The sequence below is a fragment of the Rana temporaria genome, chromosome 12 (genome assembly GCF_905171775.1).
Source record: "Rana temporaria chromosome 12, aRanTem1.1, whole genome shotgun sequence".
NCBI lineage: Eukaryota > Metazoa > Chordata > Amphibia > Anura > Ranidae > Rana > Rana temporaria.
The window spans coordinates 142,710,768-142,771,715 of NC_053500.1; the positions used below are offsets into that span (position 1 = coordinate 142,710,768).

General features: G+C 48.7%; 1 protein-coding gene across 2 annotated transcripts; it reads right to left on the reverse strand.

Annotated features, from left to right (window-relative positions):
• Positions 1 to 18,535: 18,535 nt before the first annotated feature.
• Positions 18,536 to 58,441, reverse strand: MAP2K6 (mitogen-activated protein kinase kinase 6). Of its 2 annotated transcripts, XM_040331032.1 has the most exons (13): positions 58,162 to 58,441; positions 48,187 to 48,228; positions 44,578 to 44,647; positions 41,743 to 41,791; positions 34,201 to 34,314; positions 32,140 to 32,259; positions 31,715 to 31,831; positions 30,857 to 30,908; positions 29,298 to 29,425; positions 27,685 to 27,762; positions 25,457 to 25,596; positions 20,776 to 20,821; positions 18,536 to 19,482 (listed from the first exon to the last, which is right to left on the reverse strand). In XM_040331032.1, the coding sequence occupies exons 1-13, from the start codon at positions 58,181 to 58,183 to the stop codon at positions 19,405 to 19,407; spliced, it is 1,056 nt and encodes a 351-aa protein (XP_040186966.1). In that variant the 5' UTR covers positions 58,184 to 58,441; the 3' UTR covers positions 18,536 to 19,404. The 2 variants fall into 2 exon arrangements, with proteins under 2 accessions (XP_040186966.1, XP_040186967.1); XM_040331033.1 differs by lacking the exon at positions 48,187 to 48,228 and having other exon boundaries at positions 58,162 to 58,440.
• Positions 58,442 to 60,948: the final 2,507 nt, after the last annotated feature.

Sequence of the window (60,948 nt, forward strand, 5' to 3'; positions counted from 1 at the left end):
TGTGTCATGGAGGGGGACTGTGTGACTGGGGTGCTGTGTCATGGGGGGGGACTGTGTGACTGGGGTGCTGTCATGGGGGGGGGGACTGTGTGACTGGGGTGCTGTGTCATGGGGGGGGACTGTGTGACTGGGGTGATGGGAGAATGTGTGATTAGGGGGACTTTGACGTGAAGAGGGACTATGATCTGAAGGTGTGATGGGGGACTGTGATTTAAAGAAGGACTTCTGATGTGAAGGGGGGCACTGACATGAAGGGGGGACTTCTGATGTAATATAGGGGGCTCTGATGTGATGGGCTGGCTCTGACATGAAGGATGGACTCTGATGTAAAGGGGGGGGCTGTGATGTGGATTGGGAGCCTCTGATGTGATCCGGGACCTCTGATGTGAATAAGACCTTCTAAATATGAATGGGGGCTTCTGATGTGATGGGGGACCTCTGATGTGAAGGGAGGCTGTGATCTGAAGGTGGGACTCTGACGTGATGAGGGGACCTCTGATATGGAGGGGGGATGTAAAGGGGGACTTCTGATATGAAGGAGGACACATATACACGAAGGGTGAACTTTAATTAATGGGGGCCTTTGATGTGAAGGGGCGTCTCTGATGTAATGAAGGACCTCTGATGAGAAGGGGGTCTTCTGTTGTGATGGGGGGCTCTGGTGTGATGGGGTACATCTGATATGAATAGGGGGCTTCTGATATGATGGGGTTTCCTGATGTTATGGGTGGGGGGCTTTGATGTGAAGAGGAGAGTCTGATGTGAATGGGGGGAGTCTGATGTGAAGGGAGGCTCTGGTGTGATGGGGAACATCTGATATGAATAGAGGGCTTCTGATGTGATGGGGGACCGTTGATGTGAAGGGGGGAGTCGGATGTGAAGGGGGGGGGAGTCGGATGTGAAGGGGGGGGGGGTCGGATGTGAAGGGGGGGGAGTCGGATGTGAAGGGGGGGAGTCTGATGTGAAGGGCGGGGGAGTCTGATGTGAAGGGTGGGGGAGTCTGATGTGAAGGGTGGACCTCTAGAATAAGTTATTTTCATCAAGGTGTTTGGGTACATCATCCCAGGCTTAGGTTTCCCATTGATAAGTCACATTTAGGACCGGGGGGGGGGGGCCTCCAGACTGAGAAGCTCTGCTTTAGACGTAGAAGTGAAGACAGTTTGCTGTCATGCTGATCCTCGTTGCTCTTTGTTCCTCACAGAGGATCGCCCTATTGCTGGACACAAGGGCTGGCAGGGACAGGGTTAAAGGTGAATGATTCTTCCGCTCGGCTGCAGGAAAACTTGTGATACAGAAGCTTCCAGTATCTTCCTCTCAGGATATCCAGCCTCGGCCTCCAGCCAAACACCCCCGTTTAGATATGACCTCTATTCCATATGAAGACAGAGAGCCCATCGGCACTGAGAGATTCGACACCTCCCAGGCCCACTGCGAGCCGCTATGGCAATACCAGGTGTGCGGCGGAGACGCCGCCATAGACATCCGGGGCCTCTCGGGAGCGGAAGGCAGAGGTGGATGGATGAGGCTGAGTGGGCTTCACCTATGAGAGACGGGTAGAGCACATCTAATCTGTCTGCTCGGAAGAAGGCCTCGTGTCACTTGGCTGATTCCCGTAGACCGTGTGGGCACTCCGTCTCCTGCGCCGACTTAGGCGCCGTTTCGTCATCGTTGAAACGATGCCTCTCTGTTCATTTTGATGGAGACGCCTGGATTTCTCTGATTGCGGAGTGACAAAAAAATACACCGAGTAACTGAATTCCACTTCACCAATGATGAAGAACTGAAGATATCTAATCCATGCAGGAGCAGAACAAGGAGAGTTACCAATGCATCATGGGAACTTTTTATCTTGTTCTTGATTCAGACCATTTCAATGTGCAGAGGGGGAGGGTGGCCATATACAGAAGCTGAAATTCGTACACATATGTACACGTGAACTTTAATGGCATCCCTGTCTCTTTAGGTAACTCATAGTACTCTGGGAATCCTTTGTCATATATATATATGTTTATTTTAAAAACAAAGATATACACTTTATTGTCATCAGTATTGGGACATCTGCCTCTACTGGCACATGAACTTTAATGGCATCCCTGTCTCTTTAGGTAACTCATAGTACCCTGGGAATCCTTTGTCATATATTATGTTTATTTAAAAACATATATTGTCATCAATATTGGGATGCCTGCCTTTACTCGCACATGAACTTTAATGGCATCCCCGTCTCTTTAGGTAACTCATAGTACACTAGGAATCCTTTGTCATATATTATGTTTATTTAAAAACATATATTGTCATCAATATTGGGATGCCTGCCTTTACTCGCACATGAACTTCAATGGCATCCCTGTCTCTTTAGGTAACTCATAGTACACTAGGAATCCTTTGTCATATATTATGTTTATTTAAAAACAAAGATATACACTATTAGCCAGATTCACGTAGTTTGGCGCATCTTTAAGCCGGCGTAGCGCAGCTCATTTGCACTACGCCGACGTAAAATAGAGAGGCAAGTACTGTATTCATGAAGCACTTGCTCCGTAAGTTACGTCGGCGTAGCGCAAATGGGCCGGCATAACCCCGCCTAATTCAAAGTAGGCATGTAGTGGGCCGGCTACGTTTAAATTAACCGTGACCCCATGTAAATGAAGGCCGCATGCTCAGAATCACGTCGCAAATACTCGATGCTTTCGACGTGAACGAAACCTACGCCCAGCCCCATTCACGTACGCTTACGCAAACAACGTAAAATACGACGGCTGTTCCGTCGTCCATACCTTGCATGGGCTGCGCCATCTTTTTGGTGGTTTATCTTTACGCCGGCGTATGTCCAACGTAAACGGCGTACCTTACTGCGACGGGCGTACGTACGTTCGTGAATCGGCGTATCTAGCTCATTTACATATTCGACACGTAAATCCACGTATGCGCCCCTAGCGGCCAGCGTAAATATGCACATAAGATACGACGGTGTAGGAGACTTACGTCGGTCGTATCTTGGCCAAATTTAAGCGTATCTGGTTTCCAGAATACGCTTAAATATACGACGGCGCTCATTCGGACTTACGGCGGTGTATCTACTGATACGCCGTCGTAAGTCTATCTGAATCCGGCTATATATTGTGATCAGTATTGGGATGCCGGCCTTTATACGCACATGAACTTTAATGGCATCCCAGTCTTAGTCCGTAGGGTTCAATAATGAGTTATTCCACCCGTTGCAACTTTTAACAGCTTCAACTCTTCTGTGAAGGCCGTCCACAAGGTTTAGGAGTGTGTCTATGGGAATATTTGACCATTCTTCCAGAAGCGCGTTGGTGAGGTCAGGCACTGATGTTGGACCTGGATCGCAGTCTCCGTTGTTATTCATCCCAAAGGTGTTCTATGGGGTTGATGGTCAGGATTCTGTGCAGGCCAGTCACGTTCCTCCACCCCAAACTCGCTCATCCATGTCTTTATGGACCTTGCTTTGTGCACTGGTGGGCAGTCACGTTGGAACAGGAAGGGGCCGTCCCCAAACTGTTCCCACAAAGTTGGGAGCATGAAATTGTCCAAAATGTCTTAGTATGCTGACGCCTTAAAGCTGAGCTCCACCCTAAAGTGGAACTCCCGCTGATCGGAACCCTCCCCCTTCCAGTGTCACATTTGACACCTTTCAGGGGGCAGGGGGGTGCAGATTCCTGTCTAAAGACTGCGGGCATGACGTCACCTCCCCCCCCCCCCCCCCCTCCCTGTTGTGTTCTCCCAGTACACAGCGGAAGCCAATCGGCAGGCGTAGCGCGACTCGCGCATGCGCCGTAGGGAACTGGGCAGTGAAGCCGGAGCGCTTCACTTCCTGGTTCCCTCACCGAGGATGGCGGGGTGGGGGCAGCAGAGTAACGATCGCTCGTCCTCTACTGCGGACGGCGCTGGACTCCAGGACAGGTCAGTGTCCAAATATTAAAAGTCAGTAGCTGCAGTATTTGTAGCTGCTGGCTTTTAATATATTTTTTTTCAGCGGACATCCGCTTTAAGACAGTGATGGGGAACCTTGGCACCCCAGATGTTTTGGAACTACATTTGCCATGATGCTTAACTACAGTAGTTTCAAAACTTTAGGGGTGCCAAGGTTCACCATCACTGCCTTAAGAGTTCCCTTCACTGGAACTAAGGGGCCAAGCCCAACCCCTGAAAAACAGCCCCCCACTCTAATCCCCCCTCCACCAAATGATTTGGACCAGTGCACAAAGCAAGGTCCATAAATACATGGATGTGCAAGTTTGGGGTGGAGGAATTTGACTGGCCTGCACAGAGTCCTGATCAAAGAAAGTGTAATTTTATCAGACCAGTCCACCTTCTTCTATTCCTCCGTGCCCTGATCCTCATGTGCCCATTGCAGGCGCTTTTGGCTGTGGACACGGGGTCAGCATGGACATCCTGATGGGTCTGCGGCTACACAGCCCCATACACCACAAACTGCGATGCTGATTTCAACACATCAACTTCAGGGACAACATGTTCACTTGCTGCCCAATACATCCCACCCACTTTCAGATGCTGTTGTAGCAAGATAATCATTGTTATTCACTTCGGTGTGATACTGGCAGGCTCTTCAGGTAACAATAAAGAGAAAAAGTCTGTAGGAAGACGACGAACGATCTTCTAAGGAGCGATCTTTGACCTTTCCGTTCCTGGGTTCAGACACAGATGTAACCACACATCTACCTGCTTTCTTATGTGAAACAATCAGATTTGTGTTTCCAATTAAAGCTGTCCGCCCCGTCGTTTCAGACAGGAAAACAAAGTTCAGTGATTTTCGGGAAAGGATCCGGCTGGGGGGGGGGATAATACCCCGGTAACGTAATATCGATGCCGGGAGTTGGGATGATTCACGGGACGTGCTGTACACATACATATCATTGATTATCTGAAATCGAGAACCCTCGGGGGAATTTCACGGCAGATTAGAGAAGACTTTCAACCCGTCATTGTGTGCTGCTGGTTTTCTGATTAAAGCTTCCAGGTCATCTTAGGAGAACACGGGACACTTTGTTCTGAAACTGTACTGAACTTTACCGCAGGACCATGGAAACTTAACCAACAAGGGGCCCCCTGTGCAAGAACAATAACGGCCAAGTAATGACACCTAGTCGTTGTGCAGCAATTGACAGCTAGATAGATGAGATTTCCTCCAGGTCTACGTGATAGTGGAAGGGGTCTTGGCAAATATCTCACCCACATTTAGTATAAAAAGGACCCCTAATTCTCAAAGGAGAACACAGGACACTTTGTTCTGAAACTGTACTGAACTTTACCGCAGGACCATGGAAACGTACGCAACAAGGGGCCCCCTCTGCAAGAACAATAGCCCCCATAATGGCCAAGTAATGACACCTAGTCATTGTGCAGCAATTGACAGCAAGATAGATGAGATTTCATCCAGGTCTACATGATAGTGGAAGGGGTCTTGGCAAATATCTCACCCACATTTGGTATAAAAAGGACCCCTAATTCTCAAAGGAGAACACGGGACACTTTGTTTTGAAACTGTACTGAACTTTACAGCAGGACCATGGAAACTTACCCAACAAGGGGCCCCCTGTGCAAGAACAATGGACCCCATAACGGCCAAGTAAGGACACCTAGTCATTGTGCAGCAATTGACAGATAGATGAGATTTCCTCCAGGTCTACATGATAGTGGAAGGGGTCTTGGCAAATATCTCACCCACATTTAGTATAAAAAGGACCCCTAATTCCCAAAGGAGAACACGGGACACTTTGTTCTGAAACTGTACTGAACTTTACCGCAGGACCATGGAAACGTACCTAACAAGGGGCCCCCTCTGCAAGAACAATGGCCCCCATAATGGCCAAGTAATGACACCTAGTCGTTGTGCAGCAATTGACAGCTAGATAGATGAGATTTCCTCCAGGTCTACATGATAGTTGCAGGGATCTTGGCAAATATCTCACCCACATTTAGTATAAAAAGGACCCCTAATTCCCAAAGGAGAACACGGGACACTTTGTTCTGATACTGTACTGAACTTTACCACAGGACCATGGAAACGTATCCAACAAGGGGCCCCCTCTGCAAGAACAATAGCCCCCATAATGGCCAAGTAATGACACAGTCATTGTGCAGCAATTGACAGCTAGATAGATGAGATTTCATCCAGGTCTACATGATAGTGGAAGGGGTCTTGGCAAATATCTCACCCACATTTAGTATAAAAAGGACCCCTAATTCCTAAAGCAGAACACAGGACAGTTTGTTCTGAACTTTACAGCAGGACCATGAAAACTTACCCAACAGGGGGCCCCCTGTACAAGAACAATGGCCCCCATAACGGCCAAGTAATGACACCTAGTCATTGTGCAATGATTGACAGCTAGATAGATGAGATTTCCTCCAAGTCTACATGATAGTTGCAGGGATCTTGGCAAATATCTTACCCACATTTAGTATAAAAAGGACCCCTAATTCCCAAAGGGCCCTTGTGTAGATGCACAGTTTGCATTGACAGTTTATGGCCCCTCCAGGAAAGGTGAATGAGCCAAGAGACCCAATGCCAGGACCCGGATGTCTCTTCTTGCCGAGCCACACGAGATGCTGGAAGGCTCCCTGGATTACTCCTTGGACAATCCTGCCTTAAACCTTATTTCTCTTGAACCTTGAACTCTCTACTCCTCCCAAGAACGTTCCAGTTGAGCTCTTTCTCTTTTCACTCCTTCTGCCCTCCGTATCTTCATTACTACATATTACCGACCATTGGCTTGTTCCTCAACTATGCTTCTGCTTGGTCCAACCTTCAACCACTTGTTACCCACCTTTGGCTTGTTTACTGACGATGCTTCTTCTTATCCCTACCTGCTACTGGACCCTGACTTGCTCACCTCCTGGTGGGGGGGATCCTGAGGAGCGCGACCTGGTTCTAACATGCAGCAAAGCCCATTTGCACCATCAAGAGCTCTGGCGATTAGTGCTTAGACCCTGCACCTGGGGGTGAGCAGACGTAATACACTAGGGTGACCTGCTTGCAGTGGCGTACATACAGGGGTCACGATTGCGACCCAGCCCCATGCTCCAGAGGACCCATCCGGCCCCCCTATATACCTGGATAGGAAGGGCAGGGGGGTGGTGGCATGTACAGGAACCGATCCCTACATGCAGCTGCTGAATGCCCGCTTCTCCTCCTCTCCCTCCTGCAGACATTCAGCGGTTGCAGGAAGGAAATGGAGGCATCAGTTGCTCTACATGCTGCCTCTGCCACCTCCCTATCCTGCTGCCCTGGGCCTCTGTGTGCTCCCTTGCCCCCCCCCCCCCCAGATCTGCTGGATTACCCCCTTCCGCTGGCTGCTGAAGGGGATACTGTCAGGATAAAAAGGGGGGAAGGAGCTGGTAAATGTATTATTTACTGGCCCCTTCCTTGTCTTAATGAATAGTCTGGTCACCCCTTCCTTTCCACAATCTGATTCCTCCTGCTGCCCGAGCCTCCCTGCTGAACAGATTGGGCCTGGGCCCCGTACAGAAGAACCAGTGGCACCCCCTTTTTTAGCGGCACTGAGCATAAGCGGTAAGGGGGGTGGTTCTCCAGTGGATGGGGATATGTCTGTCCAACCAGGTTATTGTAAGAGGTCTTTAATGAGATTAGCCTGGTGCTTTGTACAACCCGGTTGTAACCGGTGACTTCAAGGCAGATCTTGGGTCTGCGGAGTGGCCCACTGAAAACCTCACCAAGTTCGAAAATAAGTTTGGCCCTATTGTGGCTCCAAGAGATGGGCGATCGATTCCACTGATGTTCATTGCTGTCAGGGGCCACATTGTAGGTCTGCAGTATATGAATATCGTTCCTGTATGACGTTCCCCATCCTCCCCTCACATTAATCTCCACACAAATCCCAAAGGCGAAGGCTTTCATCTATAATCTTATTTAACTTCCAATCGCTTTCCTTTTTAACTGCGCTGAGAACAAAAAAAGTAATCTCGTAGACGTTCCATGGCGTCCACTAACATAATGTGCCCGGAGGGTAATTATCAATTCAGGAGCCCTGGAAAGGTCTGCCAATAAATCCCCCCCCAACCCCTTCTACCTCCGACTTAACATTTGCCGCTGCTTTGAAGGTGGATTTTAATTGTGTAGCTCACAGGTCAACTACCGATATGTGCGCACAATGGCACCCTAAGCACATGACGCAGCCATCGGTCATTAACAGTAAACTCAAAGGAATTCGCAGAATTTGGTGACATCTACGCGATGGGTTCTGATGGGCGATGACAGAAGACACGGACGCAGTCCTGCGTCTCTACAGATTCAGATTGACTATCGCAGTGCATGCGAATAGAAGCAGACTTCTTAGATTTATGAAATGTGAGCAAAGCCGGCGCAGGAAGTTCCATTTATTATCCAAACATTTAGCACCCTTGGTGCAGCCAATCCTACCAACCAGTGTAATCCAAAGATTTCAGCATCCGAAAACTTCCAGGTGTGTCAGAAGTCTCTCTCCTGCAGTCCCTTCCCATCCGCAGCTCTGAAGACACACTATTGATTTACCAGCTGGGGAAGTGGAAGCCACAGCAAGGGTGCAGATATCTCACCCACCCAGTAGCAGCCCTTGATGCAGCCAATCATACCAATCAGCTCAAGAGTGCACTTGATGCAACCAATGAGCTCAGAAGCGCCCTTGATGCAGCCAAACCTACCAATCAGCTTGAGCGAGCTTAATGTAGTCAATCCTACCAATCAGCTAAAGAGTGCCCTTGATGCAGCCAATCCTACCAATCTACTCAAGAGTGCTCTTAATGCAGCCAATCCCACCAATCAGCTCAAGTGTGCCCTTGATGCAGCCAATCCTACCAATCCACTCGAGTGCTCATAATGCAGCCAATCCCACAAGTCAGCTCACGAGTGCTCTTGATGCAGCTGATCCCACCAATTAGCTCAAGCGTACCCTTGATGCAGCCTATCCTACCAATCAGCTCACGAGTGCCCTTGATGCAGTTAATCCTACCAATCAGCTCAAGAGCACCTTGATGCAGCCAATCCTATCAATCAGCTCACGAGTGCCCTTGATGCAGTTAATCCTACCAATCCACTCGAGCGCCCTTGATGGAGCCAATCCTACCAAAGTGCTCAGGAGCGACCTTGATGCAGCCAATACTACCAATCAGCTCAAGAGTACACTTGATGCAACCAATCAGCTCAAGAGCGCCCTTGATGCAGCCAATCCTACCAATCAGCTAATGAGTGCTCTTGATGCAGCCAATCCCACCAATCCGCTAAAGAGTGCTCTTGATGCAGCCAATCCCACCAATCCGCTCATGAGTATCCTTGATGCAGCTGATCCTACCAATCCACTCAAGAGTGCTCTTGATGCAACCAATCAGCTCACGAGTGCCCTTGATGCAGTTAATTCTACCAATCAGCTCAAGAGCACCTTGATGCAGTCAATTCCACAAGTCAGCTCACGAGTGCCCTTAAAGCAGCTGATCCCACTAACCAGCTCAAGCGTACCCTTGATGCAGCCAATCCTACCAATCAGCTCAGGAGGACTCTTGATGCAGCCAATCCTACCAATCAGCTCACGAGTGTCCTTGATGCAGTTAATCCTACCAATCCACTCAAGAGCGCCCTTGATGCAGCCAATCCACTCAAGAGCACCCTTGATGCAGCCAATCCTACCAATCAGCTTGAGCGCGCTTAATGCAGTCAATTCTACCAATCAGCTCAAGAGTGCCCATGATGCAGCCAATCCTACCAATCAGCTAAAGAGTGATCTTAATGCAGCCAATCCTACCAATCAGCTCAAGAGTGCCCTTGATGCAGCTGATCCTACCAATCAGCTCAGAGCGCCCCCCTTGATGCAGCCAATCCCATCAATCAGCTCAAGAGTGCCTGTGATGCAGCCAATCCCACCAATCAGCTTATGAGTGCCCTTGATGCAGCCAATCTCACCAATCCACTCGAGCGCCCTTGATGCAGCCAATCCTACCAATCTGCTCGAGTGGTCTTGATACAGCCAATCCTACCAATCCACTCAAAAGTGCCCTAGATGCAGCTGATCCCACCAATCAGCTCAAGCGTACCCTTGATGCAGCCAATCCTACCAATCAGCTCACGAGTGCCCTTGATGCAGTTAATCCTACCAATCAGCTCAAAAGCACCTTGATGCAGCCAATCCTATCAATCAGCTCACGGGTTGCCCTTGATGCAGTTAATCCTACCAATCCATTCAAGAGCGCCCTTGATGCAGCCAATACACTTGAGGGCCCTTGATGCAGCCAATACTACCAATCAGCTGAAGAGTGCCCTTGATGCAGCCAATCCCACCATTCAGGTCACAAGTGCCCTTGATGCAGCTGATCCTACCAATCAGCTCAAGAGTGCCCTTGATGAAGCCAATCCTACCAATCCGCTCAGGAGTGTTACCAGCCTTGCACAGTTCTCCTCTGTGAACTACAGAGCACCTCTCCTCTAAGGAGATGAGGTGAGGGGGAGGTGTAGTCCTAGCACATTTCCTGTCCGTGTGTGACAATGCTTCTCCTCCATAGATACAGCACAACGAATGAGCGTTGTCACCCTAGGACAGGAAATGTTATTGGCAGGATCACCAGGCAATAATAAAAGGGAAAATAGACTAAAATAGAAAAATGAATGCAACCACCATCTAAGGATCAGTAAGCTGCAATATATGACTTATTTTTGGGGGTTTAGATACAAAAAAAGTTTTGGCTGGGGTTCCACTTTAAAGTCCCCTAAGTAGACCTCTGTGTCAGTTATTTTCATACTCTGGTGCTCCGTTCTTATCTCCTCGCCCAGTAGGGCCACCTAAGCACAGCAGCAGGGGTAGGATTAATACATAGCACTATGGACGGCGACACGGGTTGTGAATGTTTCACGCTCTATCGCTGCAGCTAATAGGGGAAGAGACTGAGCCAAGGCCGTCTCCTAGACGCGGCTTCTGCTGCCGCTCTGTGGCTTAACGAGGTGTTGGAATAACGTGCAGCTCGCTGCAAATGAGAACCACCTGGGAGGGATGGAAGACGGCTGTATATGAAACAAGGTCAGGGATCATACCGGGCAAGTCTGGGCAGAGCCTCCATTCCCCATCTACGGCGGAGCGCGGCCTCCATCGGGGAAGATTTTTCCTTCCATCAGAGCGATTATCATGTACAAAGTGGAGCAACTCACAGGAGACTTTCATCAGACGCAATGCGATAACACACGGGAAAAAAACTATTTGTATACAAATACTAGAAGTCAATTCTTCTAACAGTATATCTTTAAAGATTTAAATCAAGGACCCCAGTGCTGCAAAGCAGGACCAGGACCTGGTGGGGGGGGGGGGGACAGGAGGGGCAGCCTTGTCCTGTGAGAAAGGGGCAAACCACAGGGCAGCAGCTCTTAGATCAGTGGTCACCAAACTTTTGAACCTCATGGACCACTAAACTCACAATTTTAAAACTAACATGAATTTTACATTACTTTCTGCCCCCTCCCCCTGGATCACACTGCTGCCTTATACACACAATGCTCCAGCTCTCTCCCCCTGGATCCCACTGCTTCCTTGTACACACAATGCTCCAGCTCTGTGCCCACCCCCCCTGGATCACATCGCTGCCCTATACACACAATGCTCCGGCTCTCTGCCTCCCTCCCCCAGCATTACACTTTTGCCATGTACACACAATGCCCTGGCTTTCTGCTCTCCTCTACCTGGATCACACTGCTGCCTTATACACACACAATGCTCCGGCTCTCTAACCCTCTCCCCTGGATCACAATGCTGCCTTATACACACAATTCTCCATCTCTCTGCCCACCCCCCGGATCACACTGCTGCCTTATACACACAATGCTCCAGTTCTTGGCCCCCTCCCCCTGCGTTACACTGCTGCCTTGTACACACAATGCTCCGGCTCTCTGCCTCCTACCCCTGGATCATACTGCTTTCTTATACACACATTGCTCGGGCTCTCTGCCCCCTACCGATGATTATATTGCTGCCCTGTACACACAATGCTCCAGCTCTCTGTCTTCCTCCCCCTGGATCACACTGCTTCCTTATACACACACATTGCTCTGGCTCTCTGCCCCCTACCCCTGGATTATATTGCTGCACTGTACACACAATGCTCTAGCTCTCTGCCCCCCTGCCCCTGGATCACACTGCTGCCTTAAACACAAAATGCTTGGGCTCTCTGCCCTCCTCTCCCTGGATCACACTGCTGCCTTGTACACACAATGCTTTGAGGAGGCATCAGGTATCAATGCGCTGACAGTATTGACTGTCAGCGCCCTTTGAGAACAACGCTCTAAACATCATTGGCCGGTATACATCCACCACATTGTTGATTTGGGGCAGAACCTCTGGAGACCACCAACATTTTCTCGTGGACCATAAGTGGTCCACAGGCCACTGGTTGGCGACCGCTGCCTTAGAGCACTTTCAACCCAGTTAAGAGTCTGCCTCCAAAGTTTTATTTTTTATTTTTAAAGCACCCCTGTCCCCGTGAGCTGGCGCAGCAAAGAAATGCATACGTAAGACCCGCCCCTGTATGTAAACAGTGTTCAAATCACACATGTGAGATATCGCCGCGATCGTCAGAGTGAGAGCAATAATCTAGCCCTAGGCTCAGGTATGAAAGAGATAAAGAAGTGAATTAAAAATACTGCCATGGCGTAATGTGTGTGACAGCAAAGTATCGCCAGAAATTATTTTAGACCATTTTCACCTACGGAAGTCAAGATGAGTATTTTCCGGTTTTCATGGGGCAGTCCCTTGATGAGAAGTGTTGGAGCTCCTCACTCTTCCTCTAATACCAGGAGGACTATTTTTATATCCTCTATGTTGATAAATAAGACTACTTTGGCTTCAAATAAAACCACTTTGCTGTCACAATGGGATATTCTCAAACAGGTTCTTGTGATGACCTGGTAGGAAGTCCCATTACATTGTTCTGTAGACATAAACCCCTTTGGTGTATTCTTGGACTGGAAATTGACTCAGATAAAATTTTCATTTCCACCAATCTGCGTGTTGATTACTGTACATCGCCCGTAGTATTCTCGGGATCCTGTTTTTGGGATGTTATACTGTATGTTGTCAGGGTGATCGATGTCTGTTTTCCTCTTCACATCAAGGATGACGTAATGGAGGATCACAAGGCTCCTTCAACCTTAACCCTTTACAGGACCAGCAGTCATCGATGTCCAAATAAACTTTAGTGATGTTGGTATTCAATGCTTAAAGTGCATGTAAAAGCAACAAAAATGCATGTTTTAGATCAGGGGTCAGCAACCTGTAGATCGCAGCTGGGTGACTGGTAGATCGCGGTCTGGGCTTGTTGACCCACCATCCCAGAGCATCAAACTGAGTGCAATGCAGAGGGACTGCTTGTAAAGTTGGAGCTGTAGTAGGGAGTGAGAGCTGCATCAGCCCATATCTTTTGTAGATGTCTCCTCTGTAGATGTCTCCCTCTGTAGATGTCTCCTCTGTAGATGTCTCCTTCTGTAGATGTCTCCTTCTGTAGATGCCCCCTCTGTAGATTCCTCCTCTGTAGATGCCCCCTCTGTAGATTCCTCCTCTGTAGATTCCTCCTCTGTAGATTCCTCCTCTGTAGATGCCCCTTCTGTAAGATGCCTTTTCTCTAGATGCCTGCTCTGTAGATGCCCCTTCTATAGATGGTTCTTCTGTAGATGCCTTCTCTGTAGATGCTCCTTCTGCAGATGCCCCTTCTGTAGATGTCTCCTCTCTAGATGCTCCTTCTGCAGATGCCCTTCTGCAGATGACTCCTCTCTAGATGCATTTTCTCTAGATGCCTCCTCTGTAGAGGACTTCTCTGTAAATGCCTTCTCTGTGAATGCCTCTTCTATAGCTGCCTCCTCTGTAGTGCCCACACCACAGGTGCAGTGTACCTGCAGCTATCCTGTGGGTTTGCTGTGCTTAGCCATAGAATTCTACACCCATCAGTGCTGCCTATCAGTGCCCATCATTGGAAATTTACTTATTTACAGAAACAAATAAAAACAACATAGGTGATCAATTACCACCAAAAGAAAGCTCTATTTGTGGGGAAAAAAATGAGAAAAATAAATAGTTTGGGTAGAGCGTTGTATGATCGCGCAGTTGTCATTCAAATTGCGACAGCACTGAAAGCTGAAAATTGGCCTGGGCAGGAAGGTGTATAAGTGCATGGTATTGAAGTGGTTAAAAAAAAACATGTAAAAGGTTCCACAAATTAACACAGGCCACATACTCTGCATGAATGGTAAAAACACACGTCGGCCAAAGAGCTTCTGACACACTCCAGACCGATCGAAAAAAACGAAGATCCAGGCAATAAAAAAAATAAATATTGATACATTTGTGGAAGTCTTTGCAGTCGTGAATGAGAAATATGCAAACATTTATTTATTTGAACTGGATGGGTAAAGGCTGACATTTCCCGTTGTAAAATGTTTGTAAAATAAAAAATAAATAAAAATAATAAACACATTTATTCAAAGAAAAAAAAAAATAACAAGTGAAAAGAGGAATTCTTAAAAAATTCCAAGAGAAGGCTATTTATATTACATGTTGGCCTTAAAAACTGAGCAGACCATGAGTCCAGATATGGTGACCTTTTGCTGCTTGAAATAAAACCAAATTTGGGGGAAAAAAAAAAGGGATTCATGGCATTACCTACCAAAATATGCTTCTTGGAGTACAGGATCCGTATAATAATTCATGAAAGAGATAGATAGATCATGATAGAGATGGTACTGTACCTTCAGGGCCCATGTGACCCCCAGCCTGGGGCCCTTTACTCCTGTTGCAGAGCGTGTTATTATGGTCCCACAGTAGGCCCACTTCCTGTTGTCTAGGTCCCCCCACAGTGGCGGAATGCCAGGGCCTGGTTGTAAGTGCGACCTTTGCAATGCTGGTAGTTCCGCCACCAGTGTTTTATTTTATTTCTTTTACCATTTTATAAAATTGTTTACTTAGGTTTAACTAATCCTACAGATTCATCAGTGCATCCATTCATTGTGAAGACTCAGGGGTCCCTGGACCCGTCTACCTCATTGTTGAATGTGGATGCCAGTAGATCCACTTTTAGAGTTGCCTAACTGTGGCAAAGGGCCAGGAACACGTCTGGATGGAGAGCCCGCTCCCCCAGCTGGAATGTGGATGGGTGGACAGGGCCAGAATGTCTAGATTTTGCAGAGTGAGGGGCTGGTTGGCTTTCCTTTGGGCAGCACAACTTCTCATGCCTCAATGACCGATCCAGGCCAATGCCGCGGCATTATCCGACTTGGTTGTGATTAGGTGAAGGGACCATCGAATTTGTAGGGATGTTGATGGGCAGGTGACTAAGCCTTGTGGGTGGGACATTGCTTGGACGGAGCTGGGCTGAGCCCGCCAACGCCTGTAAAACGGGATAGATTTGTTCGGTGTGCAGTAACCGATACTCCCTTTCTCCAACAAACACGGAGACATCGGTTTTGTGTAGCCTGACCCTTTACAGTGGACTCTGCTGAAACAGAAACCCAAAATAAAGCTAAACGGATATTCTTTGCAGGGGGGAAAGAAGTGCCTCCTAAATGGCACAACCAAGGATGGGACAGAGGCTAGGTCCGGATGCGAACCATGGTCCGCCATGTGCTTATGATGCCTGATCAGTAGGATGTGCTGGAAAAACAATTTCCGATCCTTGTAGTCCCCAACCTCCCAGGATCTGCTACTCAAGGCTTGGTGCCAGATACCACAGCGTACCCTTCAGCGGTCTACGCGAGTCCACGTCTGGATGGGTCAGGGCATGGGGGACCGACTCAATATTAGATTGGTAGTCATAAAGTTATGGCGATCGATGAAGGACAGACTCCCATTTCCTATGGATCGCTGCGGGGAAGGTAAAGACACATCTTCATGGTTCAAACTGCCTGTTTCTGTGCAATTCTTTTTGGCGTTCCCTATCGAATTCATGAAAATGCAACGTTATTAGACACAGATACCAAAAAAAGACACAAATAAATGAAACACAGACACAGTTTGACGTTAAAAAATATAATTGATATGCAAGACATTTCATTGGATTGGAAATAAAAGGCATCATTTCCCTTGTGGGGCGTGTACGCTCCTGACGCATCCTGCGGAATACGGTCACATCTCCATACAAAGCAATAGACGGCCGGGGTGAACACATCTGCTTATACGTGTTCCTAGTCATAGAAAACAGTGCGATCCGTTATGGATACCGAGACCCCGGTCTGCCCCCCCCCTTGCAATGCATTACACATCCCTCTGGAACAGGGGGGTCTCAAACTGGCGGGCCCTTCAACTGTTGCAAAACTACAAGTCCCATGAGGCATTGAAAGGCTGACCGTTACAAGCATGACTCCTACAGGCAGAGGCATGATGGGACTTGTGGTTCTGCAACAGCTGGAGGCCCGCCAGTTTAAGACCCCTGCTCTGAAAACAAAAGAAAGGTTGGGGATGCAAAGGTTCGCTCTACACAAAATTGACTGCTCAGTCGTTTTCTAGGTAGGGGGGGGGGGCCAGGGTTCCCAGCTCCACCCCCCCCCCCATTGGGGAGGGACAGGGTTCCCAGCTCCACCCCCCCCCCATTGGGGAGGGACAGGGTTCCCAGCTCCACCCCCCCCCCATTGGGGAGGGACAGGGTTCCCAGCTCCACCCCCCCCCCCCCATTGGGGAGGGACAGGGTTCCCAGCCCCCCCCCCCCCCCCATTGGGGAGGGACAGGGTTCCCAGCCCCACCCCCCCCCCCATTGGGGAGGGACAGGGTTCCCAGCTCCACCCCCCCCCCCCCCCATTGGGGAGGGACAGGGTTCCCAGCTCCACACCCCCCCCATTGGGGAGGGACAGGGTTCCCAGCTCCACCTCCCCCCATTGGGGAGGGACAGGGTTCCCAGCTCCACCTCCCCCCATTGGGGAGGGACAGGGTTCCCAGCTCCACCTCCCCCCATTGGGGAGGGGGGCAGAGTTCTTGGCTAGGGAGGGGCCATTAGGAAAGAGTTCCACCCTTCTTTCATTACAAAGAATGACTCGTTCAGACCGATCGTGTGTAAATCGGTGGGGCAGGTGACACTGATATTATCAGGAAGGAGCAGCGGCGTGAGCCAATAGGGTTTCTGTACATTGCCTACAAAAAGGTGTGCCAAGATTTACAGTGTTCCCAAAGCAGCCACAACCCGAGTAGAAAAACCCGTCCTGCCAGCATGCTTTAGAGAAGGACCTTTGCTTCCGGTGTGGAAGCAGTGATCTCTCTGCATGGGTCTGCGATGCCCTCAGCTGAGCAAGCGCTCAAGCTTATTTTTGATTGCAGAGTTGTGGGTCGGACTCGGCAAGGGGCATGTCCGACATTAGCAGGCCAACCCTTGCTCCCTGTGTGGAAGCAGTGGTCTTTCTACAGCAATGGTTCTCAACTCCTGTCCTCAGGACCCACTAACAGGCCAGGTTTGCAAGATAACTGAAATACATCACAGGTGATATCATTTACTGCTCGGTGATTTCAGTATTCTAGTCTGCATCTCCCCAAGGTAATACATAAAACCTGGCCTGTTAGTGGGTTGAAAACCACTGCCCTACAGGGACCTGGGATTCCCTTGGCTTTCTCTAGAGCAGGAATATGCAATTATCGGACCTCCAGCTGTTGCAGAACTACAAGTCCCATGAAGCATTGCAAGACTCTGACAGCCACAAGCATGACACCCAGAGGTAGAGGCATGTTGGGACTTGAGCGTTTTCGATCCTGCAGTGTTCGAAGTCTGACTCAGTCAAGAGGGTTCTAAACTCCCTCGTCCGTTAGGGACCATGGCAGAAGGTTATAACCATCTCCCCCCCCCCCCCTCCCCCTTATTAGGAACAATGGCAGAAAGTTCTAACCACCCCCATGGGTCTTCATCTGCCTCATTAGCCAAGCTTCTGGTGCCACCAGTACGGAAAAACTAGATGAGAGAGAAAACTACATTTTGCCACCTCTGGTAGATATTTTTTTTTTAGAACGCCAACGCCAGCCTAGTTGACAAAATAAAAAAAAAGACCTCAGAAATGTATCAGCGGTCAAAACCTCACTAGAGGCAGAAACTCGTATTACTTCCTCAGGACGCAGAATTTTGGGCGGAGCAACCCGCAAAAGGGACAGCCCAATGCATTGCAAGGTCTGCAGCCCGCATGAACCTCTTATCCAAAAACAACAACAACCACCAAGGAGTACAGCAGGGAGGAGGGCAGGAGGGGGTGCAAAGCTTCCACGTGAAAATAAATTTGGCTTTTAGTACCAGTTACATGTCAACCCATAAAAAAATATATAAATCAAGGTCTTATTCTACAGATCAGGCTGCAGCTCCTCCAAAAGAGGCAGGCTTGCTTAGGCTACCAGCTAAGTTCTCTCTTGAAACGGCTTCCCCCCCCCCCCCAGTCGTGGACTCAAACTCGCCGATTGGGTCACGAGACAGCACAGAGCAGCTCAATGAATGCCTATTTCATTGGATAACTTGCAACTGCTTCAAGAGACAACTCAACCATTGGGCAACAGGCCTGCAGCTTAATGACTTTTTATACAAGCGAAATCATATACAAGTACATATCCCCCCCCCCCCCTTTTCCTTTTAAATTTTTTAAAAGAGACCGTCTTACTCCAATAGCGTACTCCTACATGTCAAGGTGTGGCCTGTAAAGTCCTGTATTGCTTTGGTGTGGCCAGGATAACAAAAACCAAAAAAAAAAAATATATAAATTTCAAATCTCTACTTGGCATTAAAAAGCAGAATTGGATAAAAAGTAGCTGAAAAAAAAAAATCGTTCACACAGCCACAGCACAGATCACGGTTTAAAAATAGGGAGAAAAAAAAATTAAATATTTTTTTCTTAACACAGAACAATGAAAAAAAAAAGTCACCCTTTCACCAGCAAAAAAAAATAAAAATAAAAACAAAAACCCTATAAATATTAGCCACCGTACTGCTCCAAGATCACACTCTTCCTCTCAAACAGACGTATCAGAGAAGGGAACATAAATATTAAACCAAATAAAATAAAGGAAGGAAAAAAAACACTACACAGAAAAGGAAAAAAAAAACAAAAAAAAAAACACTATAGTAGCACCTAGAACCAAAAAAAAAAAAAAAAAAAAAAAGTCTAAGGAGTAGGAAACCTAAATGGTTATAAACCCATACGGTAGCTGGCATGGGTGGAGATTATCCCATTCTGGTAAAATGCGCCCGAGGTCGGACTGTTTTTTTTTTTTTTCTCCTTTTTTTTTTGCACTGAGGAAGCCAAAAGAAACAAATAATGGAGTCCAGTTATCCCAGTCCCACGAGACCTTTCAACGGGTACTTTAGGTACAGCAGCCATTATAAAACGCTGCTCGGGTCCTGCAGGAAAAGTCTGTGTGAAAGACGATGAGAGGGTCACCGATCGGTTTAGTCTCCCAGAATGAGTTTGACGAAGGACGCCACGTCAGTGTTCTTCGATTCGTGCAGCGTGAAAAAAGGGTGTTGCTGTGTAGGGGGGGTAAAGGGGGTTGGGTTAGGAAATTGAAATAAAAAAAAAACACAAAGACTTAAAGGTGAACCCCCGGGAGGTGGGGGGGGACTTCACACACATTGGCCTTTCCCCAGAAATATCCAACCTCTATAAAACACAAACTGGATTTTCCCCAGCGAGATCCCACCTTGGCTTTTCCCCCAATGAGATCCCACCTCCAGCACACATTGGATTTCCCCAGTCAGATCCCACCCCCAGCACACACACACACTGGTCTTTCCCTAGAGAGATCCCACCTCCAGCACACACACTGGTTTTTCCCTAGAGAGATCCCACCTCCAGCACACACACTGGTCTTTCCCTAGAGAGATCCCACCTCCAGCACACACACTGGTCTTTCCCTAGAGAGATCCCACCTCCAGCACACACACACTGGTCTTTCCCTAGAGAGATCCCACCTCCAGCACACACACTGGTCTTTCCCTAGAGAGATCCCACCTCCAGCACACACACTAGTTTTTCCCTAGAGAGATCCCACCTCCAGCACACACACTGGTCTTTCCCTAGAGAGATCCCACCTCCAGCACACACACACTGGTCTTTCCCTAGAGAGATCCCACCTCCAGCACACACACTGGTTTTTCCCTAGAGAGATCCCACCTCCAGCACACACACTGGTCTTTCCCTAGAGAGATCCCACCTCCAGCACACACACTGGTCTTTCCCTAGAGAGATCCCACCTCCAGCACACACACTGGTCTTTCCCTAGAGAGATCCCACCTCCAGCACACACACTGGTCTTTCCCTAGAGAGATTCCACCTCCAGCGCACACACACACTGGTCTTTCCCTAGAGAGATCCCACCTCCAGCACACACACTGGTCTTTCCCTAGAGAGATTCCACCTCCAGCGCACACACACTGGTCTTTCCCTAGAGAGATTCCACCTCCAGCGCACACACACTGGTCTTTCCCTAGAGAGATTCCACCTCCAGCGCACACACACTGGTCTTTCCCTAGAGAGATTCCACCTCCAGCGCACACACACTGGTCTTTCCCTAGAGAGATTCCACCTCCAGCACGCACACACACACACACACACACACACACACACACACACGGAACTTCACACAGATTTTTCACCCCTGGAAAATAAAAGGTTGAGGAACACCGCTCCAGATAACACAATCACACCAATATAAAAGGCAACGTTATCATAAGAAAGTTAAAGATTGAAAGCTGGGATCTGATTGGTGGCTTTTGGGCAACACCGAACAGCGGTAACCAGGATCGGCGCTGTATACTCACCATAAGCTCTGCGTAAGTTGGACGCTCTTTGGAATTCTTCTTCAAGCTGTCAGAGAGACAAGAGGTTTGTTTAAGATAAATTCAATGATAGTCTTGAAATACATTAAATAAATCCGTTTCAAGAGAACAGCAGCCACCCCGACTTCTACAGATTCTTTCCAACGTACAATCCATTCTACAACCAAACTTCAGATAATAATAATAAGAGATACAACAAGAAGCTGCGTTTCCCAGCCTTGCCAAATCCTTCCCTTTTCTCAGTGAGAAGGAAGCGCCAAGAGAACATAAGCCATCTTTCCAGGAATGTCTCACCATATGTGGCACGACCTACTGCACTGCCAAAAAACTGGCAGGAGACACCCAACATTTGCAGGAAGACATAGGCCTGTCTACGGGCAGCCCTCCTGGTGCTTACTGCTATCACACTGCTTATGGGTGGGACTGAAGCCTCTCGTTCTATGATTCGGTGTTGTGGAGTTTCTCTCTCAAATGTGTGTGCAGGAAAGGCTCAACCCACGCAACACACATGGCCGGCCATGTCACCAGCTCTGTTTAAAGTGGACCTCTCTCTATCTACATCTAGATATCTCCATCTCTCCAATACATCTCCTGTCTGAGCAAAGCAATGTACATATTTCTTCTATTATGAAAATTTACCTTGTAACAAATAACTTTATTTTGGCATCTCTACCTCCCTTCTGATCAGTGTTACTTTGTATCACCATCTCCCGTCTGATTGGTGTTTATAAATAAAGGTTACTTTTTATTTTATTTCTCTCCCCCTCTATCTGTACAATGCTTATAAACAATGTTACTTTGTATGCCTCTCTGAACAAATTTTATAAAACAAATGTTACTTTGTATCTCCAATCCAAACAATGTTGCACAATGTTTATAAACAATTCTTTGCAAGAAAAAGACAGTGCAGCGCTAGACAAAATATAACATCAAGTGTAAAAAGTGTGTCAATAGAATATTTAAATAAATTAATAAACCATGAATGAAAAATTATATAAGTGAAATATAAAGATAAACACAATCTAATATGGCAATTATCCTCTGAAGTAAACAGGACTGTTGCAAAAAATAAACATGATAACTAAACCTGTGAAGGTAAGTGATGCCTAAAACAAATGTATTTCTGCAGTGAAGCCAGAGAACCTGTCTCAGTGTTCCAACAAATCAGTGTAAATTATGCCACATAAATAATCACAGTGATAATGATACACAGTGTTTCAGTATAAGTCCATGTTTCATGGAAAGTATAAATAAAGTTGAATAAAGGTGAGTAAAATTAAATAGAGTCCACAAAGGACTTTGTGGACTCTATTTAATTTTACTCACCTTTATTCATTATAATTTTTCATTCATGGTTTATTCATTTATTTAAATATTCTATTGACACACTTTTTACACTTGATGTTATATTTTGTCTAGCGCTGCACTGTCTTTTTCCATATATATATATCTGTCTGATCAAGGTTTATAAACACAGTAACATTTACAAACATTTATCAGACAGGATATATCTCTATCGAGAGAAAAAAGAAAACAAGAATGGGAGAGAGAGCGCGCGAGAAAAAGAGAGAAAAAAAGAGAAAGAGAAATAAAGAGAGAGAGAAAAAAAAAGAGAAAAAAAGAGAGAGAGAGAGAAAGAGAGAAAGAAAGAAAAAAAGAGAAAGAGAAAGAAAGAGAAAGAGAAAAAGAGAGAGAGAGAGAGAGAGAGAGAGAGAGAAAGAGAGAGAGAAAGAGCAGGATTCAAGCCTCTTCAGGGTGCAGTACCGCATTTGGCCAGAGGTGTGGGGGCGCCTGTGACACTCTGAAAAACTCAGTTCCTGAGTGTTTCGAGAGTATCTGATCAGCTACGAGCCGTTTCTGACCCCCCCCCCCCTTCTGGCCACATGCGGTACTGCATACAATAGAAGTCACTGTGGAACGAATTATCTGAGTTTCCATTGACTTCTATGGGGAAAATCGCTTTGATATAAGAGCACTTTGGATTACAAGCATTCTTCTGGAACAAATTATGCTCGTCATCCAAGGTACCACTGTATAACATTGCATTAGCTACTGTATTGATGGCCAAGAACTGCTGGTGGGGTGGCAGTGGGGGGGGAGGACGGAGCACACTATACATGTCCTCTGTACTTCAATGAGATATTTCTTCGGCATGCCTCAGGTCTACAAATGGTTAAAAGCCAGAGTATTTTTTCTATGACTGCCGTATACAGCAGCAGCAGCGACACAAACGCTATCATCATCATCCGAGGTCAAGTGTCAGACCGTGTGACATCCGCCACAGCCTTGTCACTTCTCGCTGGCTACAAAAAATATAAAAATAATTGTATAAAAAGAAAAAAAAACGGACCCATCCTCAGTCAGGAAACTTCCTGTGATTGCTTCCGCTCGGAAGATCCCGGGGGAAACTTTCCAGACAGACAATAGCAGGACAGGTTGAATCAAGCAGAGCCAGTAAAACGTGAGCTGTCCCTCTTATTCCATCAAGGTCTATGGGATTCCTGACACCCGGGGGAGGGGGGGCAGGATGCGCTCCTTCTGGCTTCACCAATCGGTAAACACATTGCTCACACTTACCGTACGAAAATGTGTTCATTGCCGGACAGCGTCCGGAATTAATACGGCCAGAAGATGCGTTTATGTGGAAGCTGATACGTGCGAATCGCCACTTGTTTTATTTTGAAATGCCGACAATGTAAAGGATGCCGGAGCCCATAGGAGCCAAATCAGAATTTTATATGAGATCGGTCACAAAGTGAATTCAGAGGACGTGAGCTGCTGTCAAAGACACGCCCCCTGAATTCAGAGGACGTGGACTGCTGTCAAAAACGCGCCCCCTGAATTCAGAGGACGTGGACTGCTGTCAAAGACACGCCCCCTGAATTCAGAGGACGTGGACTGCTGTCAAAGACACGCCCCCTGAATTCAGAGGACGATGACTCAAAGACACGCCCCCTGAATTCAGAGGACGTGGACTGCTGTCAAAGACACGCCCCCTGAATTCAGAGGACGTGGACTGCTGTCAAAAACGCGCCCCCTGAATTCAGAGGACGTGGACTGCTGTCAAAGACACGCCCCCTGAATTCAGAGGACGTGGACTGTCAAAGACACGCCCCCTGAATTCAGAGGACGATGACTCAAAGACACGCCCCCTGAATTCAGAGGAGTGATGAACTGGTGTCAAAAGGCATACCCCCTGATCTTCAAGGGAGTGGACTGCCATCAAAGAGACGCCATCTGAATTCAGAGGACGTGGACTGCTGTCAAAGACACGCCCCCTGAATTCAGAGGAAGTGGACTGCTGTCAAAGACACGCCCCCTGAATTCAGAGGAAGTGGACTGCTGTCAAAGACACGCCCCCTGAATTCAAAGGACGTGGACTGCTGTCAAAGACACGCCCCCTGAATTCAGAGGACGTGGACTGCTGTCAAAGACACGCCCCCTGAATTCAGAGGACGTGGACTGTCAAAGACACGCCTCCTGAACTTAGAGGAGTGATGAACTGGTGTCAAAAGGCATACCCCCTGATCTTCAAGGGAGTGGACTGCCATCAAAGACACATCATCTGAACTTCAAGAGAACGACCTGCCGTCAAAGAGACGCCATCTGAATTCAGAGGAAGTGGACTGCTGTCAAAGACACACACCCTGAATTCAGAGGACGTGGACTGCTGTCAAAGACACACCCCCTGAACGTCAAAGGGAGTGGACTGCCATCAAAGACACCCACCTCTGAACTTCAGGGAAGGTGACCGCCATCAAAGACACACCCCCTGAATTCAGAGGAAGTGGACTGCTGTGAAAGACACACCCCCTGAACTTCAAGGAAGTGGACTGCCAAAGACACACCCCCTGAATTCAGATGACATGCACTGCTGTCAGACACGCCCCCTGAATTCAGAGGAAGTGTACTACTGTGAAAGACACACACCCTGAACTTCAAGGAAGTGGACTGCTGTCAAAGACAAATCCCTGCCGGAAATGTAAGGGAGTGGACTGCTGTCAAAGACACGCCCCCTGAATTCAGAGAAAGCGGGCTGCTGTCAAAAACACGCCCCCTGAATTCAGAGGACGTGGACTGTCAAAGACACGCCCCCTGATCTTAGAGGAGTGATGAACTGGTGTCAAAAGGCATACCCCCTGATCTTCAAGGGAGTGGACTGCCATCAAAGACACATCATCTGAACTTCAAGAGAGCGACCTGCCGTCAAAGAGACGCCATCTGAATTCAGAGGACGTGGACTGCCATCAAAGACACACCCCCTGAATTCAGAGGAAGTGTACTACTGTGAAAGACACACCCTGAACTTCAAGGAGGTGGACTGCTGTCAAAGACAAATCCCCGCAGGAAATGTAAGGGAGTGGACTGCTGTCAAAGACACGCCCCCTGAATTCAGAGAAAGCGGGCTGCTGGAAGACACGCCCCCTGAACTCAGAGGAGTGGTGGACTGCTGTTGGATGGAAGACCCATTGAACACTCAGGAAAGAACATGTCTCATTAAGGTGAGCCCCGATCTGCAGATCACATGAAAGGTAAACGGATCTGCACAGCGAATTCCGGCGACTGACTCTACCAGTGCCCTGAAGTGCCCTTCCATGAATATCTCGCACACGACTGATCAATGTTTTAAAGAACAGGAAGTCTTATAAATCGCGTTTCTCACCATTTTGAGGTAAAATCGACAAAATCGGCAGAGAACTTTTCTGCAGGCAACTGTGGCGACGGCTCCTCGACCACCTGCTTCAGCTGCTGGAACGGAGTCCCCCACGACTCATACGGGAACCGCAGAATAGCGAGTTCAATCTGATGGAGAGAAAAGAGGGAGAGGGTTATTATTTACATCTGAGCCCCGCCCCCCCCCCCCACCTTCAGTCTGGCACATGTGTACCGCCCTCCTATCCTGGATTGAAATGGCTTCCTCCGATTTCACCCGCACACTGTGAGCCTTTCACCATGGGCATTAGAAGCTGCAGCAAGTACGATAAAGCCCCTGGCCTGCACCCTTCATTCACTAGATTCCAGTTCCGTCAATCACGGAGGTTCAGCACCACACTGTATAAAAGGGTCACGGAGCTGAAGAACGGGGAGCGGCAAGTATAAACGCACCTTCACTGTTCTTGCTAGTGTGACTGCCACTGATCGCCTGTTCCCTGTCATTGGGAACGACGATCAGTGATGTCCCACGGGGGACACATGTACCTACTGGGCGGGGCAAACATGGCCCATGCATGGGGGTATGCTGTAGTACCCCCCTCCCCCCATGTGAACAAAGGCCTTACACAGGAAAATGCAAAAAAAAATATATAATAAAAATGCTACAAAATAAAAATCTTCAGACAGAAGCCGCAACCCAATGCTGCGACTCTCTGCAAAGCTCCATTAATTAATTTCCCCGCCAAACAAAACACAGCTTCCATCGGAGGCTTGTCACACCAGAGTTCGGAGACTCGTGATCGCCTTTGAAAAAAAATATATATATCACGGCTTGAGAGGAGACGGGTAACAATCGTTTTACTATGGAGAGGGGACATTTGTGCGAGTTTACTGCCCCCGTGTGGCGAGAGTATGGAAGGTCAACATCACACGGCTGAATGGCCATTAAAGTGGTTGTAAACCCAAATTTTTGACTTTTGCCTACAGGTAAGCCTATAATAAGGCTTACCTGTAGGTATAAAGAATATCTCCTAAACCTGTACGGTTTAGGAGATATTCCCCTCGCAATGCGCTGCTGATTGCAGCGGCGCATGCGCAGGGGGATCCTCGGCTAAAGGGCCGGCCGCCACCTGGAGCGGCGATACCCGGAAGACACGCCGAGTCAAGATGACATCTCGCTCGGCGTGGACCAGGTAAGTTCCTCTCACCTCGTTCCGAGGTAAGTATTTCATAATGAGCTAATATGCGGTGCATACTAGCTCATTATGGCTTTTGCCTTGCAGGTGTAAAAAAAATAAAAATGTATATGCGGGTTTACAACTCCTTTAAGTGCGACGGACAAAACCGATCAAATATCGAAGGGCTACAGAGACCCAGAGCGGGAAGAAAATTCTCTCCCAACAATTGTTTTCCTACATTTTAGCCTGGTGTTCATATTCTATTCATTTTTTGAGGATTTTACTTCAATTTAATTTAACCACTCGCCCCCTTTCTTGACTAGCCGTGGCGGCCGCTCATTAGGGGCACCGCCCCCCCTAATTTACATGGAGGGTTCCGGACACATGTTTTTTTTAAAGCACGTAATTAGAGCCTGTGGCTCCAATTGGCTTTAAAAAAATAAAGGGTGGGCTCAGGGAGCAGTGAACACTCTGTTGTGTGAAATTAGCAAACTCGCTATTGTCTTCCTGCTTCTCCCGGCCAATTAGGCGGCGGGTCCAGAGACCCCATTGGCCGGGATGAGAAGCGACGGCCGGAACATGTAGGAGACAGAGGGGGAAGCCACCGCAGCAGCCTTGGCCTGCATGAGGCAAGTGCAGGGCTGATGGGGGTCCTAGCGAGCCAACAAACAGGCAGCCTGGGGGGTCATGGGTATGGCGTGCAGTGGCAGGATCGAGCGACCAGGTTTATGGTCTGTGGCCAGAGGTCAGTCTGACGCCCCCCCCGGTGCACTGGCACCGATAATCAGGCTACGGTTTTGCAATGCGACACTGCATTTCTTTAGCAGAGAATTGCGCGGTCGTGCGGCGCTGTACCTGTGCAACGCCATTTATTGATTGGAGGACGGTTACCCTTTTCTCTTTTACCCGCTTCAATGCCAGGCCAATTCTGACACTTCCCTCATACATCTAAATATCAACACTTTTTTTCTATAAACAGACAGACATGGGGTCTCCCGCATAGATATCGGTCATCTGATGAACCTCTATAAATAAAATTCCTCCTCCTCCATCATCGTACCATCGTGATTCCAAGGCTCCAAATATCAGACTTCACACTGTATCCCTTCTGGTTCAGTTCTGGGTTTATCCTCTCAGGCTGCAAAGAAAGAAAAAAGGAGAAAAAAAAAACACAATTACTTCAAATAAGAAAATATGCAAAAAAAACACAAAATCACACCTGAGCGTTTCCCGCCCGAAAAAAAACGCCCAACAAGCAAAATCCCATTCATTGCAATGATGGCACCTGTTCACATCTGAGCGCTTTGTCACCTAGAGAAAACCGCCGATTCTTTTCGGGCCGATTACAGGCGTTTTTCTGCTGTTTACATTGTACAAAGCCACGGTAAAACGAGACTCCGCAGCGAGGCAGCAAGCAGGCGACTCCGCAGAGACAGAGGGAGCGAGCGAGGCAGCAAGCAGGCGACTCCGCAGAGGGAGCGAGCGAGGCAGCAAGCAGGCGACTCCGCAGAGGGAGCGAGCGAGGCAGCAAGCAGGCGACTCCGCAGAGGGAGCGAGCGAGGCAGCAAGCAGGCGACTCCGCAGAGGGAGCGAGCGAGGCAGCAAGCAGGCGACTCCGCAGAGGGAGCGAGCGAGGCAGCAAGCAGGCGACTCCGCAGAGGGAGCGAGCGAGGCAGCAAGCAGGCGACTCCGCAGAGGGAGCGAGCGAGGCAGCAAGCAGGCGACTCCGCAGAGGGAGCGAGCGAGGCAGCAAGCAGGCGACTCCGCAGAGGGAGCGAGCACGCAAATCGACAGAGGGAGCGAAGCAGCAAGCAGGCGACTCCGCAGAGACAGAGGGAGCGAGGCAGCAAGCACGGGGCACCACAAAAAGTGAGAGATAGTGAGCATGTGGCACTGCAGAAAGAGCGAGAGAGAGTGACCCCTTGGCGCCGCAGAGGGTGAGAGAACACATGGTGCACAGAGAGCGCGAGTGAAAGAGCAAACAAGAGCTAGCACGCAACGAGAGAGAGCATGCACATGGCGCAGAAGAGAACGCAAGTTTGAGATAGCAAGCATGTGCCTCTGCAAAGAGCGAGCACAAGAGTGACTACATGGCACCACAGAGAGCGAGCATGTGGCGCTTCAGAGACAGCGAAAGAGCGAGATGGCACACACGTGGCGCCACATAGAGCCACATAGAGCCCAAGCATGTGTCGCCGCAGAGAGCTGGTGAAAGAGCAAGCACGTGGCTCCACAGAGCGCAAATGTGAGAGATAGTGGCGCTGCAGAGAGAGAGTGAGAGAGCTTGAGGCACCACAGAGAGGGAGAGAGCATGTGATTTCGCAAAGGAGAGAGCATGTGAATTCGCAAAGGAGAGAGCATGTGAATTCGCAAAGGAGAGAGCATGTGAATTCGCAAAGGAGAGAGCATGTGAATTCGCAAAGGAGAGGGCATGTGAATACGAAAAGGAGAGGGCATGTGAATACGAAAAGGAGAGGGCATGTGAAACCGCAAAGGAGAGAGCATGTAGCACCGCAGAGAGCGAGTGTGAGGGAGAGCATGACAGAGTGTAAGTGAGTGGGGCAATGCAAGTTCCCACCCTCAGTTCTGCCCCACTTACAATATACCTGTCACTTCAAGGCTACCAAATAAATACGACCCCCCCGCCTATTTAATATAAGAAGTCACACTTACCGCCATGTACGGTTTGCAGCCGGCGTCCATCGTTTTGGCTACAGAATCCACTAAATATCCGCTGATCCCGAAGTCGCACATCTTCACCTGACCCTGCTTGTTAATCAGCACATTGGAAGGTTTTACGTCTGAAAATAAAAGAGATGAACGTTCGGATGACTGAGCTGCGGGAGGAGTGAAGGAGAAAACAATGTAAATGCTGCAAATCTCTTCTAGTACTCGGGTATGGCGCCGACATCAAACCACCGGGGGGGGGGGGGGGGCACAGGGGGACCGAGGCATTCCCAAAGAGCCAGGTGCTTAAAGTGAACTTCAACTTGGCTGAAGGATATAGAAATGTTAATTGTGCTTCAGCAGTAATCTGAATGATTTATCAAATTTCCTTCCAATAAAATACACCTGCTGTGCCCATTATAAGGGGTTCCCACCATCCCTGTGCCGAGTTCCCGGATCTGTACACCCGCTGTGCCCATTATGAGGGGTTCCCACCATCCCTGTGCTGAGTTCCCGGGTCTGTACACCCGCTGTGCCCATTATGAGGGGTTCCCACCATCCCTGTGCTGAGTTCCCGGGTCTGTACACCCGCTGTGCCCATTATGAGGGGTTCCCACCATCTCTGTGCCGAGTTCCCGGATCTGTACACCCGCTGTGCCCATTATGAGGGATTCTAACCATCCCTGTGCCGAGTTCCTGGGTCTGTACACCTGCTGTGCCCATTATGAGGGGTTCCCACCATCCCTGTGCTAAGTTCCCGGGTCTGTACACCCGCTGTGCCCATTATGAGGGGTTCTAACCATCCCTGTGCCGAGTTCCTGGGTCTGTACACCTGCTGTGCCCATTATGAGGGGTTCCCACCATCTCTGTGCCGAGTTCCCGGATCTGTACACCCGCTGTGCCCATTATGAGGGGTTCTAACCATCCCTGTGCCAAGTTCCTGCGTCTGTACACCTGCTGTGCCCATTATGAGGAGTTCCCACCATCCCTGTGCTGAGTTCCTGAGTCTGTACACCTGCTGTGCCCATTATGAGGGGTTCCCACTATCCCTGTGCTGAGTTCCCAGGTCTGTACACCGGCTGTGCCCATTATGAGGGGTTCCCACTATCCCTGTGCTGAGTTCCCGGGTCTGTACACCGGCTGTGCCCATTATGAGGGGTTCTCACCATCCCTGTGCTGAGTTCCCGGGTCTGTACACCTGCTGTGCCCATTATAAGGGGTTTCCACCACCACTGTGCTGAGTTCCCGGGTCTGTACACCTGCTGTGCCCATTATGAGGGGTTCTCACCATCCCTGTGCTGAGTTCCCGGGTCTGTACACCTGCTGTGCCCATTATGAGGGGTTCCCACCATCCCTGTGCCGAGTTCCCGGGTCTGTACACCCGCTGTGCCCATTATGAGGGGTTCCCACCATCCCTGTGCCGAGTTCCCGGGTCTGTACACCCGCTGTGTCCATTATGAGGGGTTCTCACCATCCCTGTGCTGTGTTCCCGGGTCTCTAGACCCGCTGTGTCCATGTGTGAGGTGGTGGTGGAGGGAGATGGGTGGTGGTAGTGGTACACTTACCTCTATGAATGACGGAGAGTTTACTATGTAGATGTTCTAATGCTCTAACAATCTGGGAGAAAAAATAAAAAATAAAATCAGAAATGAATTGCCAACATATGAGCATCAAAATTGCCATCAATGAAGAGGTTCCCCCATCCCGTCTTTAGGGCTTCCTGAGGGTCAAACAGGAACTCAGCTAAATATAAAATGACCAATAGGAAACCTGAGGTAGCAGGAGGAGGCGGATCCAACTTTTTTTTTTTACTTTCTGCTAAAAAAAAACTATCCAATAAAAAAAAACTATTAAAAATTAAATTTCTTCATCAATTAAAAAAAAATAATCCCAATATATTGGTATCGCAAAAGTTATAGCGTCTTCAAACTATGGAATAATATATATATATATATTTTTTTTTTTTCCCATAGTAAAAATGGCATCGATCAGCAACTTAGAGTGGGACTGCAATATTGCGGCGGAAAATCTGACGCTTTGTGAGAACCAGTGACACCAATACATTAAATCGGTGCCAAGTCACTGTACTAATGAGACTGGCAGGGAAGGGGTTAAACAGGCAAGCAAAGGGCCGCATTCGGCTCTGGGGCCACAGTTTGGAGACCACTGCTCTAAGTAGTTAAAGTAAAAAAAAGTTTGTGAACACTGGCAGTGTTTACATTTGTGATAGCTGTGATTGGTTCACAACAATCAAAAAAGTATAGAGCCACTCGGTTTGGCTCTGTACATTGTGCCTGTGATCTGAGACACCAGACAGTACCGGAGTGGCACAGAATAACGGTCTATTCCAAATGAACTTTCAACGACCTAAAAATCACATCTATGAACATTTTCCTCCTGGGAGCACCACGGGTGCGACTTACAGAAACGGCTATTTTGCCCAGAATGTCCTCGGGGATGGTCAAGTCTTTGTCTATGACGTGTTTGTAGAATTTGTCCAGTGACGTGTCCATCAGCTCCATACAGATCCAGACATCCCCCTGGAAGAGACAAAATACGTGAAGAGCCGTTGCTTGTGGTTGGACCACAAAAAGAGAATAAAAATTGGCCCTCATTTATCAAAGAGGAACCACCTAAAAAACCCCGGAACTAGCGATACACCGAAACTTCAGCCGCCGAAGATTTTCAGCCCAAAAAATTGGCGTTTTCAGTATTTATTTTTTTACAATATGGAGAAGTAACATGTATGGTCTGGTGGCAACCAAGAAAACTTCTTAAAAACAAAACATGATAAAAAATAAAATGAAAATACAAAAAAAAAATACAAATTGTCCAAGATGAAGTTTACCTCTCGAAATAGCGCTCCGTAGAAGGTGACGGTGAAGTGACAATCGACGGTGCGCATGGAGATATCGAGGTCCATCAGGAGTCTCTTCTGTTCCTGGCTGTTCACGGTGGCTCGAATACGCTGCGGAGAGGAGAAGCCGCCATTAATGGAGAGGACGGGCGACAACCGAACCAACATTCACTTCCAGATTTTAAAATGCAATCTAACCCCTTCAATAGAAGGCAATCCCACCCCCCCCCCCCCCCCCAGGCCAAATTTTCAGCTTTCAGGGGCGCCGGCCACCTGAATAATGGCAGCTGGTTGGCTGTGCGGAAGTGCCTATCAGAGCTGGCGGCTCCGATAGGCTTTCCAAGTACAGCCCCTCGGCTCCCGGATGTCTTATCCTTGGAACGTACGGGGGGCTGCGTCCCTTGGATAAGACTGACGGCCGTCTCAGCCAATCAGGTTCACCGATTCTGGTTATCGATAACCTGATTGGCTGAAGCGTCATCGAGGGCGGCAGAGGACATCGAGGGACATGGAAGCATAAAGGTAAGTGCATTTTACAGGGTACAGTGGCAACAATAGATACAGTGGTGACAATGGGCACAGTGGCGACAATTAAAGGGCACGGCACAGTGGCTGCGTTTGATGGCACGGCACAGTGGCTGCGTTTGATGGCACGGCACAGTGGCTGCGTTTGATGGCATGGCACAGTGGCTGCGTTTGATGGCATGGCACAGTGGCTGCGTTTGATGGCATGGCACAGTGGCTGCGTTTGATGGCATGGCACAGTGGCTGCGTTTGATGGCATGGCACAGTGGCTGCGTTTGATGGCATGGCACAGTGGCTGCGTTTGATGGCATGGCACAGTGGCTGCGTTTGATGGCATGGCACAGTGGTGACAATTGATGGCACAGTGGCTGCATTTGATGGGCACAGTGAGGCTGCAATTTTTTTGTTTTGTTTGCGCCCCCCCCCCCAAAAAATTTTGAGCACCAGCCGCCACTGTGTTGGAGTAAGACACTGGCCAGGCGTTGCCCAGGGAACGGGGGTCCTCAAACGACACTGGCAAGGCTGACGGAAGGGGGGGGGGCGGTGGGGTTCTCAGACGACACTGGCTAGGCGGCGCCGACGGAAGGGGGGTTCTCGGACGACACTGGCGAGGAGGCGGAGCCGACGTAACTGGGGGGGGTTGTTCGCGAACGACGCTGGCGAGGCGGCCCCGACGGGGGGGATTGGGTTGGTTCTTGGACGACACTGGCGAGGTGGCGCCAACGGGGTAGGGACACTGGCGAGGCGGCACCGACGGGGGAGGGACAGTGGCGAGGCGGCAGAGTTCCCTGGTTTCTGGCCTAGCCCAAGAATTCTTCAAGGGAGGAGAAGCTCTCAGCTAAGCCACACCCGTCTGCCTGCACTCTAGAGAACACCTATGATTAAAACGCGTGGGGCGGAGCTCCATGCTGACTTTCTCTTGCAATCCAAAGTGACCTGGAAATCATTGTGTTTGCTGTTCGAACCTGTTTGTTTTATCATGCAAATACCCCTGTATGCTTATAAGTGCATTTTAATAGTATAAAATCTTTATTAAGCTATGTGGAGCGTCTGATTTTGTATTCTTTCTGTGAAAAATTAAAGCCCCCCCCCCCCCCCCTATATGGTTAATTTTAGGGATTTTACAGTACGTGGAGCATCTGCTTTTCTGGGTGCCTGGTGATTGGAGGATTTAATTGAGAAGAATTGTTCTATATTTAATTTTATTTGCACTCCTTTTTGCCCATCTGATCACAGCAAAAACGTATTTGAAGAGTTCTGTGATTTTTATTATATAAATTGGGCATCATTTGACAGGAAATTAGCAAATGCTACATGAATCACCTGCCCTTACTCAATATGGCTGCTGCTAGAAATGCTGAGAGGGGGGGGGGGGCGTTTTTCAAAGTGACTTCTCAGCAAAATAATGCATGGCGACATTGATGAAAAGGGGGGGGGGGGTTGCTTCTTTGCAAATTAAAATAAAGTTTTCGATTTGCGGAGCTTAGATGCGGTTTAGTTTCACTTTAAATGCCAACAGTCACTCACCTTCACAGCCATGATCTGTTCGCTGGGCACGTGCCGCATTTTCTCCACCACGCCGTAGGCCCCGCGGCCCAGTTCTTCGATCGGTAACAGGTCATCTGCTTTCACTTCAAAGTTCTGAGAGCAAAGAAAACAGAGTCACACCGACATTCCCCGATCAATGATAAATCCTCATTCATAAAAATACAGCAACCCCTCATGTCAGTACACACATTTTTTTTTTTGTGGATATAGTTCATTTTAGGGTTAGAACCTCCGATTTGTATTGCTAGATAACCATCCTGTAAGTTGGGAGGCGGGGCACAACCCACGGATGCTCAATTGGATGGAGATCTGGAGTCCAAGTCAACACCTTAAACTTGTTATTGTGTTCCTCAAACCAATTTTTGTATTCATCAGACCAGATCACCTTCTTCCATTACTCTGTGCCCCATTTCTGATGCTCAGTTGCCCATTGTAGGAGCTTTTGGCTGTGGATACGGGTCAGCATGGGCACCCCGACTGGTCTGCGTCTACCTGGCCCCATACACAACAAACTGCGATGCTGTTCTGGCACCTATCAGAACCAGCGTTCTCTTTTCAGCAATCTGAGCTCCAATAGCTCTCCTTTGAACTTCTATGGAGGGGGCTCTTCAACTCGCCTCGCCACCCCCGCCTCCATCAACGAGCCTCGCCTCTCCACCCCCGCCTCCATCAACGAGCCTCGCCTCTCCACCAACAAGCCTCGCCGCCACCATTAAAGAGGAGCCTCGTCTCTCCCCCCGCCTCCATCAACGACGAGCCTCGTCTCTCCCCCCGCCTCCATCAACGACGAGCCTCGTCTCTCCCCCCGCCTCCATCAACGACGAGCCTCGTCTCTCCCCCCGCCTCCATCAACGACGAGCCTCGTCTCTCCCCCCGCCTCCATCAACGACGAGCCTCGTCTCTCCCCCCGCCTCCATCAACGACGAGCCTCGTCTCTCCCCCCGCCTCCATCAACGACGAGCCTCGTCTCTCCCCCCGCCTCCATCAACGACGAGCCTCGTCTCTCCCCCCGCCTCCATCAACGACGAGCCTCGTCTCTGCCCCCGCCTCCATCAACGACGAGCCTCGTCTCTGCCCCCGCCTCCATCAACGACGAGCCTCGTCTCTGCCCCCGCCTCCATCAACGATGAGCCTCGTCTCTGCCCCCGCCTCCATCAACGACGAGCCTCGTCTCTCCCCCCCGCCTCCAACAACGAGCCTCGTCTCTCCCCCCCCCGCCTCCAACAACGAGCCTCGCCTCTCCACCCCCGCCTCCATCAACGAGCCTCGCCTCTCCACCCCCACCTCCATCAACGAGCCTCGCCTCTCCACCCCCGCCTCCATCAACGAGCCTCGCCTCTCCACCCCCGCCTCCATCAACGAGCCTCGCCTCACCACCCCCGCCTCCATCAACCAGCCTCACCACCCCCGCGCCTCCATCAACGAGCCTCGCCTCTCCACCCCAGCCTCCATCAACGAGCCTCGCCTCTCCACCCCCGCCTCCATTAACTCGCCTCGCCTCTCTCCACCCCGGCCTCCATTAACTCGCCTCGCCTCTCTCCACCCCGGCCTCCATCAACGAGCCTTCCCCCCCTCACCACCACCAATGAGCATCCCCTCTCCACCAATATACATTGGCTGCCCATGACCCCGTCGCCAGTTGGCCGGGTTTTTCTTCCTTGGATCACTTTTGTTGACATAGTCCACACCATTACAATAAAGAAAATAAAAATGCTGAATTTTTTTCCACATTGTAAACACACATGAGCATACAAACGCCTGTGAATGCAACTTGGGACCCATTCACACCTGGTGCAGCAGGATGCATTTATTTTACTGCATTCCAAATGCAGATAGTCCAAAATGTCCTATGGGCATAGGCTACACTATTACCTTGCAAAAAAAATAAAAAAGTACAGAAGAACAGCATGCTGCATTTTTCTGCACCGCAAAAAAAAAAAAAAAAAAAAAAAAGCACAAATGCACCACAATGCACATAAAAGCCCAAAGAAAGAAGTGACTGGAGAAGGCGGGGCCGAGCAGCACTGTGTGTGTCAATAGGCATACAATGCATGGCTCTGGAGCTTGCTCACACAAGTCCAAGGCAAGTTGCTTGCTCTGGTTGTCGCTTAGTGGGGGGCAGGGAGCCAGGAGCTCCTGTGGGGGACCCGAGAAGAGGAGGATCAGGGCTGCTCCGTGCAAAATCATTACACAGATAATTGGAATTTTTAGAAAGAAGTCCTTGTGCTCTTTTCACAAGATCTCCTTTTTTTCTCTCCTCTTCTCCAAAATCCATGTTGCATTAGGAGGTCGGTTTAGGTGCCAACAGGTTTTCCTATAAGTGCGCCATGTGTGGGGGGCACACAGGGCACAATTACTTTTGCAGGCTCTCTGACATTATTCAGGTTGGATGGCTGCCAAGAGGGTTGTTATGTCGCCTCCTTCTCCGATCGGCCAGCTGAGAATGCGCTGCGTCATTAGATCTGACATGAAGCGTCATAGCGAGCCGCTCTCTCCGAAGGCTTCCGATTTGCTGGTTGTAATGGAGCATTAAGGAAAAGTGTGGGGGGGGGGGGGGGGGGGTTAACCTTTCCTATCTGATCCAAGGCCGAGGTACTGAAACGACTGCATCCAACACCCCCCCCCCCCGGCTTCGGCAGCACATAAAATGTTAATGCGCCGGTTCGCTCCGGCGGAGTCTTATGGCACAGGACGGGCGGCTCGGTGGGAGTGCAAATCCCCCCTTTTTCCTTTCACCAGCTGCTGCCGAGATTTCACATGTCTGGCAGCCGGCGCTCCGGCAGGAACACAATGTTCTGTTCTGCGCTCGCGGGGAAGATCCGAACTGACAGGTAGGCAGGCTTCAGGGAACGCGCCGCACGTTTCATCTCAGGAAGTTTCCACGCGGCAGAGCGCTCTGACCCCTTTGTCACATCAGCGTATTTATCAAACATTCCTGTTCTGGGTCGGCGCCTACCAGCCAAATTCAATTGTTAGCTTCTCGTCTCCTGGAAAAATAGTGCTTGATAGTAGCTCTAGACAAGTAGTAGAAGCTGGGCCAGGTAGGAGAGTAGAGATGCAAGGGAGCTTTGGGACTGGAGCTGCGCATTGTGCATAGCGCGCCCCTAAACCCTGCAGGCAGGGCGCTCCCAAACCCTGCAGGCCGGGTTCTCCACAAACCCTGCAGGCAGGGCGCTTCCCAAACCCTGCCCACCCTGCAGGCAGGGCGCTCCCAAAACCCTGCCCACCCTGCAGGCAGGGCGCTCCCAAAACCCTGCCCACCCTGCAGGCAGGGCGCTCCCAAAACCCTGCCCACCCTGCAGGCAGGGCGCTCCCAAAACCCTGCCCACCCTGCAGGCAGGGCGCTCCCAAAACCCTGCAGGCAGGGCGCTCCCAAAACCCTGCAGGCAGGGCGCTCCCAAAACCCTGCCCACCCTGCAGGCCGGGGCGCTCCCAAAACCCTGCAGGCCGGGGCGCTCCCAAAACCCTGCAGGCCGGGGCGCTCCCAAACCCTGCAGGCCGGGGCGCTCCCAAACCCTGCAGGCAGCGGCGCTCCCAAACCCTGCAAGGCAGCGGCGCTCCCAAACCCTGCAAGGCAGCGGCGCTCCCAAACCCTGCAAGGCAGCGGCGCTCCCAAAACCCTGCAGGCAGCGGCGCTCCCAAAACCCTGCAGGCAGCGGCGCTCCCAAAACCCTGCAGGCAGCGGCGCTCCCAAAACCCTGCAGGCAGCGGCGCTCCCAAAACCCTGCAGGCAGCGCGCTCCCAAAAGCCTGCACACCCTGCAGGCAGCGCGCTCCCAAAAGCCTGCAGGCAGCGCGCTCCCAAAAGCCTGCAGGCAGCGCGCTCCCAAAAGCCTGCAGGCAGCGCGCTCCCAAAAGCCTGCAGGCAGCGCGCTCCCAAAAGCCTGCAGGCAGCGCGCTCCCAAAAGCCTGCAGGCAGCGCGCTCCCAAAAGCCTGCAGGCCGCGCGCTCCCAAAAGCCTGCAGGCAGCGCGCTCCCAAAAGCCTGCACACCCTGCAGGCAGGGTTCTCCCAAAAGCCTGCATACCCGGCCATTGAAACAAATGGGATTTTGCTTGTTGGGCGTTTGACGAGCTGAAGACGCTCAGGAGTGTGTATAGCAGAAAGTAAAAAAAATAGTTTTATTTTTTTTTTCAAAATTGACGCTTTAAATTTTGCTTACAGCGCAAAAAAAAAAAAATGGATCAAATGCAATCAAAAGAAAGCTCCATTTGTAAAAAAAAAAAAAAAACTATTTTATTTGGGTACATCGCACGACCACACAATTGTCAGTTAAAATAACGCAGTGCCTTATCGCAAAAAATGGCCTGGTCATGAAAGGAGAGGGGGTAAATCTTCCAGAGCTGAAGTGGCTAAAATATCACCTTTGGGAGGTCTGACCCCCAACCAGTCCTCTTCAGAATTAATGTCCTTTTTAATGAGATTCCCGGGACACTTTAGCATTCCCCCCGTTATTTTCCCTGGAATTCTGGGTGGAGACGACCTCTACATTGGTCTGTGCGGATCACACGGACATGTTGCTCTCGGGGACGGCAGTTTGCACATTGCATCACACAGATTACCAAAGGTAAACTGGATGACTCGGCCCCTTCCAATGAACAGAGGCGGCAGCTGCTCTAATCCCGGTCAGCTGTCACGCAGGGTGTGACATCAGTGTGAGGTGGGAAGGGAGTGGCGTTGCGAGTCACAGCAATGTATTTGCACTGTGTGGGCGACGGAACAGCCGAGACGAGAAGACGCAACCGAGTCACCAAAACTTTCCAACAAGCATTCACTGGAGCAGTGTTTCTCAACCCCCAGTCCTCAAGGCGCCCCAACAGGTCATGTTTTCAGGCTTTCCATTATTTTGCACAGGCGATTTGATCAGTTTCACCACAGCCGTTTCATCTGAGGGAAATCCTGAAAACATGACCTGTTGGGGCGCCTTGAGAACTGGAGTTGAGAAACACTGCACTAGAGTTCTGATCCTTAACCCCTTCAATACCGAGCATTTTTACCCCCCCTTCCACCCAGGCCAATTTTCAGCGCTGTAACACTGAATGACAGTTGCGCAGTCATGCAACACTGTACACATATGACATCATTTTTTTCCCCACAAAAAGAGCAAAAAGGTGGTATTTAATCACCACTGAGGGTTTTATTTTTTGGAAAATAAATTTAAAAAGAACGAACATTTAAAAAAAGTATAATATATATATATATATATATATATATATATATATATATATATATATATATATATATATATATATATATATTTTTTTTTTTATCTCAATTTTTATTTTATTTAAATGTATATAATCTTTTTTCCTAAAAAAAGATTATATACATTAATAAAAAAAAAAAAAAAAAAAAAAAAAATGTGTGATATATATGCGAGTGTGTGTGTTTTTTTTATATAATCAATTATTTTTTTTAACTATATTTGTGTGCGTGTATAAATATATAATAATTTATACACACACAAATATATAGTTTAAAAAAAATAAAATTTAATATATAAAAAAAACACAGTGATTTAATTATATATTTAATTTTTTATACTATATTTTGTGTGTGTGTATATATATATATATATATATATATATATATATATATATATATATATATATATATATATATATATATATATATATATATATATATATATATATATATTATATATATATATATACACACATATATACACACACACACACACACACACACATACATATATATTACACACACACACACATATATATATATATATATATATACACATACATACACTTTTTTTTTTTAAATGTTCGTTCTTTTTTCATTTATTTACCAAAAAAATTGTGTGTGGGGGGGCAGGATATAAAAATGTCATATGGGTACAGTGTTGCATGACTGCACAATTGTCATGAAAATATAATAAAAAAAAGTGATCTTTCTTCATAAAATTTAGGCCACAATTGTATTCCGATACAATTCTTTGTAGCAAATCAGTGTATAATAATTTAGTCTGTAGGGGGGCCGCATCGCTGGACCGTGGGGCAGGCAAGTGTCGGTTTATTAAAAGTCAGCAGCTATGCTTTTTGTAGCTACCGACTTTTAATAAACTAAAAAAACGGGTGGAACCCTGCTTGTAGTCAGAACAGTGTCCTCCCCCCTCCCCCTGACTGGTGATCTGATGAATGGACAGGTAATGATAGAGGTGGAGGAAGTACAGAGCCAAAGAATGAAGCAGAAGTGAGGTCCTTGCACTGCATGTCTTCAGGTACAGCTTCCTCTCCAGCAAAGAGAACAGGGATCATCACAGATCCACAGAATGGATAAAGTAGCAGGGAGATCCTTGCATGTCTTCAGGTACAGCTTCCTCTCCAGCAAGGAGAACAGTGATCATCACCGATCCACAGAATGGATCAAGCAGAAGCTGGGAGATCCTTTCCGTGAGGGTCCTCAGGTACAGCTTCCTCTCCAGCAAAGAGAACATGGATCATCTCAGATCCACAGAATGGATCAAGCAGAAGCTGGGAGATCCTTTCCGTGAGGGTCCTCAGGTACATCTTCCTCTCCAGCAAAGAGAACATGGATCATCTCAGATCCACACAATGGATCAAGCAGAAGCTGGGAGATCCTTTCCGTGAGGGTCCTCAGGTACAGCTTCCTCTCCAGCAAAGAAAACAGGGATCATCACAGATCCACAGAATGGATAAAGTAGCAGGGAGATCCTTGCATGTCTTCAGGAACAGCTTCCTCTCCAGCAAAGAGAACAGGGATCATCTCAGATCTACAGAATGGATCAAGCAGAAGCTGGGAGATCCTTTCCGTGAGGGTCCTCAGGTTCAGCTTTCTCTCCAGCAGTGAGCAACAGTAGTGACATCACCAAATCTCAAAAGAATAGCAGTCAGAGGCTCAGGAGTGCCTTAGGTGATCAGACACTGTAGATCAGGGGGGTCTCAAACTGGCGGCCCTCCAGCTCATGGGACCGCCGGGTTGAGACCCATGTTGTAGATATACAGCTATGGGGGAATGCTTGGTCACTGGGGGTGCTCTGTTATTTTTCAAGAGGAATTCAGGACACAATTAAACACTCTGGGACATTCATTGAACATTTAGACGCTCCCTGTGACATAGAAAACCTTCACTTCTTGCGTTCAGGTCCACTATAGCAGGCGTGGTTGACCTGCAGTTGAGCCGCTTCAATCTGAATAGACCAGAGCTACACAGGAGATTTCAGCAGCTCAGTTCCGATATTAAAATTACTAGGTGTAGTAAATCATTGTTGAACGAATAGAACAAAACGTTTCCCTATACAACTCATAGCAGCAACTGTTTGTAGGCGATCACACCATGCTCCATTCTACGAGCCACTTGTGTAGCTTACTCAATAGGGAGCCATCTGTCCTGGAATTTACTATTCCTAGCAATTCAGCACTCGATTCTGGTAGGAGGACTGAGCTACTAAACTTTGAACTTTACAAATTAGCATTCTTTAACGAAGGTCGTTAACATTACAATGATGTGAAGAAAAAAACAAAAAAACAGAAGGTTACCTTCTCTCCTATTAGAATGCATGCCTTTGAGTCCAAGTCCCGAGGTGGCCTGGGGAGAAATAAAAAAGGAACACACTGAGGAGGTGTGCAAGATATTCACAGCCTATTCATGTCATGTGACGACTTCTGTATACAGCTTCATATATACAGCCTGTGTACCGTGCACTGGAAGAATGTAGTGGCCCCGGGTCCCTTTTATAATGGGTCCTAGGAACCCCGATTTAAAGCTGAACTAAAAAAAAAAAAAAAAAATAATATATAAAAAAAGGTTTTTCCCCACGCCTTGCCTTGCCCAAAAGGGCAACCCCCCCCAGCCTTCTTGTCTCGCCCAAAAGGGCAACCCCCCCCCCCCCCCGCCTTCTTGTCTCGCCCAAAAGGGCAACCCCCCCCGCCTTCTTGTCTCGCCCAAAAGGGCACCCCCCCCCGCCTTCTTGTCTCGCCCAAAAGGGCAACCCCCCCCGCCTTCTTGCCTCGCCCCAAAAGGGCAACCCCCCCCCGCCTTCTTGCCTCGCCCCAAAAGGGCAACCCCCCCCCGCCTTCTTGCCTCGCCCCAAAAGGGCAACCCCCCCGCCTTCTTGCCTCGCCCCAAAAGGGCAACCCCCCCCGCCTTCTTGCCTCACCCAAAGGGGCAACCCCCCCCACCTTCTTGCCTCGCCCAAAAGGGCAACCCCCCCGCCCCTACCAAAAAACGTCAGTTGATCCTCTTCCCCAAAAAAGGAGCGCCCACACCCCTCCTCCGCCTCTTCTCCAGCCAATTCATCCACTTTCTACCCAGGGCCTAAAGATATATGCAGCGGTCCCCTGGCTGTCACATACAGCGCTCCCAGCACTGCCCTTTAGAGCTTTGAAAAAAAAAAACCCTTGTAATAAGAATATGGAATGACGGGTTCTCTTTATGGAGAGATGTGGGGTCTATAAGACCCCACATCTCTCCTCTATTCTGTAAAAGCCTGAAATTGATTTATTTGTTATTATTAATATTTTTTACACTTTACCTTTATTTATTTTTTATTCCTATTACAAGAAATGTAAACAGCCCTTGTAACAGGATTCAGGCATGACAGGTCCTCTTTATAGAGAGATGTGGGGTCTCTCCTCTATGCTGTGAAAGCATAAGATCAATAGAATTTTATTTATTTTGTACATTTTTCCCCTTTTAATTTTTGATCTTTTTTTCCTATTACAAGAAATGTAAACATCCCTTGTAATAGGGCATGACGGGTCCTCTTTATGGGGTGTATAAGGTTTTTTTTTTGTGTGGAATTATAGACCCCAGATATCTCCATAAAGAAGACCTGTCATGCCTAAATCCTGTTACAAGGAATGTTTAAATTTCTTGTAATAGGAATACAAAAAAAAAAAAAAAAAAACGAAAAAATGTACAAAAAATGAAATAAAACAAAAATCGATTTCAGGTTTTTTACAGCAAAAATTTTCTTTAAGTATTTCCATCTGCCGGCCCTAGAAGTGATGTCATGACGTCACTTCCAGCCTCCGTGGGACGATTCTATTGGTAAACCGCCGCCGTCAGCGGATTCATTATTCTCTGGCTCCCCGATCACATGGGAGAGACCGGAGAAGCCGATTGGATGGCTTTTACATTGCAGGGAATCGCCGGCTAAAATAAATAAATGATGAGATCTGGGTGACACCTGCACCCGTCATTCCGATATCTCCACTCAAAGTCCAGGTTGTCATATGACATTCACCCGTGATTGGGGGGGGGGGGGGGTGAACATTGATTGTACAATCAGATTGCAATGTGCATGGCCACACTCTGAGTCCACTGTTACCAATCTCCCAATCAGGGAAGAAGGACAGGGAAAAGCAGAATGCTACTAAACTCACCTACCTAGCAAGAGAGGGTCATTCTGCAGCACTGAGGGTCACATGACTTTATCCATGCCACCAGGTCACCTGACTTGCTGGCAGTGACATGTAGGGTGGGCAGAGGTAGCAGATGACAGCCAGCAGGGGGCAGTCACGGGTCACCGGCAGACGTAAGCCGTCAGCAGCTGGAATGTGAGGAATGTAACAGCTGGGGATTCTTTGTGCAGAGACTCAATCATGATGTCAGCTCGGTGGCAGCTCACATATCCCCATAGGAAGTTCCAAGGGCCACCATCAGAGAGCCAACCAACCAAGAGGCCCCGTCTACTCAGAGGAGGTGAGAGGCAAACTGGGGCCAAATACAGGTGAACAACAACAACTTCCTCAGGGTCAGACCTACAGGCTGCAAGGATCTAATTCTAGCTTGTATATGGACTCCGAGAAAGGGCTTCCTCCAGTCCCTCTGGTCTGTGATTGGATAATGAAAGGAGAAGCAGCGCACCAATGAGCTCATCTCTCCGCTCTCTCCTCCTACCAGTATGCTCTGTGCACCGGCCGGTTGCATGTCCCCTGCACCCGGAACTTGAAACACACGTAGCCCCATTTCTTCTCTACAAGTGTGCAAAGTTTGTTATCTGGGGAACCTACAGCTATATATATATATATATATATATATATATATATATATATATATATATATATATATATATATATATATATATATATATATATATATATATATATATATATATATATATATATATATATATTTTGGGGGGGGGGGGGGGGTTTCTCTGCATTAACCACTTCCTTCCAGGCCTTTTCTGACACATTATATTTCATTAGCCAATGAGTTCCTCCATCTGCATTATAGTCAGTCACCTTATGGATTCCAGGCATTCGGTCCTCAGCCCCCCCACACATCCTACAGTGACACCCCAATTGCTACTTTCTATCAGTATTCCATTTCAGAGTTTCCCAGACAGATATAAAAAGTGTACATACGTTGGTGGGCTGGTCTTTGGCTCTTCAAAAACTTTCAGTTTGGGCAATCCTGGGTTCCTCTTCTTCTTATCTGTAAATCAGATGAAGCCAGAGATTAAAAAGGATATAAAAAAATAAATAAAATAATAATAAAATTATATATATATATATATATATATATATATATATATATATATATATAACAAACCCCCCCCCCCCTGTATCTGAAGACTCCTGGGAAGCATGACATCATTTTGGCCTAGGCCAGAAACCAGGAAGTTTCTGAAGACTCCTGGGACGTAGGAGATCATTTTGGCCTAGGCCAGAAACCAGGAAGTATAATAAATAAGTTCACCTTCGGGAACGTTACACGTTCCACCTCCTTTTTAGGAAAGAAAGATACAATGGGGTGCCATTCAGAACGCAGACATTGGCGCATGCACAGCGGGCCCTCATCAGGAGCATTCACTAAGAATGTGCCGACATTACTTAAAAAGTCATCAATATCAGATCTCTCCAGATGGAGGTCAGTTCCCGGGACAATACAGATTGGAAGCGGGGGGGGGGGGGGGGTGGATTACCATATCTATGTACACCGTGAAGTCTCTGCACTCACACAATGGCTGCCAAACCTGTAGGGTCCCTCCAGGTAATCCCCACCACCCCTCCCCCTTCCCAATCTCCATCCAAGGTACAAGGACATAATAGTAACGGCCTTCAGCTGTCCACACACAGGGCAACTGTAGCAAACCGATACCACGCTTTCCAGTCTCCATCGACCACAAGGAGACGGGATTGAACTCTCCCCCCCCCCCCCCCCCGATCGATGGTGGTGCATAAATTAAACCGCTTTTATTGAAATCTGCGACATTCTATTCTCTATTTAATCCGGTCGTTATATAATCTCAATTAAAATGCTTCATTTAAAAATAAACAGCGCAGACTTTTCTATCTCCCGAAATCTTCGTACAGCCACTGCATTGAAAAAAAGAATGAATATTAGAAACACAGAACTTGTTATATAAAAAAAAAAGGTCAAAACTTATAAGACGTGTGCAACAATGTAACCAGAGCGGTGCCGCACGAGCACTGGACTCAACCAACCCCGCCGTCCCTGGAGCAAACCAACCCCGCCGTCCCTGGAGCCAACCAACCCCGCCGTCCCTGGAGCCAACCAACCCCGCCGTCCCTGGAGCCAACCAACCCCGCCGTCCCTGGAGCCAACCAACCCCGCCGTCCCTGGAGCCAACCAACCCCGCCGTCCCTGAGCCAACCAACCCCGCCGTCCCTGGAGCCAACCAACCCCGCCGTCCCTGGAGCCAACCAACCCCGCCGTCCCTGGAGCCAACCAACCCCGCCGTCCCTGGAGCCAACCAACCCCGCCGTCCCTGGAGCCAACCAACCCCGCCGTCCCTGGAGCCAACCAATCCCGCCGTCCCTGGAGCCAACCAATCCCGCCGTCCCTGGAGCCACTTAACCCAACCATCCTTGGAGCCAACCCACCCCATCGCCTCAAGATCCAAACCAACCGCTGCAATCCCTTGAGCCACTCCCTAGATGCAAATGGAGTCCCCGACATCCCTAAATCCAATGTAAACTCCACCATCCCTGGAGCCACTCAACCCCGACATCTCTGGATCCAATACAACCCTGACATCTCTAGAGCCAGTGGAACCTCACCATCCCTGGAGCCACTTTACCTGACCATCCTTGGAGCGGACCCTCCCTGGAGCTAACCAATCCGACTGCCTCGGGATGCAACCAACCCCCGCCATCCCTTGAGCCACTCCCTGGATGCAAATGGAGCCCCCGAAATCCCTGAATCCAATGGAACTACAACATCTCTAAAGCCAGTGGAACTTCGACATCCGTGGAGTCACTCAACCGTGCCATCACTGGAGCCAATGGAGCCCCAAGATCCCTGAATCCAATGGAACCCCGACAGCTCTAGAGCTAGTGGAATCTCAACTATCACTGGAGCCACTTAACCCCGACATCAATGGAACCCATGGATCCAATGGAACCCTGACATCTCTAGAGCTAGTGGAATCCCACGATCCCTGGAGGTGCTCAATCCCCAACATCTCTGGAGCCAACCATCCCCACCGCCTCGGGATCCAACCAATCACCCACCATCCCTTGAGCCACTTCCTGGATCCAAATAGAGCCCCCGACATGGCCGAATCCAATGGAACCCTGACATCTCTAGAGCCAGTGGAACTCTGCCATCCCTGGAGCCACTCAACCCCCTACATACCTGGAGCCAATGGAACCCAAACAGCTCTAAAACTATTGGAACCCCAACCATCACTGAAGCCACTCAACCCAGACATCTCTGGATTCAATGGAACCCCGACATCTCTAGAACCAGTGGAACCCCACCATCCCTGAAGCTGCTCAATTCCCCCCCCCCCCCCCCGACATCCCTGGAGCAAACCAACCCCACCGCCTCGGGATCCAACCAATCCCCCACCATCCCTTGAGCCACTCCCTGGATGCAAAACGAGCCCCCAACATGCCCAAATCCAATGAAACCCTGACACCATCCCTGGAGCCAATGGAACCCCAATATCTTTACAGCCACTCAACGCTGACATCTCTGGATCCAAATGGAACCCAGACATCCCTTAATCCAATCAAACCTTTACATCTCTAAAGCCAGTGGAACCCCGCCATCCCTGGAACCATTCAACTGCGTCATCCCTCGATCCAAGTGAACCCCTGAAACCAATGGAATACCGGCAGCCCTGGAGCCACTCAATCCCCCCCGATATCCATGGAGCGACTCAATCCCCTCCACAATCCTGGGAGCCCCTCAATCCCCTGACATCCCTGGAGCCAGTGAACCGCACATTCAATAGACCTTGACCCGCTCAGAAACATATTTGGTTTTTATGACATACTTGGGCCCCCCCCACAGACAGAGCTTATCCAAGCCAAGTGGCCCGTAGGAGTGAAGAGGTTCACCGTTTGTCACCACAAGACATTAGAGTCATCTTTTTAGGGGCGCGAACGGTCCTAATTAAGTGTGATGTCTGGCGAAACGCGTAGACCAACCATTGACTTCATATTATCCTCTTTTGAAGTTTATGCATTGTATTTTAATGTGGTGTCTTATATATGCCCTTTGGGTGTATTTAATCTGAAAAGTTGTAATAAATTACAAAGTCTTAATGGATTTCGTCTGGAGATTTAACCCATTCACTACCGGAGGCACAGTTAAATGTCCTATCAGTTTATGTTTGGGTATGTAAGAAACACGGCCCTCACATGGTCATACGCATTGTAAACAAGGCCTATGAATCAAGGTCCGAAGGTCTGGTGAGGGGGTCACCGAGTTCATTGGATAATATAATCTCATTGTGGTCACGTTACATTGTTGCAATTTTTCTTACAAGTCTTGAACAATCGTTACATTTCTGTGACATAAATGGATGGGTTTATGGTTCAGAATCCGGAGATCCCTCGTCATGGTATCGGAGTTCTCACCGGATGAAGACTGGAGAAAGCCAACCAGAAAGTTGCCATGCGATTGGCCGAGCTTTAGTCCAGCAGAGAATACACACACACACACACACAGAGACCAATCCACACACGGCAAAAAACCAAACCAACAACCGCCAGACTCACCGACTCCCGTCCTCGACGAGACCTTCTTCATACACCCCGGAGCTGCGTGACAGATTAAAGGAACACCTACAGATGAGACATATCCCCTTCAGATAAATTCCCTCACACCGAGCCACAGACATTCTAACTGCACAGATCTGGATCTCCGCCCCTGGGTGTGGCCACGCTGTGCAGGCTTTACTGCCACAACGGGAGTCACGCCCTGATTGGCGAGCCAATGGGCGCTAATCTCCCATAATTCAACAAGAGCTTTCCTTGTAATGCTACTGCATGAGCCAAGCTTTACAATGGGGGACCCCGTGTCCCAACCTACAAGATACAATGAGGGGGTCCCCCATGTCCCGTCCTATAAGACACAATGGGGGTGTCCCCCATGTCCCGTCCTATAAGACACAATGGGGGGTCCCAGTGTTCCATATTATCCTATAAGATACAATTGGTGTCCCCATAACATACAATGGGGGGTCCCCGTGTTCTGTCCTATAAGATACAGTGGGGGTCCCTGTGTCCCATATTATCTTATAGGATACAATGGGGGGTCCCCGTGTTCTTTCCTATAAAGATACAATGGGGGTCCCTGTGTCCCATTATATCCCTATAAGATTCAATGGGGGTCCCCGAGTTCTGTACCATAAGATACAATGGGGATTCCCCGTGACCCGTCCTATAAGATATAGGGCAGGGACCCCAATTGTAAGATACGTCCCGTCCTATAAGACACAATGGGGGTCCCAGTGTCCCATCCTATAGGGCACAATGGGGATTCCGTGTCCCGTACCATTCTACAAGATACAATGGGGGTCCCTGTGTCCTATAAGACATAACAGGGACCCCCCATAAGACAAGACACGTCCTGTCCTATAAGATACAGTTGGGGTCCCCCATGTCCCGTCCTATAAGACACAATGGGGGGCCCCCCCATGTCCCGTCCTATAAGACACAATGGGGGGTCCCAGTGTTCCATATTATCCTAAAAGATACAATTGGTGTCCCCATAACATACAATGGGGGATCCCCGTGTTCTGTCCTATAAGATACAGTGGGGGTCCCTGTGTCCCATATCCTATAGGATACAATGGGGGGTCCCTGTGTTCTGTCCTATAAAGATACAATGGAGGTCCCTGTGTCCCAACCTATAAGATACAGTGGGGGTCCCTGTGCCCCATTATATCCCTATAAGATTCAATGGGGGTCCCCCGAGTCCTGTACTATAAGATACAATGGGGGTTCCCCGTGACCCGTCCTATAAGATATAGAGCAGGGCACAGGGACCCCAATTGTAAGATACGTCCCGTCCTATAAAACACAATGGGGGGTCCCAGTGTCCCATCCTATAGGGCACAATGGGTATCTCGTGTCATCCTATAAGATACAATGGGGGTCCCTGTGTCCTATAAGACATAACGGGGACCCCCCATTGTAAGACACGTCCTGTCCTATAAGATACAGTTGGGGTCTCTGTGTCCTGTACCATAAGATACAATGGGGATTCCCCGTGACCCGTCCTATAAGATATAGGGCAGGGCACAGGGACCCCCATTGTAAGATACGTCCCGTCCTATAAAAGATACAATGGGGGTCCCCGTGTCCCGTCCTATAAGATATAGGGGGGCACGGACCCCTATTGCACGATATGTCCCGTCCTATAAGATATAATTGGGCCCCCCGTGTCCCATAAGGTACAATGGGGGGGGATCCCCGTGTCCCATAAGATACAATGGGGGGGGGGGGAATCCCTGTGTCCCATCCTAGAACAGGCTGAGCTCTGAGGGTCGTCACACGGATTTGAGAGAAAACAGAAACACTCCTCCCCACCCCCGCCCTATTCTAATGCAGCCCACCAGGGGTCCCTCCACTGATCCCTATACCTACAATGGAGAGCTCAGGAGCTTCTCATTAGCAAGCTGTAAATAAACAGAGTACTATAGGGCAGACCTGCTATATGGGGGGGGGGGGGGGGGGCAGGGAGGAGTACAGTCCTAGTATAAAAAAAACTTGTACCCAGGAGTATAGGAGACCGGACTTCGCTTTCCCTCTAGAAATGCCGCCATCCTGCCCAGCTCCGGGACCAAGTCCTCAAAGCTAAACAAGCATGCAGCAAGTGTTACCAGACCCCCTGACTACTTACTCCCCCCCCCCCCCAGATCAGCATTGGGTCAGTAATTAGTAAATACGCCCCCCCCGATGTCACACAGACGTAATCCAATCAGAGAAGGGGACCCCCCTTACCTGCCAAAAGCCTTGTATTGTCCATTCAGGCGTGAGAATTACACAGCTCTGTCACAGAGCACAGCAGATCACGCTTCTCTGTCACTCTGTCACACTGGAGTCCTCTCTCTCCCCCCCACCTGTTGTGTTCCCGGCCAGAGATTAGCATGCGGCACACCTGATTGGCTTCCCAGCGCAGCCCCTCCCACTCCTAGGCTGTGCATGGGGCTGTGAAGGGCGGAGACCAAATCAGAGACCTCCCGCCCACCTGGAAGATCTGAACCACCTGCAGCCTCACCCGGCACGAGACAATCCGAGGTTCAAATCTAGGAGGAGGAGACTTCAGAACGATGAAGAGAGTCAGGAAATGGGCGAGACCCCCGGGTGTGTCCCCTCAGGGAAACCCGCCTCACTTCCTGTCCAGGAGACGCAACAGGAAGTGAAGGGAAATCACTGCAATGGGATACCAAACACGACGCACTTTAAAACTGCGCACATTCGTGCAACGGCGGCGACAAAAGTAAAATGTTACCATCCATAGGCGATGCCTGAAAAGCTTTTTACAGGTTACCACTTCAGATTCACAGAGGAGGTCGGGTGCTAGAAATAGCGCACAACTATCAGACATTTGCGGCGTTGGCGCACGTGCGGGACCGACGTGCGTGTTCATCCTTACACACAAGCACGAGGAGGTTGGGGGGGGGGCTTTAGATTTTTAAAACTTTATTCTGACACTGTTGCTGTACTTTTTTCATCACAGTTATTGCCGTCACAAGTAATGTAAATAGTAATAGACAGCGACAGGTCCTCTTTATGGAGAGATCCGAGTCTACAAGACCCCCAAATCCCTTCTCTGCACATAAAAGCATTCACAGCGCCAAGATCAGCGTTTTCAAATGCTTTTTTTTTATAAATGGCGCCATTGATATCCGGGGTAAACAGGAAGTGATGTCGTGTAATCGCGTCCGGGTTACCGTAGTGGAGAAGCCGATCAAAGCCAATCTCCGTCTTTGTGTTCGGCTCTCCGACCAGCCAGCCAAACATGCTGGCTGGGTCTCCAGGTGTGGGACGGGAGATCCTGGTACAGACGCACGTCCTCTTTTGCTGCTTGTAAAAGCACTCCAGCAGCGAGTGGGTCACTAGGATTGCTTTTACAAAAAAAAAAAAACACACCACACACAACCACAGTCCCATGTAGGGCGATATCATCCGGGTACAAGCACTTGAAGTCTAGCGATGTACGGGCGATTCGGAAGTGAATATGTAAAGAGATTACCGTATATACTCGAGTATAAGCCGAGTTTTTCAGCACATTTTTTTGTGCTGAAAATGCCCCCCTCGGCTTATACCCGAGTCACCTTTTTGCGCCTGTTCTCTCTGATTTTGGGGACCCGGTACCAGCTGGTCATAGATCCCCTGGACCCCAAACTTAGTACACATATAGCCCCCACTCTTTATCTACAAGTGTGCAAAGGTTGTTGTCTGGGGGTCCTACAGCCGGGGAGCACCGATTTTTCAAACCCGGGCACCCCTTCCATAGACTCCCATGTTAAACGGTAATTTCTCTGGTGAATTTGGGGACCCGGTACCGGCCGGTCGCAAGTCCCCTGGACCCGGAACTTGGCACACATGTAGCCCCATTTCTCCTCTATAAAAGGTGTGCAAAGTTTGTTGTCTGGGGGACCTGTGGGCAGGGAGCACTGATTTTTCAAAGCCGGGCACCCCTTCCATAGACTCCCATGTTAAACATCAGTCTAATCATGGACACTTTGGGCTAGATTCAGATAGCCCGCCGTAACTTTGTGCGGGCGTAGCGTATCTCAGATTTACGCTACGCCGCCGTAACTTAGTGAGGCAGGTTCTGTATTCACCAAGAACCTGCGCCCTAAGTTACGGCGGCGTAGCGTAAATCTGCCGGCGTAAGCCCGCCTAATTCAAATTGTGAAGAGGTGGGCGTGTATTATGTAAATGTATTGTGACCCCACGTAAATTACGCTTTCTCCAAACGGCGCTTGCGCCGTCCGTGAACGTAACCCAGTGCGCATGCTCCGAATTAACCCGCAAAAAGCCAATGCTTTCGACGTGAACGTAAATTACGCACAGCCCTATTCGCGAACGACTTACGCAAACGACATAATCGACGGAAAATTCGACGCTGGCCCGACGTCCATACTTAACATAGGATATGCCTCATATAGCAGGGGTAACGTTACGCCGGAAAAAGCCTAACGTAAAAAAATGCGCCGGGCGGACGTACGTTTCCGAATCGGCGTATCTACCCAATTTGCATATTCCTCGCGTAAATATAAGGAAACGCCACCTAGCGGCCAGCGTAAATATGCAACCAAGATACGAAGGCGTAAGAGACTTAGCCAAATTCCGGCGTATCTTGTTTTCTGAATACAGGAAAAAGATACGCCGGTGCATCTTAGACGTTACGCATGCATTGGCCTTTGCAAGGGGTGCTTTACATTTTATTTGTTTATTTTGACACTGTCGCTTTCCTTTTTTTTTTTTTTTTTCACTTTTTGCATCAGAGCAACTGTCCTCCTCCACCCCCCTCTCTGAAACGAAACCCCCCCCCGAGCTTGCATACTTGTGCAAAACACTTCGTCTGCAAAACCAACGCTTGCCCTGGCCTTTGCACGCAAGCACATGTGGGGTGCTTTACGTATTTTCCTTTTTTATTCGTACACCGTAGCTTATTTTTTTTTTTTGATCGCTTTTATTCATTGTGAACTGTCGCCCCCCCCCCCCCCCCCCCAAAAAACAAAACAAAAAAAAAACAAACACCCTTGAGCTTGCATACATGTGCAAAACACTTCAAGGACGCGCTGGGACAATCTCTCCGTGTGCGGGATCAACGCATGCGTTCGCCTTTCCACGCATGCACGAGGAGGGGGGGTGTGTTTTAAAAGATTTATTTTTACACTGTCGCTTTTCTTTTTATCGATTTTATTCATTTTTTGCATCAAAGCAACCATCTTCTTTCCCCCCCCCCCCCCCCCCGAGTTTGCACACATGCGTTCGCCTTTGCACGCAAGCACGAGGAGGCAGGGGTGCTTTAAAATGTTTATTTTACATTGTCACATTTTTTTTTTTTAGCACTTTTATTCATTTTTGCATCAAAGCAACTGCCCCCCCCCCCCCAACTAAAACCCCTGAGCTTGCATGCATGTGCAAAACACTTTGTCTGCAGAGGACCAAACGCATGCGCTGGCCTCTGCATGCAATTGTGAGAGGTGCTTTAAATGTTTGTTTCGTTTTTACACTGTCGCTTTTCTTTTTTTTATCACTTTTATTCACTTTTTGCATCAGAGCAAGCTCCCCCCCCCCCTTCCCCCGAGCTTGCATACATGTGCAAAACACTTCTCTGCAGGACCGACGCATGCGTTCACCTCTGCAGGACCGACATGCGTTCACCTTTGCACGCAAGGACAAGGAGGCGGGGGTGCTTTAATTTTGTATTTTTATATTTTTTTGCCAAAAACGCCTAAACAATACAGAAGTTGTCGAAGAACCCGGCACTTTGCGCAGCACTGAAGGCATGCAAATCGCACGCAACCCGATGACGGCTGCAGCCGTCCCAGGCCCCTGCGCCGCTCAATAAGCCTCATTAAGTTAAGACCGAAAACGCTGCGTCCCGAAGAGAAAAATTCCCTGCAGGATTTGATGCCAATCTCACACTAACCCCCCCCCCCCACCCCTTCACATTCCCTGCGACCCGATTGGTTGCTCAGAGCCGGTCTCCAGGCCTCAGGGCTGCACTGAAATAGCCGTTCATAAAAAGGACGATTTTAAATAGCTCTTTCCTCGTCTGCAGGACTCCATGCCGCCGCCGCCGCCACCGACGCGCAATACAACAAAGCTTGGCTGCGCCGTAGAATCTCTGCCAATCCACACCGAGCCTGACTGTGCAAAAGGCAAAAAAAAAAAAAAAGGACTCGGTAATCCCAGATGAGGAATGCGGAACGTCAATGCGCGGCTCACAGGCATTTCTCCGCTTTCAGCAACTGTGCGACCCGAGCAACCCGGCGAAGCCGCATCCCACTGGCCTGCAGGGATTTTTTTTTTATTTTTATCCCTGCCTGGAAAACGGATGTCTTTTTTTTTTTTTTTTCTGGAAGAGGCAAAGTTGCAAACTTTTAAAAACAAAGAGTTAAATGCAAAACCGGGCAAAGGTTGAAAGGAATGCGAAGCGTAGCTGTGCAGGTCGCCTGCAGTCCAGAGGCGTGCAAAGCCTAAAAAAAAACACGCAGGTCCAAAGCTGCTTTTATGACTTTCCTTGCGGGCCGCGTACGGACATGTTTTGCAGCAATGCTCCGCCCAAATGCATGCAAATTAGATCCCCTGCAGACTGCGTCACACTGCATGTGCGCCAAGTTGGTTGGTAGCCCGTTTGGTGCAAATTGCGCATCGCCTGCACAAGTTCTGTTTACATTTATTCCCCCTCCCCCCACTTGCAGATCGCTTGTGCAAAACTTGAACTGATGCAGACTGCGCGCAAATCAGCTGCAGGAAAGAAAGATTTGATGCAAACTGGTGCAAAACAAAAACAATCGCTTGTCTGCAGGGTGCAACCGTGGCGCAGCCCCCTGCAGAACAAGGCCACAGCCCCATGCAGGTCAAGGTCTGCAACCGTGGTGCAGCGCCCCCCCCATGCAGGACAGGGCCTGCAATCGCAGCGCAGCCGCCTCCCCCCCATGCAGGACAGGGCCTGCAACCGCCTCCCCCATGCAGGACAGGGCCTGCAACCGCGGCGCAGCCTCCTCCCACGCAGGACAGGGCCTGCAACCGCCTCCCCCACGCAGAACAGGGCCTGCAACCGCGGCGCAGCTCCCTCCCACGCCGGACAAGGCCTGCAAGCGCGGCGCAGCCCCCTCCTACGCAGGGCAAAAGGCCTGCAACCGCGGCGCAGCCCCCCCCATGCAGGGCAAGGCCTGCAACTGCGACACACCCCCCATGCAGGACAAGGCCCGCAACCGCGGCACAGCCCTCTGCAAAACAAGGCTGCAACTGCGCCGCAGCTCTCCTGGAGCCCCCCCCCCCCCCATGCAGGGCAAGGCCTGCAACCGTGGCGCAGCCCCCCCATGCAGGACCAGGCCCGCAACCGTGGCACAGCCCTCTGCAAGACAAGGCCGCAACCGCGGCGCAACTCTCCTGGAGACCATATTTGAAAGGTAGTGCAGGTCTCTCCAAGTCTAGGCATGCACAAGTGTGGCATCAAGTTGCCCTGGGTTACCGCACTTGGCACAACTTTTAAGGCAGCTCTGCAAAATGGTGGTAGCTGCAAACTTTTGCATGCTTTATATTGCACCCTTGACCGCCTTTTACCGTTGATCCTGCCAGCAAAGTGGCAATTTCTCCCTCGATTGGAGAGAGTACAAGGATGACGCAGCTCTCTGCAGGATCGGGCTGCAACAGTGGTGCAGCTTTCTCCAGGAACGGGTTGCAGCGGTGCAGCAGTTCTCTGCAGGAATGAGCTGCAACAACGGTGCGGCTCTCCTCAGGATCGTGTTGCAATGGTGGTGCGACTCTCTCCAGGTCTGGGCATGCACAAGCGCGGCATCTTGGTGCAACCACCGCACATACATGTAAAGGCATGGCTGCAATTGATGGAAGCTGCAAACCCTTTACAGTCAATCCTGACACTTGCATTCGATGCAACTACTGCACAAACTTTTAAGGCGGCTCTGCAAATAATGGAAGCTGCAAACTTTTGCATGCTTTTTTTATTGCGCCCGTGGCCGCCTTTTGCAGGTGATCCTGCCAGCAAAATTGCAATCTGCAGCGCACAATGGTGGTGCAGCTCTCCCGGCAATCATACTGCAATGGTGGTGCAGGTCTTAGCATCTATTTGCCCCCGGGGGGGGGGGGGTTTACTGCACTTGATGCAACCACTGCACAAACTTTTAAGGTGGCTCTGCAAATCGCAGCTGCAAACTTTTGCATGCTTTTTATTGCACCCTTGGCTGCCTTTTGCAGTTGATCCTGCCAGCAAAGTTGAACCCCCCCCCCCCCCAACACTCAGGTTGCAAGGGTAGTGCAGATCTCCCCCCCCCCCCAAATAAAAATTAGGTTCCAAGAGTGGTGCAGCCCCCCCAGGTTGCAAAGGTAGTGCAGCCCCCCCAAATAACATTGCAAGGGTGGTGCAGGCCCCCCCCCCCAGGTTGCAATAGTGGTGCAGCTCTCTAAATCTAGTTGCCCCGGGTTACAGCACTTGACAAAACCACAGCACAAAATGTTTGAGGCGGCTCTGCAAATCTCAGCTGCAAACTTTTGCATGTTCTTTATTGCACCTTTGTCTGCCTTTTCCAGTCAATCTTGCCAGCAAAGTTGCAAACAACCCCCCCCCCCTTCTCTGCAGAGTGGAAGGGTGGTGCAGCTCCCCCATAAATAACATTGCAAGGGTGGTGCAGCTCCCCCCCAAAAAAAAATAAAGTTGTAAGGGTGATGAAGCCCCTCCACTCAGGCTTAGGTTGCAAAGGGTGGTGCAGCTCCCCCTCACCCCAGAATCACATTGCAATGGTAGTGCAGCTCTCCCCAGGCTCAGGTTGCAAAGGGTGGTGCAGCCCGCCCCCAGAATCAGATTGCAAGGGGGGGGTGATGAAGCAGCGCCCCCACCCACCAAGGACCAGGTTGCAATGGTGGTGCAGCTCTCTGCATCTACTTGCCCCCCTGGCTTACAGCACTTTGACACAACCACTGCACAAACTTTTAAGGCGGCTCTGCAAATGACAGGCGCTGCAAACTTCTGCACGCTTTTTATTGCACCCTTAAAGCAGATCTTGACAGCAACGTTGCAACCAATCGCTTGTCTGCAGGGTGCAACCGTGGCGCAGCCCCCTGCAGGACAAGGCCTGCAACCGCGATCCTGCCAGCAAACTTGCAATTCCCCCCCCCCTCTTCTTCTCTGCAGAGTGCAGTGGTGGTGCAGCCCCCCCCCCCCCCCAGGTTGCAATCGTGGTGGTGCAGCCCACCCCCCCAAATCAAGTTGCAAGGGCGATAAAGCCCCCCCCCCAGGCTCAGGTTGCAAAGGTGGTGCAGCTCCCCCCCCCCCCCAGGCTCAGGTTGCAAGGGTGGTGCAGCTCCCCCCCCCCAGGCTCAGGTTGCAAGGGTGGTGCAGCCCCCCCCCCCCCCAGGCTCAGGTTGCAAGGGTGGTGCAGCTCCCCCCCCCCCAGGCTCAGGTTGCAAGGGTGGTGCAGCCCCCCCCCCCCCCCAGGCTCAGGTTGCAAGGGCGGTGCAGCTCTCTGCATCTACTTGCCCCGGCTTGCAACACTTGACACAACCACTGCACAAATGCTTTCGGCGGCCCTGCAAATCGCAGCTGCAAAGGACAGAAGCTGCAATTTTTTGCATGCTTTTTATTGCACCCTTGGCTGCCTTTTGCAGACGATCCTGCCAGCAAAGTTGCAATCCCCCCCCTTCTCTCTGCAGAGTGCAAGGGTGGTGCAACACCCCCCCCCCCCCCCCCCAGAAAAACATTGCAAGGGTGCAGCCCCCCCCCCCCCCAGGCTCAGGTTACACTGGTGGTGCAGCTCCCCCAAGGATTAGGTTGCAGGGTAATCGCACTGCAATGGTGGTGCAGCTCCCCCCCCCGGCTCAGGTTGCAGGATGTGTGCAGCCACCATACAGGAAATGCACGGAGCAACTTCCAGCTGCAATCAGAAGGGTGACCCCCTCCCCTCCCCCCACCATGCAATGTTTTCTGCATTTGCAGCAGAGCATGCACCCCCCTCCCCCCCACCGTCCTCCCCTCCCCCTCACCTCCTCCTCTGGGCTGATTCATTCTCCCGGCTCCTCGGTGGGGGAGGGGTGACTCTTCCCGGGGCGAGTTCTCCAACAAAGATGAGAAGTGCCGCCTCCCCTCCTCCTCCCTCCGCCACCGGGACTCCTCTGCTGCGACCGGATATTCCGGCTGAGCCCTCCGCTGTGTCCGCTCTGAACTCTCTCCGATCCCCGGGCTCCGCTCCTACATGATGGGCCAGGGCTGCCAGCTGAGGAGGAGGAGAGCCAAACTTGGGATCGGGGAGCGGCACCGCGCATGCGCCAGTCCGATCATGGGGCCCCGCCCAGGGGCATGCCGGGAAGTGTAGTCCGAGCGTGGGGCGGGGCGCGGCCCGGGGCGGGGCCTAGGGCGGCCATCGCTCAGCCAACCTGACTCATTGCTTCACTTTTCTGGTTTCCAAGTTTTATTATTTTTTATGTTCTATCTCACCTTTTCATCTTATATTTTATCCCTTTATTTTCTTTATATTTGTTTCTTTCTTTACTTTTTTATTTATTTTATTATTGGTGCTGTTTTTTTACTTCTATTTATTTTATTGTATAAGCTTACTTCTTTTTTATTTATTTTTTTATTGGTGCTGTTTTAACTTTTCATTTTTATATTTTACTTCTATTTATTTTATTGTATAAGCTTACTTCTTTTTTATTTATTTTATTATTGGTGCTATTCAAACTTTTCATTTTTATATGTTATTATTTTATTTCTACTTATTACGTTTTTATTTATTAGTTTACTTTTTATTTTTACTTATTTTATTATTTTTTCTGTTTTACATTTTGATTTTATTTTTCCTTTTCTGTTTTTTTATTTTATTTTGTGTCCTATATTTCCTTTTAATTTTATTACTTTATTTAAATTTTAATATATTTTTATTTATTATTTTTTATTTTATCATTGTTCCTTTTTTATCTTTATTAATTTTATTGGAAAAAACTTTTTCAAAGAAAATACATTTCTAATAGAAAAAAACACTACGCAGAAAAAGGTATTATTGTACCTTTTTTATCTTTATTAATTTTATTATTGTACCTTTTTTATCTCTATTAATTGTATTATTTATTCTATTTTACCCTTTCATATTCTTACTTTTTTTATTTTATTTTAAATGTATGTTATGTTTCATTTTACCTTCTCATCTGATACTTTAGTCTTTTACTTTAATTCTATTATTTTGTTTATATTTATTTTATTACTTTCCGTTTTTATTTATTTTATTATTGGTGCTATTTTAATTTTTCATTTTTATATCTTATTTCTGTTTATTTAATTTCTTTTTTACGCTTACTTTGATTTTATTTATTTCATTCTAAATATATTTTGTGTTCTATCTCACCTTCTCATCTTATATTTTATTCCTTTATTTTAAGTGTAGTCCGAGAGTGGGGCGGCCCGGGGCGGGGCCTAGGGCGGCCATCGCTCAGCCAACCTGACTCATTCTTCACACATTCTTTTTTTATATTTCATTCTTAATATTTTTTATGTTCTATCTCATCTTATATGTTATTCCTTTATTTAATTGTATTATTTTCTTAATATTTATTTTATTACTTTACTTTTTTATTTATTTTATCATTGGTGCTATTTTAACTTTTCATTTTTATATTTTACTTCTATTTATTACATTTTATTTTGTAAGCTTATTTCGATTTTATTTATTTTATTGTTGGTTGTATTTTAACTTTTCATTTTTATATTTTATTATTTCATTTCTACTTTTTCAGTTTTATTTTATTCGTTTCTTTCTATTTTTACTTATTTTATTATTTATTCTGTTTTACGTTTTGATTTCACCTTTTTTGTTTTTTTATTTTGTGTCCTATATTCCCTTTTCATTTTATTACTTTATTTTATTTTAATTGTAATATTTTTTAATTTTATTATTATACCCTTTTTTTTGTTATTAATTTTATTATTTATTCTATTGTTACTTTTACTTTTTTATTTTCTTTTAATGTATTTTATGTTTCATTTTACCTTCTCATCTGATACTTTAGTTTTTTACTTTAATTCTATTATTTTGTTTATATTTATTTTATTACTAACTTTTTTATTTATTTTATTATTGGTGCTATTTTAACTTTTCATTTTTCATTTTTATATTTTACTTCTATTTATTTTATTTTATAAGCTTACTTCTTTTTTTTTATTATTAATTCTATTTTAATTTTTTCTATTTTAATTTTTATATTTTATTTTTTCATTTCTACTTATTCCGTTTTATTTAAATGTTCTATTCTTGTTCTTCATTTTAATGTATTTTATTTTGTGTTCAAATTTACATTTCCATTTTCACCACTCTGCCACCTATCTTCCTCCCTGCAGGTCCCCGCTCTGGTACCTGTCTCCTCCTCCCTGCAGGTCCCCGCTCCGCCACCTTTCTCCTCCTCCCTGAAGTTCCCAGCTCTACCACCTTTCTCCTTCTCCCTGCAGGTCCCTGCTCTGCCGCCTGTCTCCTCCCTGCAGGTCCCCGCTCTGCCACCTATCTCCTCCTGCAGGTGCCCGCTTTGCCACCTGTCTCCTCCTCCCTCCAGGTCCCTACTCCTCCACCTGTCTCCTCCTCCCTGCAGGTCCCCAGTCCACCACCTATGTCCTCCTCCCTGCAGGTCCCTACTCCTCCACCTGTCTACTCCTCCCTGCAGGTCCCCACTATGCCACCTGTCTCCTCCTCCCTCCAGGTCCCTACTCCTCCACCTGTCTCCTCCTCCCTGCAGGTCTCCGGTCCACCACCTGTCTCCTCTTCCCTGCAGGTCCCCGCTCTGGCACCT

Excerpts from the sequence above, each read along its gene's own strand:
- MAP2K6 (XM_040331032.1), bottom strand. The coding sequence starts at position 58,183 with ATGAATCAGCCCAGAGGAGGAG. Across the intron at positions 44,648-48,186 it reads CTCGTCGAGGACGGGAGTCG|ATAAGAAGAAGAGGAACCCA; the intron begins GTGAGTCTGGCG and ends TCTGATTTACAG. Across the intron at positions 27,763-29,297 it reads GCTGCAAACCGTACATGGCG|CCTGAGAGGATAAACCCAGA; the intron begins GTAAGTGTGACT and ends CTTTCTTTGCAG.